This window comes from Lasioglossum baleicum, chromosome 18 (genome assembly GCF_051020765.1).
Source record: "Lasioglossum baleicum chromosome 18, iyLasBale1, whole genome shotgun sequence".
Taxonomy (NCBI): domain Eukaryota; kingdom Metazoa; phylum Arthropoda; class Insecta; order Hymenoptera; family Halictidae; genus Lasioglossum; species Lasioglossum baleicum.
Genome location: NC_134946.1, coordinates 309671 through 381759, shown reverse-complemented (window position 1 = coordinate 381759; position 72089 = coordinate 309671). Strand labels below are relative to the sequence as shown.

Genomic DNA, 72089 nt, shown 5'->3' with positions numbered 1-72089 from the left:
GTTCGTTTCCGTCGGCGGTACACCTTAACGGACTCGCCGGTGGTGCACCTTGGCAAGAGAAAGAGTGACGGTACGTCGTGCTCTGGCTATGCTACAGGAAACAGGGCATTTTAGGAAGGAGGAGGGCTCCCGGCCTGAGTCTGGTCGGTTGGATTTCAACGTGGCGGGACGCCGCACAGTGTGCCAAATGGCCTTTTTAGCTGGACAAAACTCTAAATCGCCTATTTCTCTATATTTATCAATTGATATGTTTACAGTTGTATAAAATATGAATAATTATTAACTTTTTACAACATTTAGTTGGTTTTTGTTAATTAAACAATATATTTTAAGTTATTTAAAATTAAATATAAATTACAACAAAGTTAGTAATGGACCTATATAGCACAGAATGATTTAAATGATGTAATTTTTAATTATGGACAAACTGAATGTAAATATAATTTATTTATTTATTTGTTTTTTGCAGATTCAGATATATTCTAACGGGAAAAATTTATTTTTTGGTTTAGTATAAGGTTTCAATTTACAAATAACAAATCTGGTTCATATTATAGTTTATTATGTTAATAAAAATATAATAACAAAAATATAATAACAAAAATATAATAACAAAAATATAAATTATACAAAAATATAAATTATACAAAAAAAATAACAGAGATCAAAATCAAAGTATTAAATAGTAACGTTCGATTGCAGGTACAAACATTTTCTAATAAATAATTATCAAAAAAAATATTAAAAAATTAATCGATTTCAGTATTATAACAAGATTTTAAGGAGAGTATTATAAGGAGATTGCCTTCTGAAACTACGTATCTTCACAGCTCGAATCACCATCAGAAGATTCAAGTTCTGTGAAACAATCTGTTTCTTCAATTCTCGACTCTACATTATCTTCTAATAATTGAAGATCTTCAGGGGACAGAGAACTTTTTTTTTTTGTGGGATTGTGCGAAAATTATTTATTAATGGGTCGGACGTTATTAATAACATTGCTAATAAATCGAAATTGGTATCCGATCTCGACGTTTTTCGTGCATTTTTGAGTCTAAATCTACGACAATCTTTATGTCGTGCTTCTTGCGTCTCCTCTGTCATTTGACCAATTGGAACGATAAACGATTTAATAACATCTTTCGCGTGATAAAATAATTTATGTATCGATACGGGCATGTAATACCATGAATATAACTTTATATATAAATCTTTCGTCGATGAACAAAACTTTGAAAATTTTTTTATATTTATTTTCCGGCCACAGGATAACGTTCGTAATAATATTCCTAAATTTTTAATTAATGTTCTATCTACTCCGGTTATATCTGAACTTTTTTCAAAAAATTTAAAAAATCTTCTGGCTGTATTGCCATCGTTGGACGTGCCAAATCCTTGTTTTGGTTGATCTACTATTAAACCCATTTCCTTTTTAAATCTTTCTTGTATTAATAATTTTCGTTCTTTAAAATCTACTTTATCCACTTTTTTCCTTATTTGCCATTTTTTAATATTTAAACGATAACTTATATGTAATAGACATTCAAAAGTGCGGATCCATAAATGAAGGGTTGATAACCCAAATCGATAATTTTCAATATTTATATTTTCTTCTTTAGGCTCATTATTTAAAAATTTCGGTGTCGCTCCGCAAATGTAACACGTCATCGATGAAGATGTTTCTGTAACTACATTACACACCTTCCCATCTACCATTGTCAGAAAAAATTTATACTTTATTGTTACTTCCTTTCCATCAATTTCTAATTTTGTTGGGTTTAAATTATTTATTTGATTCTGAAAATTATCTATTTCGCTTTTAATTAAACTATCGCTTTCTTTTTCAAATAGGAATTTGTGCGGGCGGCAATATCTAGTTGAACCAGGGCTCGGATTTTCCCAGACTGAATGTGCTTCATTTGACATTTTAATTGGTACAAAAGATATTAAAAATAAAAATTGATCGTTTCCCTCGGTGGACGTATATTTCTGTTTGTATGAGCTGTGCCCTGCGCTCCCGTCACATCCCCATTTACAAAATAGTTCCAAATTATCTTGGTCATTGAATAGAATTGTATTACCATTTAATAATCGGGATGTCCAAAGGTTTAATCCTATTTGTAAGGGAATTTCTGCACTTTTTTCCGTTAAAATAATGCTGTTTTCAGGCGGTAGACAATTATACTTTGCTTTTTGGACTTCATGATAGGACGGATACATTTTATGCCCTATGCTTAAAGCTTTTTTTCTATTTATTTTATATGCATGTACAGTACTTTTTGTGTCTATAAACAATGCTAAAGCCTCTTCCGGAGTCATTGATCTTTGCTGTGTCTTTTTTTCCCTTAAATACTTTAATTCTTTTGTGATCGATGAAGCATTACCTACTAAACTTGCAACACTTCTTTTTCCTTCTGCTCGTAAAGCGACTTCTGTAGCAAACGTTAATTTAGTCGCAGAATTTTCTTCGACAAGTGTCGAGACCCTACGCTTTTTAGTTTTATAAGAAGCATCTTCGAATGATGTCATTTTCCTTCCAGAAGAGCTTGAGGTTGAAGGTATTGCAACGTTTGCGTCAAATACACCTTCAAATAAAATAAAATTTTCTTCCTGAAGCCAGTCCGAATATCTTTCTACGAAATATTCTTTTCTTCGCTGACATTTGTTCCAGCGATCTCTCACTCGGCTTACTATTTTAGATATATTTTTCCTTATTGTAAGAATAACTGTGCTTGATGCATTAATACAGCCAATTTTGTGTAAAATTTTTTGGCACAATTGATCGAAATCATCTTTATTTCGAAAAGGTATCCAAATTTCAAAAAAATCCATCCTTGCGATAGTGACTAAAAATAATAATAAGATATACCCATTAGAACTAAAGAATCACTAAATCTCAACGGAAAAATTAACATTAATTAAATTACAGAATGGACTAGAGTATTACTTTCTATAAATAAAACATGTACAATACGTAATTACCTCGATTCATTTTAACGGTCTTAAGTGTCCTTTCAGTTTTTTCCCTTATGTTGTTTATACGAATGTTGTTAGATTAATCTAAAGATTTGTATTTCCTATTTAAACTTTCCATAATTTTTATAAAGCATGAAATGTTTTGATTCAACGTACCTGATTATATCTAAGGAAGATTTTGATATAACGCTATCAAGCATAAAGTGATAACGTAACACATAAAACACTAACAACACTCACAGTAATAATAACAATAACAATAAAAAACAACAACAACAATAAAAATAACAAAACTGAAATATATATGAAAAACGCAAGGGAGATGTAGACTGCACGCTGATCGCTCTTAGACTGAAGAAACGAATTTTCATAGGAAGAAAGTTCAGAGGAAAACCTGACGATAGTATCATTGTATATTTCTTATATATACAATGAACGAAACCAATCCATAGGTTTCAACGAGTAGACTAAACAAATCGCTAAGTGGCGATGGTATCGGCTGCGTTCGGAACGCGCGCCCGGCCCGGGCTGTGATTGTCACGAGCGTGAACGTAAAACGACGTAACTTCATTGTAAAAATTAGTATCCATTAGCAGCGATTAGCAAGCTAAGTTGGGTACCAAAATAAAGTAGAGAATCTCTACTTTATAATAATGTAAATTTCATCGCGTGGACCGACGTGGACCATATACTAATTCATTAACGAAGAGGAGTAACATAAGCGTTTCTGTGGAAAAATAAGTACCGTCTTTGACACTTAATTTACAAAAATAGAGGAATGTTATCGATAATTTGGAATTACTAAAGTGAAAATACATGTTTTAAGATGCTATATCCATTATACAGAGAAAATTTAAATACTCCTTAGTACATTTTAACATATTTCTAGCGCGTATGGCAATGTGCCCATTCATTTATAGGTTAGGCGTCCGCTTTTTAGGTGAAGTTTACACGCTCTGTAAACATATAACAAAAGAATTTTCAGTTTTAATATTCAAGGATTTTAATCCAGGGTTATTTTAGAGCATATTGGCCCAGTTAGTTTTTGTTGATTTGAAAGTTCATTTTGTCCAGCTAAAAATGCCATTTGGCACACTGTGCGCCGTGCGTTTACGTCCTCTCAGGCGGTTCTACGGCGACGAGCGATGGTTCATCGTGCTCGTCGTTCGTTCTCGCCGACGGTACGTCGTGACGAGGTAGCCGGTGGTGCACCTTGACTCTTTTCGAGAAGCTGTACGCCTTACTCTACCTTGGTGGAACGTAGTTCGTCACCGTCGGGATGCCTCCCTGGGACAGGGACGTTGGTTCACAAGATGGCGGTACGCCGTACTCTGTCTACATAGTTCGGAACTGCCAGGAATACTTACTGGAGAGGACCGATTCAACTCGAGTCTCGATTGCGAAAAGCTCCCACGGTCGCGTCGCGGCTTTTCTGACTATTCGTTCGATGAAGTCGGGTGACGGTGCGGCGCTAAACTTCGCGAATCTTCTACTGTTCTCGACCGCGTGCTAGACAACCGTTTCTCGTCCTTTTCCGTCAGTACTGTGTCGTCGCGCGGTCGTCGTGTCGAGCGTGACGCGTATCGGTGGTGCGCGCCGGTTCGGATCGGTTTCTTTCGGCTCGGTTCGGTTCGCCTCGGTGCGCCTCGGTGCGCCTTGATACCTGGTTCTACTAGTAACAGGCCTGCCCGTTACAGGTCTGTTACACCGATATTAACTAAATCGGAAGCTAACCTAAAAGCAGTCCTACTGACAGATCCTCGGGAAACAATTGCCCCAGAGAACGGGAGAATCAAATCTCAACATCAACGATAATCCCCAGTAATCAAAAATATAGAATAACCAATAAAAAATAGTATACATGGTAAAATAAATCAACATACATCCTGTAATTTAATAGATATAATTAAATAAAACAATATTGAGTTTCAAAACAAGATTGAATTCACTCGAATCAAAGCACTTGAGTATTCCGAAGCCCAAGAGGATTCTTGGTATAGGAAGAGTACAAACAAATTAAAATAAATAAGTGGCAATTGTACATCTAGCTCTCACAGTTTAGGTCACAAAATGGCGGACCCCCACGAACAGCATCGAATGTATAAAATCGTGGATCGCTGACACCCTCATTGTAGATTCATCATGGATCGAAGCAGGCAACCTAAATATAGATAAGCTTGCGAAGATTTTCAACTCCCCAATAAAACAAGCTAAAGAAAACTTACCATCGACCTCTAATACAGAGAATAAATCCTCACATACTGAAACCAACACTGATCTGATTAACATGGATATAGAAATACTGCCTTCGGACCCCATCATACAGGAAATCCCTAGAGAACCCATCATACAGGAAACCCCTAGGGACCCCAGAATACAGCCTGAAACGAATAAAATCAAAATTATCAGCGACACGATTCTACAACCTAACAGCTTAAGACTCGAACTGGAAAGGGCGGAGAAAATGGAAAAAGCAGCAAACAAACCCAAACACACTGCAACTGAAACCAACAACTATGCGGAAACACCCATGACTACAAAATACACAGCAATCCAACAAAGCCATTACGAACAGGACAACGATCAGACACCCAATTCAGAGGCCATCCTCCTCAGCTACGAAAAAGGATATGCCATGGATGCTCAAATCATGAAGCAACCACGCTTTCACATAAACCCAGAAGCGCCTGAAGAAGACAAGATATACAGCTTAACTAAGTACGATGTCAATCTAGCTACAGCTACTTTATACAACAAACTACATATCATTGAGAGAAATATGAAAGCCATCTGCTACGAGCTCGTGAAACCTACTACAAACAAAAAAATTTCCAATAAGCTCGCAGAAATTACCACCGGAGAAATCCAAGAATCTCTTACTCAAACCCGTAGGCTGATGATACACATAGAAACCCACAACAAGAAGACCGAATCGTTAATCAGACAGAAGAAAGAACAAATGAAAGGACTATTTGATCTATCTATAGAAAACAGGAGACCCGCTGCCGAAAAAACTAAAAGGAAAAGGTCCTCCCCTCAAGATTTCAGATTACAAAAAATTGGCAGATTCACAGACCACCTTCAACAACAAAGCGAGAACGACGACTCCGAATACGAAACAGTCAACCAGAAGAATTCAAGACTCCCACACACAAACAACAGGACTAAACCTACTCCCGCGATCACAGAAAAGAAACAAGATGAATCAAGAAATAGAAATCCAGTTCCTAACAACCTATGGTCTGACATAGTTAAAACAATCAACAAACAAAAGACAACTCTGTCAAACGGAGCGGAAACGGAAACTAAAGGAAAACCCAACAAACTTCCGCTAATTATACCAGCCTCTAGGAAAAATCAAGCTATAATCATTAACACCAACAAAACAACGAATGGAACCGACGCCCCCAACACATATAAAAAACCGTTCACCGATATAATCAACGAACTTAAAACCAAGAAAACAATCGATCCAAATCAAATAAAAAACATCAGACAAACACGTGCTGGAAACATACTGCTGGAATTCGACAGAAACACGGACATAGATAAAATTGGACAACAAATAGAAAAAGACACGGACAACAATTACCCATCCACAAGAAGGTGCAGTACACGACCATAGAAATCGATAACATTGACCCAACGGCAACAGAAGAAGAAATACAAACTGAGCTACAAAAATACATGGAACTCATAGGAAATATCAACCAAATTAAAATTATTAGATTCCCGACACCAGAGAAAAGAGTAATCCTCTCATCGAAAGACAGGCTAAGAATAGGCTATGCAATCACAAAAATTAAAATCCTTCCACAAATAAACCGCTGCACCAGATGCCACGCCCTTGGACACCTTGTAAACAACTGCGATAAGCCTACTTCTCTCACAATCTGCCGCAAATGCAGCTCACTAGGTCACACAATGGACGTCTGCACTAATTCTCCAAAATGCAGACTCTGCATGGAAGAAAAGTTACCATCCGAGCGCTGCAATCACGTAACGGGGTGGTTAAACTGCCCCACGTACAAAGAGTTCGCAAGAACACTGGAAGAAAGGAACAACTCAGCACGGCAAGTCGTGGACAACTGAAGAACAGAAATGGATCTCTCCAACAGCTAACATCAACAGCGCCAAAAACTGCCAATAGCTCGCACCCAAACTCTGCAAACAGGAAAAAGAAAATGAAAGAAAACTCCAACTATATTAATATCCTACAAATAAACCTAAATCACACTTACTTAGCTACTAATACGCTGGAGATAAAGCAACACCACCACAACTATGACCTTATCATGATAACAGGACCGACACTGAACAATAACAAATGGATCTATAGTCTCAAGCGCAATGCAGCCATCCAAATTGGATTCCGTCAAATCCTCGGGTACTATACAGACCTAGACAAAATAGAAAATAATTGGGTCTCAATCACAATAAACGAAATAGAGTTCTATTCGGTGTATATTTCGCCAAACATCAAACTAGAGGAATTCATAGACATCATTGACAAGCTCTTCCTCTCACTGAAAGAATCATTGAATCCATGCTTCGTGACTGGCGATTTTAATGCTCACTCCCCAGATTGGGGTGACAAAAGGCTGGATAACAGAGGCAAAATTCTCGCCCTAGCCATTTACGAAAATAAATACGAAATCGTTGACACCAAAGGAGAATGTACCTTCAACAGAAACGGTCACCAGTCGAAAATTGATCTAGTCTTCACTACCACCCAGCTAGCTAGCAAAATCGTCAGATCACACACTCTGAAGGAGCACTCTGAGTCGGACCACCTATACATTGAGCACGTCCTACGACTTAACAAAACTGGAACTAGACACAGAAAACAAAAAGACACAGAAAAGACAACATGGAAGCTCAATGAAAAGAACAGAGATAAGTTCATCAAAGTTCTCTCCAACAAGCTACAAACCGAACATCAGCCTCAACTGTTCACATCCAGGGACTATATCATGGATCACTCGATATTCAACGCGCAAATGTCCAAGCTTCCAGCAACCATTAATAACATTGACCTAGCAATAAACACCATACAATACAAACTTCTTCAATCGTGCATGCTAACGTTACAGAAATCGAAACGTTTCTCCAACAAACCTGAACAACATTGGTGGAACTCAGATATAAAAATCCTACGTGCTCAATCCAACAAGGTAAGAAGAATTTTCACAAGGCTAATTACAAAAAGGAAAAAAACTTAAACCACCCAGAAGTGATACAGGCAAGCATAAATCGGCTTACCACTAAACGCAAGTTAAAAAGCGCAATCAAAAAATCCAAGGCCAAGATTTGGACAGACTTCATCAACACTCTTAAGCCAACAACCGTAGTCCCGTTGAAAGCACCGGTTCTCGTTAGATCACCGAAGTTAAACAACGTGGAACGTGATCGGCACTAGGATGGGTGACCGTCTGGTCAAAAACCAGAAAGTGACCCACCAGGGGTGTTTTTCACGTGTTGTTGGCAAAAGGTGGTTCGGAACCCACCATAAACAGTAGGTCCCGCTGAAAAGGCGATGGTGAGAGTGGAAAAAGGGGAAGAGGATTGGTAAATGAATTTGAAACCCTGAGGGGACCAAATATCATGTCCATACCATCAACACTCTTAACCAGAACCCCTGGGGGAAACCGTACAGAGTGATCAAGAAAATTATAAAGAAAAACCCACCACCGCCCACGATCACGAAACAAACTGCAATTCAAATAATTGACACGTTATTCCCGAAGGACGACGAAGAAAAGAACCTGCAAAGTAAACACAGGAACTTAATTTACCCTGAGACGCTAGCTAGCTTGCATCATCCAGCATACCACACCACACTACCCAACGGAGACACACTTTTAATAGCTTCACAGAACACAATACAATTCCAACCAATCAGTGAAAAAGAAATAGTCGACATCACCAAAGCTTTCAACAATAAAAAAGCCCCTGTTCTCGATAGAATCACTCCGCCTATCTTTAAAGAAGCAGTGCTGAACAATACAACTATGATCTCGAACATCATAAACGTCTGCAGAAAAGTGATATACTTCCCTACACCATGGAAGGAACAAAAGTTGGTACTCATTAAAAAACCTGGTAAACCAGAAGGTCTCCCAAACAGCTACAGACCACTGGCCCTCCTCAATAACTGGTCAAAACTGCTAGAGAAATGTATGAGAAGGGATATTGAACAACACCTCGCTAAAGATCCCCTACATAGAAATCAATTCGGTTTCCGTAAAGCCACCAGCACTATTCATGCCATTACAGAGGTAACTAGGATAAAAGAAATAGCAACAAATAAACATCATTATGTCATCATGGTTGCCCTAGATGTAAAGAACGCTTTCAACTCGATCACGTGGAAAGCAATCAGAGAAACGCTAGACAACAGGAAATTCCCTCCAAACCTACAGAAACTGATCCACAGCTATCTCACAAACAGGAAACTAGTATATTCGCCACCCAACGAATCATACAAAATAACACGCCCCATATACCGGGGTGTCCCCCAGGGTTCCCCAATAGCTCCAACACTATGGAATATAGTATACGACGGAATATTCCAGCTGAATTTAACGAAAACTACTACCCTCATTGCTTACGCAGACGATGCTGCTATGATTATAACCCACCGTAGACTGGATAAAATCAGAGAGGACATAAAAAGTAACTTCGAGAAAATAGAAAAATGGATGGCATCAAAAGGGCTCGAATTAGCCAGTCAAAAAACAGAAATAGTGACACTAAACAGGAAAAGAATACCAATACCTCTAGAGTTCCAACTGAATGAGGATGTAAAAATCGCGACAGCAGACTCGATCAGATATCTAGGCATCTACCTAGAAAAATACAATTATTATTTTACACACGTCGAGCAAACTACAATTAAAGCGACAAATACTGCTCAGTACCTTGCTCGTTTGATGCCGAACATTGGCGGCCCAGGTTACAGAACCAGATATATGTACAGTAATTTCTCGTTCGTTGCGAATAATGTACTACGCGCTCGTTGCGACGTGCCTACCCACTCCACTGCCTGTCAACGCCGAGTCGGCCGAGTCGCTCCGCACGGCGGCAACGATTGATGTCGGCTCGGGTATATCGGTGTGAACACCACCACATTGACTCGAGTGAATCGAGTACTCAAACTTCTTAATTTCCATTAGGCTTTTATGGGACTTTCACTAACTTATTTCTGGCATTTTTCTGATTAAAATGATACCAAACACGATATAATTTCAACGTTATTTAATGGTTTCATTGACGGTTATGGAGTACATATGTACTGTAGGACATGGAAGAGGATAGCAAGTGAAAAGAAAGAGAAACTGTAATGTTTAAAATACCAATTCGATGCTTAACACTTTTATTAATAAGTTTCTAGAATTTCTATAATTAGTCGTTTAAAATTTGTTACGGACGTTTTCTTTTCTTCGACGTTTTATAGCCTAAAAAAATGTTATTTTTTTTAGAATAGTGCTTAGAATAGTGCACGTATTTATTATTTATTAATTAACTATTTCAATTGTCTTACCTAAGATTGCTAATTTGATTCCTTTTATATTATATTGTACCGGAAGTGGAAGATGTTTTTTGAGACGCTCGTACTGTTTGAACCAATCCTCAAAGTCCTTTCTTATATTTGGGGATAGTTTCATCATATTTACATGATCTCCTTCCTCTGTGACCCTTTCTTCATCTTCTTCCTCTGTGACCCTTTCTTCATCTTCTTCCTCTGCGACCCTTTCATCAACTCCTTCCTCTGCGCCCGTTTCTTCAACTCCTTCCTCTGCGCCCCTTTCTTCAACTCCTTCCTCTGCGCCCCTTTCTTCAACTCCTTCCTCTGCGACCATTTCTTCATCACGTTCCTCTGCGACCCTTTCTTCTAATGGTCCTGACAATCTCCGCTCGTCCTCACTGCATGTAGTGAAATAATTTTCAATTTCTTCAACCGTTACATCGTGCTCCGAAATCTGCGACCAAACTTGCTGCATTGCGGTTAGTATTGTAGTTTCCTCCGTTTCTTCAACCGTTTCCATGCTTGGAATAATTTTCTTCCACGCATTTCTTAAGTCACTGCATGTCAGATCCTTCCAAGATGTACTGATCGCGTGTAGACAATCTTTAATCGTATACTGTTTGAAAAAATCCTCTATGCTATATCCCCGTGCAATGAGATGCTGTACCAGTTGGCGTCGAAATAGTCTCTTCATCTTTTCAATCACTCCTTGATCCATTGGTTGAATCAAGGATGTGGTGTTTGGCGGTAAAAATCTGACTTCAAAATTGTCATCGTGTTCATAGTCACTTGGAAATTTGTGACTTGAACAATTGTCAACAAGTAAAATCACTTTTCCGGACAGCCCATTTTCCAACTGATGTTGGCGTACAGCTTTTTTAAAATGATTTTCAAACCAATCGACAAATATAGCTTGGTTTATCCACGCATTGGTTTGTGCTCTAAAAATAACTGGAAGTTGGTCCATACAATTTTTCAAAACTCGCGGTTTCTGATATTTGTGTATTACAAGAGGCGTAATTTGGTGTGTCCCAGTAGCATTCGCGCACAATCCTACCGTCACTCTGTCTTTCCGCACTTTGTGTCCACTCACAGTCTTCTCATTGTCACCCGCCAAGGTTCGTGATGGTAAACTTTTCCACAATAACCCGGTTTCGTCCATATTATAAATATTTTCATAATCAATGTCTTCTTCTTCAATGTATTTTTGAAAATCACTAACGAATAAATTAGCTCCATGTTCATCGGCACTGGCTTTTTCACCGTATATGCGAACCACTCGAATATGGTGACGGTTTTTAAAGTTTTGGAGCCATCCATTGCTGAGTTTAAAATTGGAGCACGTTCCTAACTCTTCTTTCAATTCACGTGCTCTTTGTACAAGTAGCGTATCCGATAGTGCATGTCCTGCGGCTCTCCTTTCTGCAAACCACAGAGACAACCGGTCTTCCAATTCTTCATACGCCGGTTGCTTGAAAGTTTTCCGACGTTTCTCCCGCATCCCTTTTTCTGCCATGTTGTAGATTTTCACAGCGTTTTCTTGGATTCATCTAATTGTCGTGGGATGTACTGCATACTTTTGAGCGACATATGTAATAGAGTATGTCTCCAACTCCTTTAGAACATCCACACGTTGTTGCATAGTCAAGTAAACCTTTTTGCTTCTTGGCATTTTTATCACTTAAACTAGCACTAACAACTATGACACGCAATGAATAACTCTTTAAAAGCAAGTTACATTACGACTAGTACACGATGTAGTTGTATGGATTTTAGCACAGCACGTATGAACAACTCGGTCTCGACTGACTCTTGGTTAACAACTGTCCAGGAGTCACCGTCGACACCTCTTCTTATTCTGTCTATGTACATATCTCTGTCCTTGACTTTTTGGAAGAAGGAAAAAATCCCTTCCAAATATGTAATGCTGGTTTCCTCCAGATCTTACGCACGTGGGGTACTTCCGGTCGCGGACGACCGCTGCCCTCTCGTCGAAGGTCCTTCGGTTCTCCAACTAATAAATAATTCGTAACTAACGAAAGCTAAAATTCTGTCAGCCCCTGAAACTAAACAGTTCTCTCAAAAATAGCTTTGTCTAGTCACGTACACCATAAATCGTACCATAAGTCAGGTAAGGACACGCGGAAAGAAGCAATCGCGGAAGGATGTTATAAAAAAGGAAAGATGCGCCAAGTCCTGATCGTAGATCTTGAACCTGGAAGAGGGAAAGGAGAGGATTAGAGCTGCGTGGATCTGGTAGCCAGATGTGTCCCAGGACTGACCAAACCCTCGCAGAACGGAGAACAATAGGAAAGAAATATGGCAAGGAAATAAGGAGTTTTCTAAAGCAAGACAGTTGACTGCTTTTGATTGCGAATGCTTTTCTTTGTCATTTAACTAGCCGTTTCACTAAAGCATAATTGAATCGAAAATGAATTAATAAAAATGCAAAACTAGCTGTCGTCTTGCATTAAGGGAGGCATCTTCTACGAAGACGCCAAATTCAGTGCGTCGCGCTGTGCTCCTACGGGCTGTAACTCCGTTAATTTGCAAAATTCAAGTCTAATTCTTTGAGAACATATTTTCAAGAAGTTAGTTGTTTATTTATAAACATATGCTATATATAGTATGTGTTAAATGTATGATAAATTATTAATTATGCTTCACATGTAGAGTAAATATTGGCCAAATTATATCGTGTTTGGTATCATTTTAATCAGAAAAATGCCAGAAATGAGTTAGTGAAAGTCCCATAAAAGCCTAATGGAAAATTAACAATTCCATCACTGCCATTACTACATTGTAAGAACTCACGGGCCTTTAAATTGTGCCGGCGACGGCGACATGCTTCGGTCACCCGATCCGTACTTCATTCTGTACTTCTCTATGTTCGGCTCCCTATTGAAGTCTCGCTCGGCGCGGTCGGCGTGTATCTGGACGCAGTCATAAATCACAAAAGGCTTCCCAACTTGCTCGTTGCGAACTCAAACCCCAGGCACTTTCGCAACGAACGAGAAATTACTGTATCACTATGTATTCGAAACGATAGTTTTATACGCCGCTCCTGCCTGGAAAAAAGCAACAACGATTATGAGAAACAGGAAAATGCTACTGAATGCGCAAAAAATCGCGCTAACCAAAGTCCTGGGAGCATATAAAACCACCCCTCTCATCTATTTAAACGTGATTTCCGGAATCCCAAATATAATTGATATCGTACAGGAAAGATACAACCTGGCAATATGGGAAAATGAATTCCTAAATCCCCCAGTTTCGGCAGTGCGGGGGTCCAGACCAAAAGACACGAACATCACGACGGCCACTAACAGATGCGATGCCGCAAAACTTGACATCCTCAAAATCGAACGCCGAGCTAAAAGAAAGGAATTCGCATCACAATAAATCAAGGTTTACAGGACCAATGGACAGAGAATTACAGCAACAAACTCTTATACAGCTGAATTCCGGATGTAGGATCATGGCAAAGCCTGAAAAGAGAGAATATCACACACTATACTATGCAGATTTTCACTGGTCACGGTATTTTTGGGTCATTCTTACATAGAATACAAAAACTCAGTAATGACAGATGCTGGTATGGTTGCCCGGAGACAGACGACCCTCCACACACGATCCTTCGCTGCGCCAAATATCCGAGATTAATTCGTCTCCAAACACCGCATCTCAGCACCCTACGATGTCGTTAAAATATCAACAGCTATTCACAATTCAGATACAGCATGGACATAATTTCAGGCACTGTGCTACTCCATTATGAAGGATAAGCAGGCCACAGAAATAAACAGAGCGAGAACAAATAGGATGAGATCCCAATCTCAGCAATCTCAGCAATTCTAAAACCCACAGCATCAACCGCAGAATTTGAATCAACAATTACAAGAGAATCAACAACAATCGAATAACAGCCAAGATAGAAATCCATCGACGTCAAACTCACAGCAAACTCAACAACAGCGGACACAGATTTTTAAAAAAAAAGAGACCACAGTCCACGCAAAAGCCTAAGACGAAGAGAAAATTCTTATATGAAATATACGTAAATCCAGCTGCAAACATGCAACAGAAATCACAGAAATCACAGCAACAAACACATAACCCACATCATCAAGTGCAGAATGTACAGCAACATAATGACTCCCAACAACAATCACTAAACACCCCGCAGACTCCACAACAACAAACACAAAATAACACTGAGGACGGTCCATCACCATCACCACGATTCATTTATGAGCTGTAGAAAATGAAGGTGGTATAACTATCAAGGTACAGCCACAGAGGCAATCACTCATAGACCAGAAAAACAGTAAATAACGCGAAACCACGGTGTAACGTCGTACCGACGTGTTGCGTCGGATTTGTTCGAACGAGCAAATCCTCGTCGTTCATATGTATATATGTAAGTGTATATATATCCCCTTCATAAAGTTTCAAACCGAAAATCGCGGTCAAAATCCGTATACGACGATATGTATGCATATATATATCTTACGTGCATATATATATGTATACATGCCCCCGCGAGCGCGAACGTAGGAAATCGGAAAAGACGCGATAGTCACCGGTACAAGCGAACGCCAGCATGGCAACCGCGAGTACAGGTGTACGTACATCTAAACCGTTGTCCTGTTCAAACAGCGAAAAGTATACATTCGGCAATAACATATTCGTCCGTACCTCGTACGATCGAGACAAAGAACTTCACGGTTCACCGAATCCCTATGGTCCGCGCTCTCATTATAAATAAGACGAAATCGCGCGAATCGTCCTCTTCCAGTTTCGGAATTCCTACCATTCAGTTCTATTGCGTCTTCAATCGAGTTCAGTTCAATCATTTTCTCGCGTTTTCGGACTCTGTTTCATTTACGGATTATTCACGGGATACAGGTCGTATTGCACCTTACCATTTCTACTATTTCATCATATTCACATATTATTTGGTCCCAAATTGTTAATCGAGCTTGCTCGTAGATTATTATCACATATTTACAGATATTATTCGTGGCTATTCTGTTGCACGAGGTTACTCTTACATCATTACGATTATTGTGTTCATACGAGCTCGCTCGCATCATCTTTCATATTACAATTCTTATTTTTGTGCTATTTTGTTTGTACGAGCTCGCTCGCATCATCTTTCATATTACAATTCTTATTTTTGTGCTATTTTGTTTGTACGAGCTCGCTCGCATTATCTTTCATATTACAATTGCTATTTCTGCGCTATTGTGTTCATACGAGCTCGCTCGCATCATCTTTCATATTACAATTGCTATTTTGTGCTATTTTGTTTGTACGAGCTTGCTCGCATCATTATTCAAATTATAATTGTTATTTTTGCGCTATTTTGTTGCACGAGCTTGCTCGCATTATCTTCTATATTACAATTGCTATTTTGTGCTATTTTGTTTGTACGAGCTCGCTCGCATTATCTTTCATATTACAATTGCTATTTCTGCGCTATTGTGTTCATACGAGCTCGCTCGCATCATCTTTCATATTACAATTGCTATTTTGTGCTATTTTGTTTGTACGAGCTTGCTCGCATCATTATTCAAATTATAATTGCTATTTCTGCGCTATTTTGTTCACACGAGCTCGCTCGCTTTATAATTCATATTACAATTGCTATTTCTGTGTTATTTTGTTTGTACGATCTCGCTCGCACCATCTTTCATATTACCATTGCTATTCCTGTGCTATATATTTCGTTCGAGCTTGCTCGCAAGCCGTCATTATATTTTGTTTCACGAGTTCTGCTCGCAAATCATCACCTTGTATCCATTTTGGTTCATTATACTTTGTTTGTTTAAACCTATTACTTCGCAGCTTTAATTCAGCAACACCTTGCTCCTCGCTATCTCCCATGCCCCGTCGCGCCGGTAGAAGCTACCAAATCGGTAAATTGGTGCGACAGCTCCGCGCCGAAGGAAGAGGCACCGTTTATAACCCGTATTTGGGAATCGCCAAACGGCCCAGAATCATTCGCGACGTCCCCTTTCTCCGTCGGGTGAAAATAGTGAACCGTCGGAAGATCGCGATACCCCCGCGACGCGAAGAAGGGACCGCTGACCGCACTGAAACGCCTCCGCGCCGCGAAGAAACGACCGTCGGACGGCCAGATTCCGCGTCTCCTCCCCCGTGGAGGTTGATACCGATCCGATTCCTCCCGAGTCTTCCTCCATTAGAGGAAATTAGCATCGAGGATCCGCGTTACGAACGCTACGTCGTCCGCAGAATACTCACCCTAAGGTGGTATTATTAAAGTGTCGTCCCAGTGACTGAGTGGAGTGATCGCGAGTGTGTGCGTGTGTGCGTGTGCATCTTCGGGTTGTTCAATCCCGATCGGTCCGCCGATCGATTCCTCACATTCCTCATATTCCGTACATTCGTTCCTCTAACCCTGAATCGGTGTTTCAATCGTGTACGTCTGAGCCCAGAGGGTGCTCGGTACCGAGAGAACATCTATTCCCTTCGAACGAAAATCCTGTCACGAATCGAACAACCCGCGCGTTCGGACGAGTAACACACACGCCCACATAGTGACACCCCGATCGCAGGGAGCTGTTACTGTCATCGCGCAGTTCGTGGCATTCACGCCGGACGACGTCCGTCCCGTTTACGTTCATTTCCCTCTTCGCCTTCTCAACAACGACGAACACCGGTATCTGGTCCCTGATCAGACGTGGACGTTACGCGCCACGTGGATCTAAGATCGTCTTAATAAACTACTCGGTTACGTCCCCGTCCGGCCCGCTCCATTCCGTCGGATCAATTCCGACCCGGGACGTAACAACGGCATTCCTGTCACGAAACTCGACACAACAAACAGCGCACCCAGAAATAATCGAATCATGGAGCAAACTAACACAAGGAAACAAACTCTAAACTGAAAATACCGACACACACTAGCCACAGAACGAACAAATGGGATACTGAGACTGGACACAGAGAGAAGATTAAGAAGCCGAAAACTAACCACATGATGTGAAATCACAGCAGAAGAATTAGAAACAAGATGGTGGTTAAGAAAAATCGATCATACAAGAACATGAACAGAAGAAGGAAGACACAAAGAAGAAGAGGACGCAGAGTCAACTAAAGAAGAGGGGGAAGACATAGAGTCAACGCGAAGAAGAAGAATAAGACGCAGAGTCCATCGTAACAACGGAAGAAGCCCAGGTCGGACCGAAGTATAGTCCTCGGACAGTTCCGGTTTGACCTTCCCAACGGCGAGTGGAGGATTTCCAGTGTAGGGTGAGTGTTAGTGGGTAAACCCCGTGGCACTGTGTATTGCACCACTTCGCACAGTGTCACCTGGGGCATTGCACGTGCTCCTTGATATTTTCAAGGTCACAGCTGGGGGAGTCCCACACACCACGGGGTTGCGAAGATCCCGGGGAATGTACATAAAGTATTCAACACCCTATACTTTAAACAATTGAAAAAAAAAAAAAAGTGCTCTTCGCCCGGGTCTTCATTAAATTAACTGAAGGCGCTTACTGCGTGAGATATGTCTGGGCGTGTACTTGTGGCTAGGTACATTAACGACCCGATGAGGTTTCTAAACGGAACTTGGCTCATCCTATATCTCTCCTCATCCGTCGTAGGACACATCATTTTTGACAACTTGATCGCGGGATTCATTGGTGTAGAAACCGTCTTGCAATCTTCCATGTTGAATCGCCGCAATACGTCCCGCACGTACTTCTTCTGTGACATGCGTATTTCGTCCTGAGAGAAACCCTTGGCCACTATCCTGGCCTTCCGACGTTCCACAGTCCCATAGGCCTTGAGTTTGGTGCGCAGGACCCATCTCGAACCTATAATTTTACGACCTTTCGGACGATCAACGAGGGTCCAAGTATTATTTTTTATTAAGGCTTGGTACTCACTTAGCATGGCTTCTCTCCATTCGTGTGCTTCTGGAGACGACATTGCTTCTCTTGCAGTACAAGGATCTTCATTTTCAGTTAATCCGGCATATTCGATAAATTGGTATTGACTTGTCGAGTGATTTTCGAGGTCAACTTGATCTGTTTCGAGGTTTCCTTCTTGTTGAACTTCCTGTACGGGAACGGCATTTGGTTTGGTGTTCCATTTTCTTCATGCTCATCTTCCAGAACAGTTGTTTCTTTAGTGTTTTCGGCTGATGAGATAACTTCAATTTCGTGATTTCCTTCCTCTTCGGTGGAGTTCAAAATTTGTTTCCCGCGCTGAAGCGTTTCTTCGTTCACAAAATCCTCGAATTTTTGTGGTTCTCCAAAGGTTTTGATGAATTTAACGTCGCGGCTTGACGAATTTCTCTAGCTTCGAGATCCCATAGTCGGTATGCTTTTGAATCGGTTGAATATCCGATAAAGAGACATTCAATTGTTCGCTCACCGAATTTTCCTTTGGATATCTTTCTCTCATTTGACTTGTCCAACATGTAGGCTTTGGAGCCAAAGATTTGCAAGTGAACAGCTGTAGGTATTTTTCCTTTCCAAATTTCATGAGGAGTCTTGCCTTCAAGACTTTTCGTTAGGCATCTGTTTCGGATGTAGGCCGCTGTCAGAATTGCATCAGCCCAAAAAACTTGGGGAAGGCCCGACTGAAGCAACATACATCGTGCCATCTCCACAAGTGTTCGATTCCAGCGCTCTGCGACACCATTTTGTTGTGGAGTGTATTCTATTGTGAGTTGATGGTTGATTCCTTCATTTTTTAGGTAGTTTTCAAGTTCGCTGCTTCGATATTCTCCTCCGTTATCTGACCTTATGGTTTTAATGTGTCTTCCCGTTTGCTTTTCAACTTTGGCCTGGAATTCTAGGAATTTTTGGAAAAACTCACTTTTCCTTTTTAGAAAATATACCTCGCACCATTTTGACTTGTCGTCGATGAAGGTTAGGAAGTACCGTGAACCAGCAAGAGATCCTACCTTCATTGGACCACAGAGATCCGTATGGACCAATTCCAAAACTTCTGTCGACCGTGAGGTTGATCTTGTGAATGAAGTTTGTGTCTGCTTTCCTCTTATACACATTAGTAGAGGGGCTAGGCCGGTTTGCTCATCCTAGGCGATGGGGGTGCGGGGAGAGGGGAGGTAGGATCGGCGAGGGGGGTAGGGGAAGGGGGAACTTGGGGAGGGGGTGGGGGAGGGGGAACTGGAGGAGGGTGGGGATAGGCGAGGAGGAGGGGGGAGGGAGTTGCTCTACCTTACCGACTGATTTGTAGTACTCTACCTTACCAACAAATTAACTACTCTACTGTTATATATCGTTATATATTGTTACATACGTGCACTTAGCCAAATAGCGCGCAAATCAATAGTACTAATAGTGAAATACACTTTATTTAATATTGCCGATTACAGTACAGGAGGACTGGTACTCGCGACACGTGCACACCTTCGGACGTCTCCGTGTCTCTGTCGCGTCCCTCTTCCGGCGCTGCCTCTCCGACGGCTTCGCGTCTCTCGCCTGCCTTCACACACTCACGCATACCAACATACGCTCGGGCGCCCATACACCACAACTCTCCCTCGCTTTTATCTAAGACTTATCAAGTCGTGGAGATCGACGCGGAACTCTGTCGTTTGGTTTACCCTCAACAATTTGATCTACATGTCTCTTTTTTACAATTCCGTTCTCTGTTAGTACTGCGTACGTCGACGGCGAGGTCTTCTTTACAATTTTACCGATGCTGCGCTTTTCAGTATTTCTACCGTATTCATTTATAAGCACATCATCACCAACCTGTAAATTGATTTGTCGCCCACCCGGCCTACTTACAATTTGTGCTCGTTGCCTGTCATCTACCGTACTTTGTACATTTGGCTTCAGCAGATCAAATCGCGTTCTCAACTCACGATTATACATTAGAAACGCTGGGCTCCTTCCTGTCGTACAATGATCTATACTGCGATAGTCGAACAGGAACATGTTAACCGCTGTATCTAGTCCCTTTCCCCCTTTAACAATTTTATGCACCTTATCCTTAAAAGTCTGTATGAAATTTTCCGCCGCTCCATTGGTCGCTGGGTGGTACGGAGGTGAATACGTATGCTTTACTCCGTTTCTAACCAAGAATTCATGAAATTCCTCGCTTCTGAATTGAGGTCCACCATCCGTAACACAATGTAGTGGTAACCCGTAGCGCGCAAATAAACATTTAAAAATCTCTATTAACTTATACGCTTTTGTATTGCTCTGAAAATTTATAACTTCTGGCCATTTAGAATGCGCGTCTACAACAATAAGATACATTGTTCCATAAAATTTTGCAAAATCGCAATGTATACGGCTCCAGGCTCTGGTAGGCCAAGGCCATGTAGTTAACGGCGTATTTGACGGCTTTTTTCGTTCAATTAAACAAATTTTACATTCTTTTACTACTGATTCTATGTCAAAATTAATGGTTGACCACCAAACATATGAACGAGCCAACATTTTGATTTTTACAATACCCAAATGCGTAGCATGTAATTCATTCAATATTAATCTCTGCATATCAGTTGGAATGACCGCTCTTAGGCCCCAAAATAAACATCCTTTATCGACCTTTAATTCTAATCTCCTTGAATAAAAACATTTCTCTGCCTCTGCTAAGTTTTGCTCACTCGGCCATTCGGTCCACACATACTTTATTATTTGACTCAAAATTTTATCTTTTTTGCTTTCATCAGCTAATATTTTATAATCTAATGTTCCCATTCCTTCTTCAAAAAAGTTAACGTACGAAAATTCTGCTTCGAGTTCAAGGAAAAATATATTACTTTCAGCATCTGTAACCGGTAATCTCGATAACGCATCACAGTTTGCGTTCGCTTCAGACTTCACATGTTCAATCGTATAACGAAAACCCGATAAATAATACGCGTACCTCTGTAACCGGTTATCGGCTGTAACTGGGATACCCTTCCTTGGTCCCAATATATATTGCAACGCTTTGTTATCTGTTCTCAAAATAATCGTTTTACCAAACACGTATTGAAAAAATCTTTTAAAACCAAATACGATTGCCATTGCTTCCTTATCCAAAATTGTACGATTCTGTTCTTTCTTTGCTATGCGCTTGGAAGCAAAAGCTATTGGTCTCTCTGAACCGTCTGCGTATTTATGCGAAAGTATAGCGCTAATTCCATAATCTGATGCATCACACGCTAACAATAATGTCTCTTTCGGATCATAATGCGCTAATACTCTAGGAGAAATTAATTCGTTTTTCACCCATTCAAATGCTTTATCACAATCGGAATTCCAATCAAATTTAACACTATTTTGTAAATCATACAACGGTTTCAAGTTTACCGATCTGTTACTTAAAAATCTATCATAAAAAACTGCAAGGCCCAAAAACGAACTAAGTTCTTTCTGATTTAACGGTTTCGGTGCGTTTACAATCGCGTCTACCTTAGACTTTGCTTTATGCAATCCACTTTTATCAATTACAAAACCTAGAATTTCGATTTTATCCTGAAAAAATTTACTTTTCTGTTTATTCACTCTCAAACCGCATTCTTGTAATCGTTTACATACCGCTAGCAAATTTTTCATATGCTCTTCTTCGGTTTTTCCCGTAACATAAACATTATCAATATACGTAATCGCCCTATCAATCCCTCTCAGACATTCGTCCATTTTCCTTTGTACATCAGACGGCGCGGGTGATACTCCCTCTGGAATATTCTTATATCTAAAAAGACCCTTATGCGTTATGATCGTAAGATATTGTCTGCACTCTTCAGCAACTGGAAATTGCATGTACGCGTGCTTCAAATCTAATTCTGAAAATAGCGTCCCCCCTTGTAAGCTTGAGAAAATCTCGTCGATTGTATGCAATGGGTACTTATCCATGACTAAAAATGGGTTCAGCGTGAGCTTAAAGTTTCCGCACAACCTTATACTATTGTTACTCTTGAAAATTGGGATAATCGGGGTTGCCCATTCACTCATTTCTATTGGCTCAATGTGCCCAAGCTCTAGCAATCTATCAATTTCTTTTTCAACAAGAGGTTTTAAAGCATGCGCTACGCTATTACATTTCAATGCTACTGGACGCGCTCCCTCTTTTAAATATAATTTTGTTTTGCTTTTATTATATTGACCTGGCGTGTCACTGAACAATAAATCAAACTTTTCAGAAAGAAATTTTAATAGGTTTTCTTCGTCTATTTTGTTTAATTTACATTCCAAATTTCCATCCAATTTTAATGGCCATAATCCCAATTTATTTAACCATTGCCTCCCGATTAAAGTAGGTCCTGAGCCTTTCAATACAAATAACTCAGCTCTATCTCTTCTACCATTTACTTCAATTTGTAAATTTTCTACTTTACCGACTGGATTCAAAATATTATTATCGTAAGTTCTTAATCTGTTAGCAGTTTTTTTAATTTTGAGACCTTTGAAAAATTTATCGTAACCTAACTCTGACGTTACTGTCACAAACGTTCCTGTATCAATTTCCATTCGAACGTGTTTACCATTCACGCGTACATTCAAGAACATAGGCTCCGCATCGCCTTTACTACTCTCATACAACACGTAATCACTATTGATATCACGCTCGATCTTCATCTTGAAGAAATCGTACCTATGTGATGACTCCTCAGCCGTGGTCGATGGCTCCCTCTGCTCGTCGTCCTCTAGAAGTTTTACCCGATGTTGATTTTGATTGTTGTCCTTGTTTTTGCATGCTCTCTGTAGATGACCTTTCTTGCCACAGGTGCGGCACTTGTAGTCCCGAAAACGACATTCCTTGCTGATGTGATTTCTTCTACCACAGCAATAGCATATTATGCTGTCGCTTTGATCTTTCTGCTGGTGTGTGTTGCTGCTTTCTGCATTACTGCTTCTATTATGCTTATACCACTCGGCCTTATTATTCCATTTCGATACCTTATTTGAGCTCCGTAGCGAAAAAACATCACTTTTTTCGATTTTGTGTTCCAAAACGTTTGAGGAATTTGATGCGTTCTTCTCTGCCGCTTCTCTGGCGACCGCTTCTTTCACAGCTGTATCATAGTCCAGCCTTTCCATTTTGAACAGCGCGGTTTTTGTATTATAACTTCTCAGCCCACATACAAATTGATCTCTGAGAGCCTCCTTCATGTCTGCGAAGTTACAATACAAACTTAATTTCTTTAACCTTGCCGTAAAATCGGCCACACTTTCATTGGCTTCCTGTTTTGCCAAATTGAACTTGCACCGTTCCATAACCTCTGACGGCTTTGGCGCTAGGTGATCACTTATTATTTTCACCAGATCTGCGTATGATTTCGTTGCCACTTTTTCCGGCGCTACTAACTGCTTAACCAACTTGAAGGCATCTTCATCAAGCCTTGTCAGTAATTGTGCTGCCTTCTTCTCCACTTTGACGTCGTGCGCAATAAAATACATTTCGAGACGTTCCACATACGTCTCCCAATCATCCTTGTTTAACGTAAAGTTCAGTTTCACTCCGTCCTGCATGACTATATTCGCACTCATCACGTCAGCACTATCCCGATTCAATTTTCCTTCGGAACTTCCTTCTTCGTCTTGCTTTACTTTCACTAACTTTTCACTGTCGCCGGTTACGTCACTTTCTTCACTGGCCTTACGTAATTCCTCTTTGACTGCGTTACGTAATAACTCTCGCAAATCGTTGAAGTTCGTACGCCTCTCAAATTCTATGCCACGTGTTTCCAATTCTTTGATCAAGCCCTCTTTGTTCAGGGTTTGAATCCACGAGGTACCCTCTTTGCTCGACATTCACCAAAAAATCCTCGAAAACTCTGGTTCGTAGCTCGCCTTCCCAAGCCACGCTCCTTTTCGAAAATGTTCTAGAAACACCTTCCTGTTTCTCGAGCTTAACCTCCAAATCACTTTCGCTGTGCACTCACGTTTGATTCGTATCAATTCTCGTCGCCAAGTTGTTATATATCGTTATATATTGTTACATACGTGCACTTAGCCAAATAGCGCGCAAATCAATAGTACTAATAGTGAAATACACTTTATTTAATATTGCCGATTACAGTACAGGAGGACTGGTACTCGCGACACGTGCACACCTTCGGACGTCTCCGTGTCTCTGTCGCGTCCCTCTTCCGGCGCTGCCTCTCCGACGGCTTCGCGTCTCTCGCCTGCCTTCACACACTCACGCATACCAACATACGCTCGGGCGCCCATACACCACATCTACCTTACCATCTCTGCTCTTTAATCATCTTTTTCCTAACAAATTTAACCTTTTCACAACAAATTAAGCACTCTACCTTACCAACCCCACTCTTTTAAGCACTCTACCTTACCAACTCCACTCTTTAAATTAAGCACTCTCCTTTTTAAGCGCTCTACCCTACCGACCCCCTTACCAATGGAAAAAACCTTATTTTTATTTCTCATTTACAAATACAATTTTTACTATCAAGGAAAAAACCAATGCCACGCAATAATGTTTTATTCGCTGACCAATGATAACCTTTTACAATCGTGATAACCTCTACAACCGTAGCAATAAAATTATTTGACACGTGTCACATAACCTCGATGCTAAATTTTAACTAAGGGAAAAAACCAATACCACGCAACAATGTTTTATTCGTAGATTTAGCTAAATTATTTGTCACATAACCACGATGCCAAATTTTGACTAAGGGAAAAAACCAATGTTATGCAACAATGCAATTATGCAATAACTTTTTACAATCGCAATAACCTCTGTAACCTTCGCAATAGGATTATTTGGCACGTATCTTTTTGGCGCAATTTTGATAATTTCTGCGACCGTAGCAATAGGATTATCTGTAGATTCGACATCTTTACGACTGTAATAATTAAAATCAGTGATTTCATATTATTTTTTTATCATTACCAAATTGAATGATATGAACCATTTTTTGTTTTTTGTTTTATATATCTCTAATATATATTCTACCGGCTACATGCTAATCTCATTTTGAAGAAGTTTTACATAGCAACAGCAACATTTGCGCTTTTAAGTAAGTGTTAGAAGGACAGTGGTAGCGAATTGTATTAAATCAACAATTCCAAAGCACCGTTTTAAGATCAATAGTGCAACTTTTACAATTTAATATTTTACAATTTAAAAATAACAAAAATGATTGAAACATTTAAAAAAATGTTAAAATGTTCGAGAGATATGTCAACACTGATTCGAAATAGTGAAGAGTATGACGATTGGTTCAAATTGTACAGTGATTCTTTACAATGCTGTAATAATTATTTATCATGCATGAAGGAGGATATGTCGCTAGGTACGAAACATAGTTTTATAACAATAATGTGCCGTATGAAGAGTTTAAACAATGCATTGAGTAATCGTGAGTCGCACACCGACAGAGATTTATATAATCATGCAAGAAAATCGACTCTACGTTGGGAGAACATCGAATCAGCGTTTAAAAATCGCATATCTACAGGCATTGTAATCAATTCCGAACATATTGACCCCCGCCAATTTTTAAAACATGCTAAACAAATGGTTATTGAGCATATTATTGAATTAATAAATATTCATTTATCGGTGAAAGTAAACATTGCGTTGGAGGCGGAATTTGTGTTACGCGACGAGGTGTCAGTGAAAAAGTTTGGTACACGAAATTTCACACTGTTTCGAACAAGTAATCTCAACAAGTGGTATAAGAAGGATGTTGTACCAAATATATTAGTATTAATGGAAGACTTTCAAGAACGTGACAGCGGATGGGCATTATCAGCAATACTACATCTAATAGTTAATTGCAATCAATATCAACCATTGCAAGCGGGTTGCAACGATACAATTGTCCCCAAATCAATACTGTTAAAGGGTGCTGTTACCAACGTGATTAGTAACGATAATGCATGTTTTTATTGGGCTATAATGGCAAGTCTATATCCAAGTAAAAATAATAAAACACGTACATCGTCATATCCATACTATGGAAGAGTGCTTTCAAATCTCGATGAATTTCAAACACCTATGTCATTCAAAGATATTAGGAAATTTGAAAGAAAAAATCGTATTTCGGTGAATGTGTTTGAATGGGTTAAAGATAAGAAATGTACAACTTTTCACATGACTAAGAAGAAGCAGCAAAGACATGTAAATTTATTACTTCTACAAAACCGTGAATTGAAGCATGCTCATTATGTCTGCATTGGAAATTTGTCGCGATTGGTTTCAAGACAGCTCAGTAAGCGGGAACATCGGAAACATATTTGCGATCGGTATGTATATATTTTACAATTAAAAACAAATTTTTTAATTAGAAATCGAACGGCTTTATTACATAGGGTAATAGAAAAAAAAATTTTTTTTCAGATGTCTACAATATTTTAGAACGCAAACGATATTGGACAAACATGTTAACGATTGCGAGTTGATGAACGATTGTGCTTTGAAACTTCCATCTGAAGATATTTATAATGATAAGTTGCTACATTTTAAGAATTATTCTAATAAACAACCGACACCATTTATAATCTATGCCGATTTGGAATGTTTGTTAGATAATCAGAATAGACAATGTACTAGATCACGTCAACAGTATCAGCATCATCGCGCATTTAGTATAGGTTATTACTTGCATTGTTTCTATGATGCGTCTTTGTCCAAATATAAAGCGTATCGTGATAAAGAGGGTTGTTCAGAATGGTTTGCATCAGAGTTATATAAATTAAGTAATGAATTATTACCAATATTTAAGTATGTAGTACCGATGGAAAACTTATCAAAATTGCAAAGGCTGGAGTTTATAACAACCACACATTGTTATATATGTGAGCGGGAATTCACTACATCCAATTATAAAGTACATGATCATTGTCATTTTACCGGTGTGTATCGTGGTCCGGCACACACATTGTGTAATTTGAATTATAAATCATCATTCACTATACCAGTAGTTTTTCATAATTTGTCGGGCTATGATGCACATTTTATAATTAAAGAATTGGCAAACGCTTTTCCGGGGAAGATTGATGTTCTACCATTAACAAAAGAGAAGTACATCTCATTTACAAAGCGATTTGAAACAACGAAAGACACGATTGATGGTACAGCAATTCGTGCGAAATCATTAAAATTCCGGTTTATCGATTCGCTAAAATTTTTGAATTCCAGTCTTGAGAAGTTGGTATCATACTTGGATAAAAATAAATTAAATGTCTTGCGAAACCAATTTACACAGCTATCTAATAGTGATTTCAATCTTTTAACCAGGAAAGGTGTTTTCCCATATGATTATGTATCAACATATGATAAATTAAATGATACGAGTTTACCATCTCGCGATTTATTTTACAACCAGTTGAGTGACAGCGAGATTACGGACATTGATTATCATCATGCTAATATGGTTTGGTCACGTTTTAATATAAAAACATTAGGTGAGTACAGTGATTTGTACTTGAAATTGGATATATTGTTGTTGGCCGACGTTTTTGAAAATTTTCGCCACGATTGTCTGGTGAATTATAAACTCGATCCAGCACATTATTACACGCTCCCAGGTTTTGCATGGGATGTGATGTTAAAAACGACTGGTATCGGATTAGAGTTGTTCACTGATGTGGACATGCTTTTGTTCGTAGAACGTGGAATACGTGGTGGATTGAGTCAATGTTCACACAGATATGCGAACGCGAATAATAAGTATTTACCCACATATGATTCCAACAAGCCATGTACATACTTAATGTATTTCGATGTTAACAATTTATACGGTTGGGCTATGTCACAACCTCTTCCGCACAGCGATTTTCAATGGGTGGAGGACATAGATAATTTCAATATTGAATCAATCCCACTTGACAGTCCTATAGGATATATTTTGGAGGTGGATTTAAAGTATCCACATGAAATTCATGATGCACATGCTGATCTCCCTTTTTGTCCAAATCACGATACATCAGTCGGTTCAAAGCAAAGAAAATTAGTTGCATCGCTTTACGATAAGAAGCGATATGTTATTCACTATCGATATCTTCAGCAATGTTTGAAACATAAGTTGAAATTAGAAAAAATTCATAAAATTCTAGAGTTTCAACAATCACCATGGTTGCGTAACTATATTGATTTAAACACCAGATTACGTACAAACGCGGATAATGAATTTTCAAAGAATTTGTTTAAATTAATGAATAACGCGGTATTTGGAAAAACGATGGAAAATGTTCGTAATCATGTTGATGTAAAATTGATTTCTCGATGGGATGGTCGACACGGTGTTGAACAATTAATATCCAGACCAAATTTTCACAGTTGTACAGTTTTTTCCGATGATTTTTTTGCTGTTCAGATGAAAAGAACGTTGATTAAATTTTATAAACCGGTGTATATTGGCATGTCTGTGCTTGATATATCAAAATCACATTTCTACAGTTTTCATTATGATTATATGTATCCCAATTTACAGCAAAAATGTAAGATTTTGTACACGGACACAGATAGCTTAATATATTTGATCACTTGCGATGATGTGTATGAGATGTTGAAACGTGATATTCATAAATACGACACCAGCAATTTTAATGTAAACAACGAGTATAATGTTACTTTAGCAAACAAAAAGGTATTAGGTTTGATAAAGGATGAGAATGGTGGTAAAATCATGACGGAATTTGTGGGGCTTCGTTCAAAAATGTACGCTATTCGCGTGCGTGATGACAATAATACCTATTGCGAAATTAAAAAAATAAAAGGTATTCAAACTAATGTCACAGTTAAGGGTATAAGTTTTGATGATTACAAAGAGTGTCTTCAAAAATGTATTGAAAAAAGTATTAGTCATAAGCGCATAATGTCAATACAACATCAAGTGTATTCAGTATCAGAAATGAAATTGGCATTAAGCCCATATGATGATAAACGGCATATTTGTGAAAATTATATCAATACTTTACCTTGGGGGCATTACAACATAAAATAAACTCACGCTCTTCGCAAGAGTTATTAACGATAGTATTTTAAGGAGGTCAATGCCATACTGACCCGAAAAAAGATTGATAAACCCCACATTTTTTAAAAATGGATTGTAATCGAAGGGGTTATCTATAGAATGATAAGTTGATAAGCTGTTATTGATAAATGTATTCTACAGGAATGGTGGGGGTAGCAATGTCTTCTATAAAATGTGTTTCCGAGCAATTGAGTAGTATTTGGAGTATACGAACTGCTTCTGTAACTTCTTATTTGCGTCTAGTGTTTCGCACCTATATTTGGGAAATATGATGCGTCAGAGGCAAAAGATTCAAAAAACTGAACAATCAGCACACATCGATAATACTAACTGTTTATACAACGATGAGGACGAATGCTCGATTGAACGACCTATTGTTAAACATCGGAAGCATCAAAGATTTGAGTTGTAAGTAAAAAAGATTTTTTAAACATTTTGAATTGTCTAGAATTTAAAAAAGATTTTAAACATTTTGAATTAATATAGGTGTCTAGATGATATTCCATCATCTTCAGAACAACTCCAACAGATGCAACAACCTCAACAGGTGCAACCTCAACAGATGCAACAACCTCAACAGGTGCAACCTCAACAGATGCAGCAACCTCAACAGATGCCGCAACCTCAACAGGTGCAACCTCGACAGATGCAGCAACCTCAACAGGTGCAGCAACCTCAACAGGTGCAGCAACCTCAACAGATGCAACCTCAACAGATGCCACAACCTCAACAGATGTCACAACCTCAACAGATGTCACAACCTCAACAGATGCAACAATCTCAACAGACGCAACAACCCCAACAGATGCAACAATCTCAACAGACGCAACAACCCCAACGCTTAACTCGAACATCTCAGGGATCACGTAACATCCGCTTAATGGCTAGGAGGTACCCAATCGCTGGTAGTTATTATAAATATGTGGAAATTGGGGTACGAATTGTAGAAGTGGGGACCATTGTTATAGAAATGGCGATAGGAGATTCAATTAATAATTAAATTAAATTTTATATGGACACGTGGCAAGAACTGTTAGGTGCAGGTGAATACTTGTGTTACTTATTAAAAAGTAAGGTGGGTCCTGGACAATATGTAAAGCGTGCGGGAATTCTTTTAATAGAAATAGTGAGTTTCGATAATGTTGATGTTATAAAAATGTCGGATGCATTTCAATCAATATTTATAACGGGAAAAACTTTAAACCAAATGTATGGGTTAGAATTATGTATTGAAAATTTGTACAATAGCTTGAGTACTATGCTTCCAGAAATTAGTATAAAGTTTGAAAATTTTGTAAATATTGCACGTAACCATAGTGGCAAACAATACTCAAAAGCAATTCTCAATAGTGAGTTTTTTGACGACGGTGCCATAATTGACAGCGAATTGTTGACTTTGCACTTAGATACCATTGTATCAGAGGCGACAAAATAATTATTGTACTATAAATATTTATATTATATCGTCAAAAACTTAGAATTATGCATTGGAATCTCTAGATTTGATGTACATTATAAATATTATTATATGGTTTATTATATAAAAATATACAGAATGGGTTAACATATACATTTTATATATTCACAATGTGTAACAGAGAATGGTTTATTATATAAAAAATATATTTAAAGAATTGCAGTTTTTGATATCCATGAATTATGCGATGTATCCAACCCCAACCATTTCACATACATTTTATTTCCTTTTTTACGTAATATTTTTTCAACTAAATATATGTCAGGATGTTTAGCCGCATGTATCTCATGTTCATAAAATCCACCTGCAATAGTTTTACCCTTTGAATCAGCTAAGATGTATGTAACGGGATTCGTTTGCTTCACCGTAATAATTTTGAATATTTCCGTCGACCAGTTCGGTGTGTATCCTTTGTCGAATAGAGTTTTGAATTTACTAACACGCACATGATCGTTCACTTTGAACTTAGCGGGGCCAACGATCTTTACATTACTGTACACAGTGGATAAAAGTTTTTTCGCATTTTTACGATTAACGTCTACAGGTCGCATACGGATGGTGCTGTGTTTTCGATTATTATAGTTTTCAATCAGTGTTGGGAGCACATCGATCCAACGATATTTTCCACTCAATGAGAAAAATTTCCACATACTACTCTTCAATGTGCGATTGAATCGTTCTACGACAGAAGCTTTCATAGTGCTAAACGTTGAATAATGATGAATTTTGTGTTTTTTTAGATATTCTTGAAAATTCGCATTGTAGAATTCTTTACCCATATCAGTCTGCAAATTGTTGGGTGATCTACCATCTTTTTTTAACGTGAGTGCAAAAGCTTTGCACACATCATAAGCATTTTTACTTTTCAAAGGAATCGCCCATGCATATTTACTGAATACATCGATTATCGTAAGAATATATCGATGACCTTGATTATTTTGCGCGTATGGTTGAACTTCCACGATATCAGCTTGCCAAAGATCATCCAATCCCCGCACTATCACCCGTCTACGTGGGAAAAAACGTCTTGCCGGAGCATGCAGTTCTTCAACTAATTTTACCTTTTCTTTACTCATGTTTAACACTCTCTTCCTTTATTCCATGTCTATAACTTCCTCCTTGTTATTGTATGTATGTCGTATTTGCGCATAAATTTCATTAAATTTATCATCCAAAGTTTTCTTAAAATCTTTATTAGCCTTATCCCGTTCTTCAATCAACTCGCTCAATTTCTTGTGCAAACTGTCATTGAAAGCGGCGAATCTCTCATTTAATTCCTCATCAGTTTCATAACCACCAGATTCAAATTTTCGAAGTATATCCTGCACGGTTTGTTCGAGAAACATCAACTTTCCTTGGTTCAACTTGTTTGTATCCGCCGTTTCCTTCGCCGCATTAATTTTATCAATCAACATATTCTTTAAGTTTGATAATTTTCTTTCCATGTTTCTATTGATTTCAAATTCAACTGTCAAAAGTTTATTATTGAATTTATCAATATTTTTAGCAAAAGCACTCATTTTTTCACGATCTGCTTTACGTTCACGCTTCATTACTTCCATCAAATTATCCTCAAGCTTAAAAAATTTATCACGAAAAAATTCTTTATAATTTGTAGGTATCTCCGTTTTTTCAAACTCATTTAACTTTTCCTCATGCTGTTTCACATGTTTATCAATATCATTCAGCTTAGCTTCATGCAATAGTTCATTGCTAACCACATTTTTACGGAGATTTTCAATCTTGTTATCAACATTCTTACGGAATTCATTGGTGAGTGTGGTTTTCATACTATTAATGTATGAATCAACGTACTGTTTTATTGTCGAATTATCTGTTTCAATATTTTCAATACGCACGTATTTCACACCATCAATTGTTATCGCTTTCTTACCAACGGAGTCATCCGCGTAGCCTTTCGCTGCAACTGGAGCTTTCACATTTTCAATAGTCTGAGACTCTACACGCTTTTTGTCTATCAAACTTATAATAAATTCCAATAACATTTTATTTAAAACAATAGCTTTGTCATCGTCGCCATCATTCGTCAACCCTGATGAATCCTTTTTACGACCCTCCGCGGTAGCTGTGTTGAGATTCGTCATAATGTCTCGAATAAGTTCGATAGATAATTCATTCGACATTGTTTTGCGATGTGTCTAGCACGATGATCTTTTTAAGATTGTTTATGATTAGACCCATATTATTAATTATATGATGAGGAGGAGTGGTGGGGGGGAATATGTAAAAGTGAATCATTGTTTAAAAATAGAAATGACATATCCCAACTCCTAAAAGAATTAAATGTGTGAAGAAGTTGTAGTTTTCCACATAATAAATGACTAATGTCGTCGCGTAGAATATGTTGTTGTAGATTAAAAGTTTATCGAGGGGTCAATTGCTAAAAATACATTCTATAAAAACACTTATTAGTATATAAGTATTGTTTCATCGAACCATCTAATCACTGCTAGCTGTACTACATTTATGGAAAATCATTTCTAACATATTTGACGTTTACTGGTTGTAAAGATGTTTATTAAGGTATGTCATTCTATATATTTTTAAACGAAGTCGATATCGAATCAGCATGAAACATATTGTTACAGATAATAGAATCAATATTTATAATTATCAGTCTTACAACATATATGATTCCGATGGATCCCGAACCGGTTAAACGTATGAATCAGAATTTACCATGGATTGATAAGAAAGAGGCATACACTCTAATATTCCAGAAGATGTTATCAATACGTCATAATCTATCATGCGTAATAGATATGGAATTAAATAATGTGATGCTAGACTACATGCCAGATAATATACCAGATGATGAAAGACCATATTTTAACATTATAAATCCACTGTGCTACACTTCTCCTAAAAGACGACGAATGATCGATTCAACTAAAGAAATCACATCGACGATAAAAAATGAAAGTGTAACTATGCCCACATGTGAAAAATACCTCGATATGTGTCTGCATCAGCAGTATCATGATTATCGTAAAGTTATGGATTGGAGGACAACAAACTTGGAATTGTCGATGATGTATTAAAAAAAATAAAAGAAAGTTATACAATACTTTTTTATTGTAATGGATATTGCTATGTTAATAAATACAGATAGTTTCAAATATTCTTACCAAATTCTTCAGAGCATGTTTCTCTGATCTCAGAATTTTAACGTCCCTTTAACAGTTTTCAAATCTTTATTTAATTTTTCCTCGATTTCAACCTTTGCATAGGACACTAACGTTTGAACATCTTTACCTAATTTCTCCTCAATCTCAGTCTTCATACTGTTTATTACCGTATCCACGTCTTTAACTAATTTCTCCTCAATTTCGGTCTTTGCATCAGTCACCAGCGTATCAACGTATTTATCTAATTTTTTTTCAATCTCGGTATTAACCTTGCTTGTCATTGTTTTTATGTCACTGTTCAATTTATCCATGATCTCAGACTTGAGCGTTTCCATATTTGTATTTAATTCTCTACCCAGTTTTTCGAAAATCGTAGTCTTAGACTGCATATCAATTGTATCCACGTATACTTTGTTAAATGCATCAGTATTCTCAAGGGGTGCACCTATGCAACATATGCGAATTCCTTTTGCATCATACAAATTATCATCGTTTAAACACACTGCAGTATCATACAGTTTTTAATGATGGATAGAAAGTCTGGCGAGCTTCCAACTCCTGCTCGTTAGTCTTAAATAATGTGCCGAATTTGTTTATAAACATTTTTCAACAGTTGTTATTCATTGATATGTTTTTTATTAACTAATTAGATGAATATGCATTCTTTTAATTTATACTATCAAATCAGCCTCACGAAGTTCTTCGATTATTGATATTATTTCATTGTTATGACCAGTGTGACCCGCATTCTTCGAAGACACTAATAATTTTAAACGATCGACTAGCTCGTTTGGATCGTCCCAATGCACGTAATCGACTGGATTGTTAGTTGCCCTCATAAAAGTTGAAATTCCCTTCCCACTCCGTATTGAAAACATTGGTCCTATAATATTTTTATATTTGTAACCTTTGTTCCCCATTATCTGATTTCCACGTCGATGTGCTTGTGTAACAATGAGAATATTTTTATACGTTTGCTTATCCGCTTCGGTGTATAAATTTTCATCTGGTATTCTACCAAATATCAATTCGTAAAGACCTGGAGTCCCCATATACTTTTGTCCGTTAATTACGATATCATCGTTGTTAGTTACATCAAACGTTGCGTTCCCGAGCATTAATGTACCGTTGTCGGAAACATATACACCGTATACTGTGTCAGAATTTTTAGGTGGCCCAGTAAAAAACTTTTCCAAATATTTGCGAGCCAGAGGTCCTAAATTATCTGATAAATGTTGAGCTTCTTCGTGATGCGTTTCAGGATTTTCATAAATTTCACGCATTGAAGATTCCAAAGTTGGTGTTGCAGGTGATTCGAAGATATCCTGCTGTGGTATTAATAATTCGCTCTCATCTTCATTGTTGTTATCTGTTTTTTTCGAACGTTTCTTGGGTAGTGGTGTTAATACAAATTCGTCATTCTTTCGCTTCTTTATTCTTCTTTTCTTCAAAGATTGCGGAGATAATGGTATTTCAGTAATATTCGGCAATGCGTTGTCACCATTGTTCGCAGTAGTATTTTGAACTAGTTGTTTCAACGGTTCAACGATTGGTCGCAAATTTTCTTGTAAATGAGCCTCAGTTGCAATTTTCCCCATTTTTAAAGCCAAATATTTTTTACGTATGGTATCACTAGTCTTTGCTATCTCATTTATAATCTCAGATCGTCGCTTATTTTTACCCGTCAACGACATATTATTCTTTTTCCAATAAAAACTTATAACACGATGTATGTTCAAAGACTCTTATAGAGCAACTGTGATCGTCACATCACAACAAACTCATTAAATCCACGTCTATAACGCCCACGATTCAAAGGACTGTCTTTGTCGATTACAAAAAATCCATATTTCTTTCGCCAACAATTGGCACATAGTGTGTTAAACGTTTCAAACGACATATCCGTATTTACATGATCATTATGAATGTGTCGCAGGTTTGTTACATCCTGCTTAAATAAAATCAGCAGATTGGCATTGTCACGAATCAAATGCTTGGGTATACTAGCATACGACTGACACAGATAGAAGCAATCGACATGCGAATGTCTACCCATTGAAAAATACTCCCTCATTACATCCTGCTCATCGCATGCAACATCGTCGAATATAAATATTGAATCGGGGCGCGCCTGCGCTGGAGGAATTACATCGGTATTGTCCTCAAAAGCAAAGTAACTTACATCCTCGCCCACAGATGAGAATAGTTTGCTTAAGTATTTATATTTAGATTGATACAATGATTTTGAATATACATAAACATTTGAAAATCGTAGTCCATTCGCGCTTTCCAATAGACTAATCATAACGTTTGTTTTACCACATCCAGAAGGACCGCTTACGACACATCGAATATTATTAGGTAACAACACACCATGTTTCCGCATCATATCATGACAGTGATCATCAAACACGCGACGCGTTGGAATATGGATATTTGTAAATTGTTTTATGAAACGCATGCTCTTCTCTTTTATGTTTTCCAGTTGACAATGAAATGGTATTTATAGGGGGGCTTTAACACCATCGATATTAGTTGTTCTCCATATTTGAACATGAGAAAATCTGTTTAAAAAGAAACTATGAAAAAGAAAAATACAAAGAGGAGTAAGAAAAACACTAAACGAATTCTTCCAATTGCCAAACGTGGTGGATTTTTGCCGCTATTGTTACCTGCATTGTCGGCTATAGGGGCATTGACTGGTGGCGCTGCAGGGGTAATCAAAACAATAAATGATGCTAAAGCTGCAAAAAAACAATTAGAGGAAGCGCAGCGACACAATCGTGCTATGGAAGGTCGTGGTGTATATTTACGACCGTATACAAGTGGAAAAGGATTATCGGAAAAGAAGAAAAAAAAGAAAAAAAAGAAAAAAGAAAAAAAGTTTTTATGACTGATGTTGAATTGATGATTGCGTGTAAAAAATTACCATATCTTAGAGGTGTTTTTAATGTTTTTATGCGTAATGAATTGCGAGGACGTGCATGGGTAAACGAGCGGGGGATAGTGAATTTAGATGATAGTCGTGGACCAGGAACGCATTGGGTCGCATATGTAAAACGTGGTTCACACGTAAAATATTTTGATAGTTTTGGAAATCTTCGCCCGCCAATTGAGTTAATTCGTTATTTTGGACCAACTACATCGATCGTATATAATCACAAACGTTTTCAAAAATATAATGAAAGCGTGTGTGGACAGTTGTGTGTAAAATTTCTCAGCGAAACTTTGTTGTAAAATGTCATTTACATTCACTCTGTCTGGAAGAAGCAGTACATTATCATCCAAGTATTTTCCACCTATTGATCTTGGCAATGGGAAATACGAGCTTGGGTTGATTGATTTGCAAACTTATTATACAATACCAAACATCAGTGCCAACCTTGGAAACAATCGTTTCTACTTTGACAATAATGAGATCATCATTCCCGACGGTTCGTATGAACTGAATGCGATCAACGCGTTTTTGAGACGTGAAATAAAGGGTAGATATCCCGAAGAATCGTTAGACAATGAATATCCATTGGTTGTACGAGCAAACAATAATACAATAAAAAGTGAAATTAAAAGCAAATATCAAATAAACTTTACAAAACCTCACAATGTGGGCTCAATCTTGGGTTTTTCCACAGATCGTGTTCTACAACCAAACGTATGGCATACATCAAACGCGCCTATTAATATTATAAATGTGAATATAATTAGATTAGAATGCAATGTAACCACAGGATCGTACTACAATGGTGCACTCATTCATACTTTACACGAGTTCGCTCCTAAGGTGCCGCCGGGACATAAAATATCCGAAACACCTACACAAGTCATTTACCTTCCAATCGTCACGCGAGCAATAGACAATTTAACGATTCACATCGTAGATCAAGCCGGACGTTTAGTTGATTTTCGTGGTGAAGAAATTACGGTGCGATTTCAAAGAATATCGATGAAAGTACAAAAAAAATTTATATTACAATCTTTAAAAAAACAATCATTTCAAAACGAATTATTAACTGAGATTAAATTGAAAATTAATATAAACTATATGATAATTATTAATAACATTGATGTTGAAAACGGATTGGTTAATGGAGCACACACACACATGCGGAATATTAAAATTTATTATACTTTTCAAGAAAATACTAAAATTTCGTCTATAGTGTGGTTAGATTTTCAATTGGCCAGAGTAGGAGTGAAAGTAAGAACTCGTTATCGTGATTATATGAAAAATGCCAATATTGATCAAAATTTTACACCAATAATAAAAATATCGAATCAAGTAAATATGTCGAGTGAGGAAAAATATCAAATCACACGTAGTCAATTTCCAGTGGTTCCTGCTGAAGCGATTACGATTTATAAAAGTCAGGGACAAACATACGAGAAAGTATGTTTGGATTTTAAAAAATCAGAAAGGCGAACTTTACAAATGTTGTATGTAGCACTGAGCAGAGTTACAAAATTGAGCAGTTTATATATTTTGGGACAATTTAAATTAACAGTATCGAAGAAATCCAAGATCAATACTGCAAACCCGGATAATGAGCAGTCGTATCGTTTGCGAAAAACTAATTAAGACAATTTATTTTGCAACATTAGTGTTGTTATAATATTATAAACTGGTTATGTGGTTTATTAAACTTGTACAAAAATATAAATATATGTTACATGTTGTGAACTACTTCTTGAGAGTGTTACGCCACGACTAGTTTAGTAGAGTTTCTTTACAACATGGTATTCAGAGAACAACATTTAGAGATGGCGCCACTAGTAAACCATACTTTGATTGGCTGATGTTGGTGACAATTCAGTATTTACAACACCCCTCATTGAATTTTCAACATCATGCCATGCAGTTCAGTATTTTCATTTGCTGTGCAGTAGCATTTACTTTAATTAGCTAGCCTGTATTCTCAACCTTCTAATCATTGACTTGAGTGTTTTATTTATTAATTTCTTTAAACAACTCAAATCAACTTTAACGCTTTTCTATTCTTAAGAAACTTCTGTTTATCTAAACTTTTTGTAAGTATATCTGCTAAGTTTTAATTTGAATCTACTTTTACAATATCTATTATACCTTTTTCGTAATTCTCATTGATAAAATGATATTGCACTTCAATGTGCTTCGAGTTTTTTGTATAATTGCCAAATTTGCCTATACCCAGACAACCAACTGCTCCGTTCTGCAGCTGTACTGCGCCGCAGCTATGTCGCGTTTTGGATCCCTGCTGCCGCGCCACTGCACGGACAACGGGGCTCGATTTTGCCTCGCCGTAAGAGGGCAACACGGTCGCGCCAGGTCGCATTAATGTAGGACGTGCTTTGTGGTAGATGTCGCTAAAGTAAATGTCTATTATACAAATGTGTAGCAGCAGCAGTCTTTCTTTTTACTGACAAAATTAATATTTTTATTTAAATTACATACTACATACTATCAGGTCGTTCGGAAAGTAATTTCGTTTATCGTGTAGGGATGGCAATGCTTCCGTTTGTCATTACTAGACTGCGAATCTTTCTGCAAAGTAGAAATTGACTACATCGATTGCAAGAAATAGAAATCAAATTGAATGTTATTTCTTCAGCAAAGGAGAAAACGAAATGACTTTCCGAACGAGCTAATACATTAACATATTACAATAGGAGAGCTGCATAAAGTCTAAATAAAATCAATCTCATCATTTTCATACAAAGAAACATTTACCAGTTACTTTTAAGGTTCGGTAGGTGTAGAGGGTTGAAACGTCTTCGTGCAAAAAAAATGTGTCGTAGAAGGGAAAAGAAACTTAATTTATAATTTTCGGCTCGAGCGCGTTTCCAGCTACCCGAGTGCATCGGGCTGCCCGGGAGTGTCTCGATCTCGTCGGGCGGGTTCGGAAAGAATCGGACAAGTTCGGGCGAGCGAGTTTTCGCGCTACTCGAGATTCAATTCTGCGTTCGCACGAACTTGTCCGCTTCTGTCTGACGTCTGAACGCGCTCGACGAAGTCGAGCCACTCTCGGGCCACCGGGCCACCTGATAGTGTGTCACGGATAGTCTGCGTATCTTTATGCAAAATAAAAAATGTCAGCGTCGATTACAGGAAATAGAAACTAAATTGAATGTCATCTCTTCCCTTAATGATTTTAATAGAGGAGAAATCATATATTGACATCTTCAATTTAAAAAATTTTCCAACAACTATCAATTTCATCTACTCAAGTTTGCTATAAATGCATAAAGATCCGCAGTCTATTCGTGACATATCAAGCGGCCCGAGAGTGGCTCGACTTCGTCGAGTGATTTGAAAATTACAGTCAAAACGTGTTGGTCGAGGAAGTGTCGACTTCCAGCTCAATAGTAATGACCTGTCATAAATCTCCCTGTAGAGAACAGCCCCGGGAACGGCACTGAAAGAAATCGAGTCTACCGGGTTGGGTCTGCCTGGGTCTGCCTAGCCCGACCCCAGCCGCGCGCCCGTGGTCTGCCTAGCCCGACCCCAGCCGCGCGCCCGTAGTCTCAATGTGTTGACTTCGATGGCGCACGCTGCGTAGTATGTGTGACCGCTGTAATAAGTATTTCAATACAGCCGAAAGTGCGTGTGAAACGAGTCCTGCCTCCTCCACTCTGATCCAATCGTCCGCGCATTCGCACCTAGACACGTCACCGTAATCCTGCCTGGGAACCTTCTTCTCAGGCTTACACCAAGTACAATGTCACCAGTTCGAATCCATGCGTGTTGGCGTCTTGCCGCCATCCCCTACAATTGCGCAGTATGTAGTGGGCGGTAACGGTATCGTATCCTAACCCACTGCTGTTCCGCTATCGCTCGTACTTACGAGGCAGTGTATTGGATCACTTGTTGGACATAGACAAATCTAAAATGTTTTTTCACTACGTGAATGAAATATGTAATTTCAGGACCGACGCTGTCGATCCTTACGTCAGAAAATGTCTGTTCCAGGGTTGTTACCTTTCACTTAAAAAGGCATCGTTGGTCAAGACTGGTTGCTAATATTATTCTCGAGGTGTAAATGGGGTTATTTAGTCGTATACAGCGTCCGTTGCCAGCTCCTTGTGACGCCAATTTTTATATCTCCATTTCTTTTGAAGGGCTCATTTTACAGTGGAAACTCCAAGGAATATAAACATATTTTGTTCAAAATTTAAATCACTGACGCACAGTGGTCTGGATTGGAAAATCGTGTGCCATTTTGTTATAACTTTTGAACCAGTAGAGATACTGCAATGAAATTTTCACTAAAAATATTTAAAAAATAGTCATTTTTAACTATAGGTAATTAAATATTTTTTGCATTTGTTAAACAATAATTTTTTATAAATTTTCATTGATATTTTTGATTTAAAAAAAAATTTTTGGAATATAATCGTACATACTATTTTTTACTTTCTAAATATGTATTTTTTATATTTATGTTTCACACATGTGTAACGTTTTATGGAATACGTAAAATATAAATTTGAGAAGTCTTGTTGCAATCAACATACACAAAAAAAATTACCGTAAAGGTAAAAACGCATTACAAGCGTGTCAAAGATATTTTTTATAATAATTTATAATGATTAAAAAACGAAACGAGCCTACTACCTTATATCTTTATTTTACTAGAGGTGAGCGAAATATCAGAACGAAACAGAATTGAAAAACTTCTATTATATTTTAATACTAAAGAATTACCTCGGATGCAATATTTAACACTAAAATCTTACATTTTTCGCTATGTGAAGTCATCTGATAATAATTTGTACCAACAATATTCCTCGCAAACATTCTATTACCAACTTTAATGGCTTTAAACAATAATAATTTGAGCGGGCGGAGAGGGGCGGAATTAATTTTTTCATGATTATTTAGAAGGAAAGTGTACTAAAAATATTCCAATTAATTAGAAAGCTAAACTCGGCTAAACTTTAAAGATATACCATCTTAAATGGAAAGGACTTCACAAATTTTTCTTACGGTATTGAGCATTATTATATAAATAGAGTATTTACGTTAATAAATAATAGAAAGATATGATTTTTATCACAAAAGTCTGCTCTTCAATATAAAAAAAAAGCGAGAGATAATATTAAATAGGAACGTCAGGGCACCGCATCACAGAGAAGCAATTTTTCTCGTGAAAAATCCTCCTCTTAAAATGTCCTATTTTCAATGTTTATTGCAACTATTATATTTATTAAATTGTACTATTTTCTTCACTTCCGAGGTCTGTGAACATTTGGGAAGCAATGTTTATAGATATCGATACGAGAAAGTTCGTTTTTGGGCAGAAAGGCACACGATTTTCCAATCCAGACCACTGTGTGACGGCTCATCGAAAAAGACGTAAAAAACGAATTAGTTTAAATTTTTCGACTCCATACAGTTGATGGTCGAGGTTAAAAAAATAATTTTGCAATAGCCCAATCCTTTCCTAATAAAACCACCAAAAAAAAAAGTGTAGCTCAATCGGATTTCAACGAAAATATGATTTCATGATGTTTCGTTGACAAAAAATTCGATTTTTTGGAAAATCCTGAGGTGGTAGACAAATTCTGAGACCACATTTGAAATAAGCGTGGAAGAATGTACGGGAAATGATGTACAGCATGTTGCAAAAAAGTTTTATTGAAATTGTGCAGGTTTAACGAATTTTGTCAAGGTTAAAAAACGTTCGTACCATCATTTCCCTACTTTCCGCATATTCTGCAAAGTTAGAGCTTTAATTTTTAAAAAAAATCATCGTTCTATCTCTTTTCTATCGAAAGTTATTCGACTTTAACACAGAAACTTGCGGCGACCCGTGCAGCGACCCTTGCAGCGACCCAATAGCTGCAAGGGTCGCCGCCTGGATCGCGACGGAATGGCCAAAAAAGGTGTGTCACAGCTCTGACCGACCAGTCCTGAACCGCTAGAGGACTCATCAGTAAGGCGGGCCCTGCCCGAGACGCTGCGATATCGGAAGGTGGTTTAAGACTGTATATATAGAGATCGGTGACGGATCAGGTAGCAGCGAGAAAGGTCTTTCTTTGACTATCTGTCCATCTTGTGGCAAATGTAGGAAATTAGCTGCCACAAAAGAGAGCGAGTTATTATTGTCCGCTTCTGTCCGAACGCGCCCGACGAGGTCGACCACGTTCGGGCCACCCGCCCGATGTGTTACGGATAGACAGCGGGTCTTTATGCAAAATAAAAAACGTCAGCGTTGATTACAAGAAATAGAAACTCAAAAGAATGTCATCCCTTTCCTTAATGATTTCAATAAAGGAGAAATCATATATTGACATTTTCAATTTTAAAAATTTTCCAACAACTACCAATTTCATCTGCTCAATTTTGCTATAAATGCATACAGATCCCAAGTCTATCCGTTACACATCGGGCGGCTCGAGAACGGCTCGACATCGGCGAGTGATTTGAGGAGTTGGTGACAGATGGATAGACCGTATGGCGATTAACTTCATCAATCGATTGAATCAATTCGATCAAATTTGTTGCCGGTCAAATCTGGAGTCGGTGAAATGTCGGCGAAAACCGTGTGCGCCGTCCGGCGCAATGTTCGTCGAAATGTCATAACATCTCCAAAAATTCAAGTCTTTTAGTCTCGAATCTAATGTCGTTAATGCTTCGTACAGAGCTGAACATTTCGCTTTGAAACTTTAATTCACTGTGTGAAATCAGGGACTTAATCTCGGTAAAATATATATACATACCGAACAATACCGGTAACGGTACTATGCCAAGTGGCTGAAATAACACCGAAACCGTTAATATACTTTTTCGAGCAAAAGCTCCTGAAAAACGAAGTTTGGGCTTTTGTTGTGCCATGGCCGAACTGCAATGTGCCACCAGCCGTACCCTTAGGAGTTAATAGCCGTAATAACCATAAAGACATTAAAGACCAAATCGGTCTGACCAGATTCCTTGGGGTTACCGTGCGCTCGCTACCCCCGCCATATAAAAGATTCTGTAGACTTTTTCAAATACAGTGATATCCAATATTAATACAGTATGATTGTTTAAACATGTTTAAACAATGGTTTTGGAAACAGCGGGACAAACGATTTTTTCGAATCCATATTTATTAAGCTTAAGATTTTTAAAACTAAGAAAATGAAAAAACACTATCCGAATACCCGAAATGTCATCGAAAACGGTCAACACATAAGCCGAATCGAGCCCGCTCGACTTCCCTCGACCCGATCTACCTGACGATTCGGGCGGCCCGCACACATCCCTAATATCTACATTTATTTTAAAAAACTTAAATATTGATGACAAACGAATCAAATTTTATTTAATCTATAAGGAGGAACGCGTAACATTCATATTTGTTAAGCTATAGTTAAAAGTAACAATTCTGAATTAATTAAATTAATTTTGCTACGCCGCAAGGAGAGTTGGTGAAAGGATGATGGACGAATTGCGCAAGTAGTAATGAATATTATGAGTTTTTATGCATCTTTTATTCATGATTGTTTATTATTCAAACAGAAAGTGAAAATCTTCCCTATGTAGGAATCTATACCCTAATTTATCTTGCAATTTCGTCTTCTTCCCGAAACGTGTGGTCGGTGACATACGGTGTGTCCTGAATACCAGGATACATAAAAAATACAGGAAAAATCATTGATATACGATATATGTTTGTACATGTGTACAATGACATCTTCCTCTTCCCCAGTTGCTTCCTTCTCCTTTCCTGGACAGCATTGCATTTTTCCTCGGCTTTCAATAGATTTCCACATTACCACGGAGGTACTATTGTTAATGCGTTTTTTTTTTAGTGGTATCCCCGGTAGGCCTATTCCACTTTGCAATAGTCCGGCTTCATTGCCCTTCAGGAATATGCGAACCTGAGAAAAAAATCATTAGTTCACATATTAATGGATTATATATACTCATTTTTATTACATTTTTCTTATAATATACTTACGACACTGCTGACGTCCCCTCCATTTCACGGTGGCGGGCCCACGGTGGTGGTAGCGGCGATGGTGGTAGCGGCGGCGAAGGACGCCCTGGACGCCTTCCGGTTCCGCTGCTTCGCCGCTTTCAGCGCGAGTTGCGCCGTCGTCGCGAACTCCTTCTCTGTTGGCGGGGGGAATGAACGGCTCCGCGCCGTTGCGTCTGTAACATTTATTCAAAGCAAGATAAACAATGAATTGAGAATGAAATTAAACTATGTCGATGATGTGCAATGCTTACCGTAGATGGCTCGCATGATCCGCGTGTTGTGCAGCGGTCGCGTTTCGTAAGCGCCCAGCCACGCGTACGAGGCTGCGGTGGAGTCGGTCAGGGCCTGCTTAAAGCAGGTACTGACAGCCTCCCTTAACGTTGATCCTCCCCATCTGGCGAAGTACCGAACCTGAATAAAAAATAAATATTAGTTTATATATTGATAAATTTGATATACGTACTTTTATTATTTCTCTGTTCCAATATACTTACTACACTGTTAAAGTCCTCTGCAGGACCTACCGCAAAGCGCTCTACCTCTTCTACGGAGCGTAGAGGTAGAAACTGCGGCCGCTCCACCTGCACCCCTCGTTCAACAGCCATGGGCCCTCGAAGTTGCCCCCTGTTGATTGTAACAGCAAAGAAGGATTAGTAAATGAAACATCTTTTCGACAAACATATAATTTCAACTAATTCTGAGGATGACTCACTCCAGATCGTCGCTCAATGTGGCCTGGTTGCGCAGCAGTTGGGCCTGGACCTGTTTGTCCTCTGCATTACGATTCTTAAGGTCGTCCATCTGCTTCTTCAATTTGGCCGTGTGGTCCACCAATTTGTCCACGCCTTGCATTATGAGGCCCTGATTGTGCAGTACCAAAACCAATTGGCCGCTAAAACAAATGCAAACATTACACCGTATACTACAAAATTCAATTATAATTATTGCTGCATTTAAGAATATGTATACAACTTACTTTTGACACTGTTCAGCGCTTCTTGCATCGTTGAGAGGAGGCTCATTATGTTGGGCTTCCAACCTCCTGCGCATGGCGTCGTAGTCGCTCTCATTTTGTTCCGGAAGCGAAACAAGGCGCTGCCTCTTTTTGACGGGACGGTCGTTGTCGGAGGATATGGCATTTTTGTACCTCTCCGGTTTCGGCGCATTTCTTTTCGGGCGTTCCTTCTGAAATGTATGAAACGTATTTTTCTATTTTAAACAAATATTGTGATATTATTATAAAAGATATTGAATTGTATTATACCTAGCTAAAAAAACTGCTATAAAACAAAAATCTATTTAATCTGTTCCCCTATAAGATCGTGTCAATATCATTTCCCGTGCTATCCCAGCGTTAAAGTTATTATAGTTTAATCCATCCGCGGCATGTCATCTTATGCGTATACGTTTGGATCCAGCGCCGAAACTCCGCAACCAACTAATGTAAGACATTGGAAAGATTTGTTTAGATTCTTTTTTTACGGAAGAAGCTTTAGAAAGCAGACACAAAGATTTTAAAAAATTTAGATTGAAAAATACAAGAAATTTTTCCAGATTGATTACGAATCAAGATTTATTTTATAGACTTCTGTTTACATCTGATCCGTATGTATCCACTGCACGAATAAACTTGAAGAAAGAACATAATAGATGCGGAAGCTATAAAATTAATTATTAAATAGCTTCAAAAGATATGCAGTTAAATAAAATTGATATTTGTAATTGTTTTTTTTTGTTACAAATATTGTTTTTTTTATATTTCATGTTATTCGTTGTATGTTACTATTGTTATATTATAAAACCGTTATTGTTATCACATTTTTATAACAAAAGATCTACAAAAATGTTACTAAATCATTATATATTAAAAAATATCTTATATATAAAAATTATATATAAAAAATATCTTTTGACACAGTTATGAGGCGTTTTTGGCTTCTTGGTACTTTTTGTATACGTTGATTAAGAACAGATTCCTCAAATTTACATTTTACCCATTCCATGAAACATTGTATGTGTGAAACATAAATATAAAATACACACTTAGGAAGAAAAAAGGGTTTGGAAGATTGTATTTAAACAATTTTTTTTTAGTTAAAAATATGAATGAAAATTAATTTAAAATTATTGTTTAACAAACGAAAAAAATAATCATTTGTCTATAGTTCAAAAGTTATAACAAAAAGTCACTAAATTTCTCGATTTGGACCACTGTGCGCCGATACTCTCTGTGCAGATCAGAGACGTGTTATCACGCGACGCAATGTCGCTTGTGCCGAGGCCACGGACATGTTATCCCGCGACGCAATACCGTTCGTGCGGTGCTACAGACGACATATCTCGCGTGCTTACATGGGCTTTTTCGAAGAAATGTTACGGGCAATGATAAAATGATGGAAAGCAAATGGAAAGCAACGTTTCCGGCTGGAAATGGACAGGAAAAGAATAAAATTGCTTTCAGGGTAACATCTTTTCGCAAAAGCTCATGTAATAATGAAGCACGCGAGATATGTCGTCAGTAGCACCGCGCTAACGGTATTGCGTCGCGTGACCATAGTTTCGACGTTGCGGAATAACACGTCCATGAGAACGAAGCGGTTAATGACAAATAGGGAGATTATGGGGCGGACGTTTTTCACGAACTTTGGCTACTAGAAATTGTAGAAATTTCAAACTTACGTTATTCATGATGTCGCTATGTCACTGGTCACTGGTCGCTATGTCACTGGTCACTACAAAACCGCCGCGCGTTACTCGTGGTGACACTCGAGTAAAAGTCGAGAGGGTCGCGTCTGAAGAGCTTCTGTAGTCACTTCTGACCTGACTTTTTACGTTTTGCTATGCTGGGAAAGCTGCGCGGGAGGAGGGGCCTGTACTGAGAAAGGCGCTGATTGGACAACGTCGTCGGCTGCTTTCTTTAGGCAGTACACCTCCACCATTCCTTGCGTTCTAGGCGCGTTTTTCGGGGATGCGAGGTGTAACCGTCGAGGTTTAACCTCTTTTTCTGTGATTTATTTCGCGATTTTAGTAATTAAAACTTTTTTTTTATAATTCATAATTTTATCATTTAGTTTCACATATTTTCATTCTATTTTAAAGGGCGTACGAACACTTTTTGCATTCGCTGTATATTGGACTGAGCCGCCACTTTCCAATTTATTTATTTCAGGCTCCACGGTGTGCCCTACGCCAAAATAACCATGATCCGAAGGCCATACAAAAAAGTTTATTTAATAAAAAAGATGCCCCTACTTATTTTAAACTAAACAAAGGAAAAACCATCAAGATTCATAATTGGCGTCCTGAGATATTTAATTTTATATAAACTGAAAAAATGATGGTTTTTTGCAATTATCTGGAAAGCAAGGCCGAAACAAAAAAAATTATGGGGGTAAAAGTTGTCCTATTTGGGGTCCTCTACAGCTGGTTAGCGTTTGGCCGTTTAAAAGCGGATGACCCTATATTCTTCTATTCGGTGGCCCTTGCGGGATTCCCCGGGTACCATAAACTTGGGCCTTGTACGAATTCGGAGTTTTATGACTCTTTGCAAGGCTATTGAGACTGCCGTTAATAAAAAAAAATACCGTCAACCTTAGCAGATGTCTTAATCACCCTACCTGAGGTTCAACGTCTAAATACATTCGCAGTAGAACACTTAATGGTAGAAGTCACATGATTGGAAAAAAAGGCAAATGTCTTATATTTTTGTCGAAGCAATGTCAGTCCGTGTTCACATATCTTTCTCTAATTTTGCTATGGTATATGCGGTACAATCCTAAGATTTTACGTGTTTACATTGGCGATAGTATATGTGGGAATGATTACAGCGGCAAGGCCATCAAAGACCGAGTCGTTGCCCTCGTACGAAAAACATTAAACGACACACGTTAGCCACTGTAAACAGTCGAGGACCGGGGCAATGAACTGTCAAGTAAACCTAGGCCAGTGTCATCGCGCGTACCCTGGCTAGGTCACGAAAAACACATGTAGGTGTGCCGAGACGCACCTGTGTGTACGACGATAAAGCCAGGCCGCAGAGGACGCGGAACGTCTTTTGTCCGAAAACGCAGCGATACGAACCACGATACGATATACGGACGCGATCACGACTTACGGCTACGACACACGGTTAACGATTACGATATAAATTTCATCAAAATCGGAGAGGGTGGTGCTTTTGTAAATAATTACCAAAAGTACTAACCTATGTATGTCGAAAAGTTATTAGTTCAAGAGATATTTCAATTTAAATAACTCCAAAATACCATTACTGTCGTACATTCGTCTCCTATACATGAGTCTCCGTCCCAGAACGATGGCCCTTGTTTTGGGGAACAGCGCGCGGGCCAATCTGCGAAGCGCCTTCGAGCTAGCGCTCGACTTGTGACACCTCATATTACACGTCCGTAAAACCAACAATTTTCAAGACTTCAAGGAATTGTTTGAGATACGTTTTCTCATATTTCACTAAAGACTGCAACATATCCAAATTTGAACAAAATCATTCACAATTATAAGAAACTGCGATTTAGATCAATCGTGAGCAGAAAAATTCAAAGATTCTTTTCTTTACATCTTTCAATGCCTACTATGTATATCTGGTTTATGTGTTGACCGTTTTCGATGACATTTCGGGTAATCGGATAGTGTTTTTTCATTTTCTTAGTTTTAAAAATCTTAAGCTTAATAAATATGGATTCGAAAAAATCGTTTGTCCCGCTGTTTCCAAAACCGTTGTTTAAACATGTTTAAACAATCATACTGTATTAATATTGGATATCACTGTATTTGAAAAAGTCTACAGAATCTTTTATATGGCGGGGGTAGCGAGCGCACGGTAACCCCAAGGAATCTGGTTAGACCGATTTGGTCTTTAATGTCTTTATGGTTATTACGGCTATTAACTCCTAAGGGTACGGCTGGTGGCACATTGCAGTTCGGCCATGGCACAACAAAAGCCCAAACTTCGTTTTTCAGGAGCTTTTGCTCGAAAAAGTATATTAACGGTTTCGGTGTTATTTCAGCCGCTTGGCATAGTACCGTTACCGGTATTGTCCGGTATGTATAAATATTTTACCGGGATTAAGTCCCTAATTTCACACAGTGAATTAAAGTTTCAAAGCGAAATGTTCAGCGCTGTACGAAGCATTAACGACATTAGATTCGAGACTAAAAGACTTGAATTTTTGGAGATGTTATGACATTTCGACGAACATTGCGCCGGACGGCGCACCCGGTTTTCACCGACATTTCACCGACTCCAGATTTGACCGGCAACAAATTTGATCGAATTGATTCAATCGATTGATGAAGTTAATCGCCATACGGTCTATCCATAAATTGTAAGGAGGGAAAGAGAGCGACCGAGAGACAGAGAGAGGGAGGATAGAGCGGACGGAATATATTTCATCAAAAACCAGTTTACTTTCGGTACAGAGTACTACAGGATATAGTGAATAACGAGAACGTTGGTAACATTGTGAAAAAGAAAGAGAAAAAATGAAAGGAATGTAATTGTTAATCGTAATTAACGACTAAAGTAGAAATGTAACCGTTATTACCAATTAACGATTAATAGGTACTTATAATCGTTAAGCGCAACTAACGATTAATAAGTATTTAATCGTTAACCGCAATGTGTGTGTGTGTGTGTGAATGACTAAACCAGGAGATTAATTGTTGATTGCGATTAACGATTGAAGCAGGAATTTATTCGCCAATCGTTGATTAAACTTTTGCCCAACTCTGAATTTTTTTGCAACCAGATTTGCAAGTGCTACCCGTTCGTACCCATCCGCCGAAATGCTCGCGGCCCGTTCCCTGAGCTGATGGCCGACCGCGCGCACAAATGCGCGCCGAAATGCACGTCGAAATCCGCGCGTTCGGCGCTCGGCTCGTTGAAATGTTCAGGTTTGTACGAGGCATAATGACAAACGTTCGGGAATAGTTTCAATAGAACGACATAAATCATTTACTCTATATTCGATTCTACATTGAAATGTTATAATTGAAATCGAAAGTGTTATAATTTTTTTGCAGAAAATTATTATGTATCATGTCATACCTTTTTTTCTCCGCATAACACCTCTTTAATTTTTTGTGAGGTTAATCAGTATATAGACATTGCTTTATATACAATCCTTGAAATCTTGGGTGCGGACAAGTGCGAACACAAAAGATATTTAGCTTTTTGTGCGATATATACATATACATACACTCCGAGACAAAAAGATAGCACATCATCTATTTTTCCTCATTTGATACATTCAACTGCAGAAAATGAATATTTTAATTTGTCAACATATATTCTGACATGCCTGTACGCGTACAATGTACTGAATATTGAATATCATTCACATCATGAAAACGTAAATATCGGGGCACACAAGCGGGACCAAATGCTAGCACAAATAGCAGTTTTATATTTGTCAGTTGTGCAGAAGTTACTGAAGAGCAAACATTCATTGCAAAACGTAATTGATAACATGGGTACATACCACCTTCTTTCGTGCTTATTAAATAAAATAACATACTAAAGTGTTAAGAATAGGTCGTGGAAACAAACTAAGTGTATGTGAAGTACATAGGATATTGAAGGAAGAACCAGATTGAATTACACAAATATCAAAAATTGTAAATAGATGCCGAAAAGTTATTCTGAGGGTTTTAAACCATATCTACGAGAACGAAATATCGTTCAAATAGCCGTTAATAGCTCGCCGGTTGCTTGAGCCGGTATTGTTTCCAAGCGTTCCAGAGATTCCGTCACTCGTGACTGTTGACAGTTTTTGTTACACGACCCTGCGTCTTTGTCTAAGTGTCGTCTCGGCTCCTGATTGGCGAAATTGAATTGTAACTAATATATGTCGAAACGCTGCCGTTTCGCGTGCCGGTCTCAAGAAATCAAATTTATAAAAGGACGAACGAATAGTGAACGGTATATTGTAATGATACATAAATGAACAACTAAACACTTATGCTGTAAGAATTGCTGCAAATAACACATTTCACAACAAGATAATGTCGCAAGAAATACTTTTCTTCAAAAAATAATTCGTGTTTTGGAGTGGTCAGCAATTTAAGATTTCCAACCTCAACATTATTGGAAATTGTTGGGGACATCTCGCCAGAGGCAAGATCGCTTGGTCCCAGCGAGGTGAAAATGTTTAACAAATTGTTGGACAACATTGAATCTACCTACTCGTTAAAATCCACAAGGGCATTTCTAATATCCGCCCTACGGAATTATCGAGTAGAAGGGGCCAATGACCTTTCACTTTCAAATTGTTCCCATATACATATCCACAAATCCTTATCCTGCATTCATAAGTTCTTCATTATGAGTCTTCCTCTTCCTCGGTTGCCCCAGTAGTTTCCTTCTCCTGCTTCCCTGGACAGCATTGCATTTTTCGTCGGATTTCAATAGATTTCCACATCACCACGGAGGTACTATTGTTGATGCGTTTTTTTTTTTAGTGGTACCCCCGGTAGGCCTATTCCACTTTGAAAAAAAAATCATGCTTCTTCAGCGTGTGCAAGAACTTCGACAGCCCATTGGGTGATTTCCAATTCGCTATCGAAGTTTTCACTCCCACTGAACAGCGGCTTCCGAAAGCATTTTGCTCTAACGTTCTCCACACTAACGACGACTACGTCATTGCTCAAATTTGAACATTCAAAAAACTCTAATGCGGAAGATTTTATTGTGATATCATAAAAGTCATGTACACTAAGAAACCGTTTTACGCCTAATTTATAACTATCTCCCGACGGATCAATTGACGAAATAAGACATACTGTGCCGTCGCGCAAAACACAACAATTGTCGCGATCGTTTGTCGAAAGCAATAAATTGCCAACTTTAATTTTGTGAGGGGAGGCCTCGCCACTACTGTTACTAACTGTCATAGGAGTGCGGATATCAGTTGGAGGATCACCACCTTCCTCATTGCATTGATCATGAAGCTCGTGTTCTTCCGTTCTATTCCAGACCTGCTGTAAAGGTCGCTCGTGCTTTCTTATAGTTTTTTTAAAAAACATCATTTCGTTTTCGTACGCAAAAGCCGAAAATGAATCTAAAGGCCCGTATTTCTTCACGTCAGCAACTAAATGAAGAAGCCCGTGGACATTGTACGAGCAGAAAGTTTCGCCGTAGTGAACTTTGCAGGAGTGAACAAATTGTTCCAACGCTTGTTCTGCCCACGTTATATGTTTTTTAATAAGGGAGCGCGAAACGAGTATTCTAATGGCCGCATGCAGAAGTAAGAAATGGAAACGGAAGGTTTCATTCATAACTCCGCACGTGACGACTGGACCGGTGTATAAAAGAAATGGTCGAAATTCTGTTGCTTTGTACTTTGAAAAATGCACAATTTCTCTAGGACGTCTAGCGAAATCGGAAGGACAGTACCTATTAATTAAATTTAATCTCGCGGAAATTATACCGATATTAACAGCAGATAATTGAGCTTCTTGAGAATAATTACCACACAACCAGGCAGATATAAGTTTTTTAACTACACCGAGCAATACCAAGTGCATGTAATCGAATGGCACGCAGGTAACCATTCCCATTGGGAGGGAAGCTAATGCGCTTTGACCGGCTTTGTGGTGAGTATCAATGAGTGATGTGCCTGCTGCATATTCCGCGTCGGTTCGAAGATCATGTTTGGTACCAAGAAAAACCTGACGACCTTGCACCCGTGTGCCAGACACCTTGCACTTGGAACAAGGTCGGCGGGATGTGTGCCCTGAATGATTAAGAATGAACGCCCGGGCTGGCGCATCGGCGATAAAACATCTCAAAGTTACACGGATTTTCCTACCCTTGAAAACAATTCCTCCGTTCGACATTATCGAGTTAATGTCGGAGACAAACCTTGAAAGGTACTCTATGTTATCTATAGGCTTGTGTGGGCCTCTGTAGAGGCCAACTATTATGGGTCTGCTATTTGGAATATTCGCGATTCTGATCTGAATGGGCCAAAAATTAACCGTTTTCTGCTTGTCTAGAGTGCAGCCATCTACGTTGAAATCTATTTGCAAATGGGTGGGAATGGTTTCCTGCGATTTACGTAAATAATTTACGATTTTAGACTTAACATCGAAATGAATGTACTCGCCTGGTAGTACCTTATACGTTATGACGCTTTTGCGTGGAGTGCGGAGAAGCGTCCTCGTATCCATAGGTAAATCATGAAAGCAAGAATGCATACGCAGAAGGCCTAGTATGTTATTTCCCTGTTTGTGCGTTATATTATTTTGCAGAAATAAATACGCCAAACGATCGCGAAACGATAAATCGGACACAGATCGCTGGGCTGTGTCATCGCACGACGGAATGGAAGAGAACGACGTGCTGCTGGACGTGTTTTGAAAATTGATAATGCTAAACGATGATCCTGAGTCTTCGCGTGGGGTCTCAACAATACAGTTATGTACGAATGAAGAGGAGGAGATGGAGTCCTGCACAGTGCCAACATTCGCGGGAGCTGCTGAATTATTACTGATCAAATTGGACCTGGTTGCTTGCAAAATACGCTGTTTCTGCCTAATACCTAATTCATGCCAAGGTTTTCGCGAAGTACGCGACGTGTTTAATCTTTTTGGAGACATTAGAGCAAAATGAAACCGACGCGACGATCCGATTAAAATATACCTTCCTTTCCTCCTTTCTTTCTTCCTCCAAATCCACGTAGCTGATGAGATGTTCCGACCTGGTTGGATACGCGACTTGCTTCTAAATGGCACGAGCTGATGTGTAATTGATATTTCGCGGCGAGGATTCAAACTCCTTCAAACACTCGAGTATTAAAACTTTCGAACGCGGCTTTACTAGCGATCACGAACTATAAGAGAAAAAAATCAATTGCAAAATTTGTACCGAACAAACAGACAAACAGACAAACAGACAGACAGACAGACAAGAAAGCGAGCTGATAAAAACGTGGTAAAATAACGACGTGGACTGTTAGGTGGTTTACTCAAATGGGCTCCAATATATTCGGGAGCGCGGACCATGGAGAGTGGCCCTCGTAGCGCTAGCTCGAAGGCGCTTCGCAGATTGGCCCGCGCGCTGTTCCCCAAAACAAGGGCCATCGTTCTGGGACGGAGACTCATGTATAGGAGACGAATGTACGACAGTAATGGTATTTTGGAGTTATTTAAATTGAAATATCTCTTGAACTAATAACTTTTCGACATACATAGGTTAGTACTTTTGGTAATTATTTACAAAAGCACCACCCTCTCCGATTTTGATGAAATTTATATCGTAATCGTTAACCGTGTGTCGTAGCCGTAAGTCGTGATCGCGTCCGTATATCGTATCGTGGTTCGTATCGCTGCGTTTTCGGACAAAAGACGTTCCGCGTCCTCTGCGGCCTGGCTTTATCGTCGTACACACAGGTGCGTCTCGGCACACCTACATGTGTTTTTCGTGACCTAGCCAGGGTACGCGCGATGACACTGGCCTAGGTTTACTTGACAGTTCATTGCCCCGGTCCTCGACTGTTTACAGTGGCTAACGTGTGTCGTTTAATGTTTTTCGTACGAGGGCAACGACTCGGTCTTTGATGGCCTTGCCGCTGTAATCATTCCCACATATACTATCGCCAATGTAAACACGTAAAATCTTAGGATTGTACCGCATATACCATAGCAAAATTAGAGAAAGATATGTGAACACGGACTGACATTGCTTCGACAAAAATATAAGACATTTGCCTTTTTTTCCAATCATGTGACTTCTACCATTAAGTGTTCTACTGCGAATGTATTTAGACGTTGAACCTCAGGTAGGGTGATTAAGACATCTGCTAAGGTTGACGGTATTTTTTTTTATTAACGGCAGTCTCAATAGCCTTGCAAAGAGTCATAAAACTCCGAATTCGTACAAGGCCCAAGTTTATGGTACCCGGGGAATCCCGCAAGGGCCACCGAATAGAAGAATATAGGGTCATCCGCTTTTAAACGGCCAAACGCTAACCAGCTGTAGAGGACCCCAAATAGGACAACTTTTACCCCCATAATTTTTTTTGTTTCGGCCTTGCTTTCCAGATAATTGCAAAAAACCATCATTTTTTCAGTTTATATAAAATTAAATATCTCAGGACGCCAATTATGAATCTTGATGGTTTTTCCTTTGTTTAGTTTAAAATAAGTAGGGGCATCTTTTTTATTAAATAAACTTTTTTGTATGGCCTTCGGATCATGGTTATTTTGGCGTAGGGCACACCGTGGAGCCTGAAATAAATAAATTGGAAAGTGGCGGCTCAGTCCAATATACAGCGAATGCAAAAAGTGTTCGTACGCCCTTTAAAATAGAATGAAAATATGTGAAACTAAATGATAAAATTATGAATTATAAAAAAAAAGTTTTAATTACTAAAATCGCGAAATAAATCACAGAAAAAGAGGTTAAACCTCGACGGTTACACCTCGCATCCCCGAAAAACGCGCCTAGAACGCAAGGAATGGTGGAGGTGTACTGCCTAAAGAAAGCAGCCGACGACGTTGTCCAATCAGCGCCTTTCTCAGTACAGGCCCCTCCTCCCGCGCAGCTTTCCCAGCATAGCAAAACGTAAAAAGTCAGGTCAGAAGTGACTACAGAAGCTCTTCAGACGCGACCCTCTCGACTTTTACTCGAGTGTCACCACGAGTAACGCGCGGCGGTTTTGTAGTGACCAGTGACATAGCGACCAGTGACCAGTGACATAGCGACATCATGAATAACGTAAGTTTGAAATTTCTACAATTTCTAGTAGCCAAAGTTCGTGAAAAACGTCCGCCCCATAATCTCCCTATTTGTCATTAACCGCTTCGTTCTCATGGACGTGTTATTCCGCAACGTCGAAACTATGGTCACGCGACGCAATACCGTTAGCGCGGTGCTACTGACGACATATCTCGCGTGCTTCATTATTACATGAGCTTTTGCGAAAAGATGTTACCCTGAAAGCAATTTTATTCTTTTCCTGTCCATTTCCAGCCGGAAACGTTGCTTTCCATTTGCTTTCCATCATTTTATCATTGCCCGTAACATTTCTTCGAAAAAGCCCATGTAAGCACGCGAGATATGTCGTCTGTAGCACCGCACGAACGGTATTGCGTCGCGGGATAACATGTCCGTGGCCTCGGCACAAGCGACATTGCGTCGCGTGATAACACGTCTCTGATCTGCACAGAGAGTATCGGCGCACAGTGGTCCAAATCGAGAAATTTAGTGACTTTTTGTTATAACTTTTGAACTATAGACAAATGATTATTTTTTTCGTTTGTTAAACAATAATTTTAAATTAATTTTCATTCATATTTTTAACTAAAAAAAAATTGTTTAAATACAATCTTCCAAACCCTTTTTTCTTCCTAAGTGTGTATTTTATATTTATGTTTCACACATACAATGTTTCATGGAATGGGTAAAATGTAAATTTGAGGAATCTGTTCTTAATCAACGTATACAAAAAGTACCAAGAAGCCAAAAACGCCTCATAACTGTGTCAAAAGATATTTTTTATATATAATTTTTATATATAAGATATTTTTTAATATATAATGATTTAGTAACATTTTTGTAGATCTTTTGTTATAAAAATGTGATAACAATAACGGTTTTATAATATAACAATAGTAACATACAACGAATAACATGAAATATAAAAAAAACAATATTTGTAACAAAAAAAAACAATTACAAATATCAATTTTATTTAACTGCATATCTTTTGAAGCTATTTAATAATTAATTTTATAGCTTCCGCATCTATTATGTTCTTTCTTCAAGTTTATTCGTGCAGTGGATACATACGGATCAGATGTAAACAGAAGTCTATAAAATAAATCTTGATTCGTAATCAATCTGGAAAAATTTCTTGTATTTTTCAATCTAAATTTTTTAAAATCTTTGTGTCTGCTTTCTAAAGCTTCTTCCGTAAAAAAAGAATCTAAACAAATCTTTCCAATGTCTTACATTAGTTGGTTGCGGAGTTTCGGCGCTGGATCCAAACGTATACGCATAAGATGACATGCCGCGGATGGATTAAACTATAATAACTTTAACGCTGGGATAGCACGGGAAATGATATTGACACGATCTTATAGGGGAACAGATTAAATAGATTTTTGTTTTATAGCAGTTTTTTTAGCTAAGTATAATACAATTCAATATCTTTTATAATAATATCACAATATTTGTTTAAAATAGAAAAATACGTTTCATACATTTCAGAAGGAACGCCCGAAAAGAAATGCGCCGAAACCGGAGAGGTACAAAAATGCCATATCCTCCGACAACGACCGTCCCGTCAAAAAGAGGCAGCGCCTTGTTTCGCTTCCGGAACAAAATGAGAGCGACTACGACGCCATGCGCAGGAGGTTGGAAGCCCAACATAATGAGCCTCCTCTCAACGATGCAAGAAGCGCTGAACAGTGTCAAAAGTAAGTTGTATACATATTCTTAAATGCAGCAATAATTATAATTGAATTTTGTAGTATACGGTGTAATGTTTGCATTTGTTTTAGCGGCCAATTGGTTTTGGTACTGCACAATCAGGGCCTCATAATGCAAGGCGTGGACAAATTGGTGGACCACACGGCCAAATTGAAGAAGCAGATGGACGACCTTAAGAATCGTAATGCAGAGGACAAACAGGTCCAGGCCCAACTGCTGCGCAACCAGGCCACATTGAGCGACGATCTGGAGTGAGTCATCCTCAGAATTAGTTGAAATTATATGTTTGTCGAAAAGATGTTTCATTTACTAATCCTTCTTTGCTGTTACAATCAACAGGGGGCAACTTCGAGGGCCCATGGCTGTTGAACGAGGGGTGCAGGTGGAGCGGCCGCAGTTTCTACCTCTACGCTCCGTAGAAGAGGTAGAGCGCTTTGCGGTAGGTCCTGCAGAGGACTTTAACAGTGTAGTAAGTATATTGGAACAGAGAAATAATAAAAGTACGTATATCAAATTTATCAATATATAAACTAATATTTATTTTTTATTCAGGTTCGGTACTTCGCCAGATGGGGAGGATCAACGTTAAGGGAGGCTGTCAGTACCTGCTTTAAGCAGGCCCTGACCGACTCCACCGCAGCCTCGTACGCGTGGCTGGGCGCTTACGAAACGCGACCGCTGCACAACACGCGGATCATGCGAGCCATCTACGGTAAGCATTGCACATCATCGACATAGTTTAATTTCATTCTCAATTCATTGTTTATCTTGCTTTGAATAAATGTTACAGACGCAACGGCGCGGAGCCGTTCATTCCCCCCGCCAACAGAGAAGGAGTTCGCGACGACGGCGCAACTCGCGCTGAAAGCGGCGAAGCAGCGGAACCGGAAGGCGTCCAGGGCGTCCTTCGCCGCCGCTACCACCATCGCCGCTACCACCACCGTGGGCCCGCCACCGTGAAATGGAGGGGACGTCAGCAGTGTCGTAAGTATATTATAAGAAAAATGTAATAAAAATGAGTATATATAATCCATTAATATGTGAACTAATGATTTTTTTCTCAGGATCGCATATTCCTGAAGGGCAATGAAGCCGGACTATTGCAAAGTGGAATAGGCCTACCGGGGATACCACTAAAAAAAAAACGCATTAACAATAGTACCTCCGTGGTAATGTGGAAATCTATTGAAAGCCGAGGAAAAATGCAATGCTGTCCAGGAAAGGAGAAGGAAGCAACTGGGGAAGAGGAAGATATCATTGTACACATGTACAAACATATATCGTATATCAATGATTTTTCCTGTATTTTTTATGTATCCTGGTATTCAGGACACACCGTATGTCACCGACCACACGTTTCGGGAAGAAGACGAAATTGCAAGATAAATTAGGGTATAGATTCCTACATAGGAAAGATTTTCACTTTCTGTTTGAATAATAAACAATCATGAATAAAAGATGCATAAAAACTCATAATATTCATTACTACTTGCGCAATTCGTCCATCATCCTTTCACCAACTCTCCTTGCGGCGTAGCAAAATTAATTTAATTAATTCAGAATTGTTGCTTTTAACTATAGCTTAACAAATATGAATGTTACGCGTTCCTCCTTATAGATTAAATAAAATTTGATTCGTTTGTCATCAATATTTAAGTTTTTTAAAATAAATGTAGATATTAGGGATGTGTGCGGGCCGCCCGAATCGTCAGGTAGATCGGGTCGAGGGAAGTCGAGCGGGCTCGATTCGGCTTATGTGTTGACCGTTTTCGATGACATTTCGGGTATTCGGATAGTGTTTTTTCATTTTCTTAGTTTTAAAAATCTTAAGCTTAATAAATATGGATTCGAAAAAATCGTTTGTCCCGCTGTTTCCAAAACCATTGTTTAAACATGTTTAAACAATCATACTGTATTAATATTGGATATCACTGTATTTGAAAAAGTCTACAGAATCTTTTATATGGCGGGGGTAGCGAGCGCACGGTAACCCCAAGGAATCTGGTCAGACCGATTTGGTCTTTAATGTCTTTATGGTTATTACGGCTATTAACTCCTAAGGGTACGGCTGGTGGCACATTGCAGTTCGGCCATGGCACAACAAAAGCCCAAACTTCGTTTTTCAGGAGCTTTTGCTCGAAAAAGTATATTAACGGTTTCGGTGTTATTTCAGCCACTTGGCATAGTACCGTTACCGGTATTGTTCGGTATGTATATATATTTTACCGAGATTAAGTCCCTGATTTCACACAGTGAATTAAAGTTTCAAAGCGAAATGTTCAGCTCTGTACGAAGCATTAACGACATTAGATTCGAGACTAAAAGACTTGAATTTTTGGAGATGTTATGACATTTCGACGAACATTGCGCCGGACGGCGCACACGGTTTTCGCCGACATTTCACCGACTCCAGATTTGACCGGCAACAAATTTGATCGAATTGATTCAATCGATTGATGAAGTTAATCGCCATACGGTCTATCCATCTGTCACCAACTCCTCAAATCACTCGCCGATGTCGAGCCGTTCTCGAGCCGCCCGATGTGTAACGGATAGACTTGGGATCTGTATGCATTTATAGCAAAATTGAGCAGATGAAATTGGTAGTTGTTGGAAAATTTTTAAAATTGAAAATGTCAATATATGATTTCTCCTTTATTGAAATCATTAAGGAAAGGGATGACATTCTTTTGAGTTTCTATTTCTTGTAATCAACGCTGACGTTTTTTATTTTGCATAAAGACCCGCTGTCTATCCGTAACACATCGGGCGGGTGGCCCGAACGTGGTCGACCTCGTCGGGCGCGTTCGGACAGAAGCGGACAATAATAACTCGCTCTCTTTTGTGGCAGCTAATTTCCTACATTTGCCACAAGATGGACAGATAGTCAAAGAAAGACCTTTCTCGCTGCTACCTGATCCGTCACCGATCTCTATATATACAGTCTTAAACCACCTTCCGATATCGCAGCGTCTCGGGCAGGGCCCGCCTTATTGATGAGTCCTCTAGCGGTTCGGGACTGGTCGGTCAGAGCTGTGACACACCTTTTTTGGCCATTCCGTCGCGATCCAGGCGGCGACCCTTGCAGCGACCCGTGCAGCTATTGGGTCGCTGCAAGGGTCGCTGCACGGGTCGCCGCAAGTTTCTGTGTTAAAGTCGAATAACTTTCGATAGAAAAGAGATAGAACGATGATTTTTTTTAAAAATTAAAGCTCTAACTTTGCAGAATATGCGGAAAGTAGGGAAATGATGGTACGAACGTTTTTTAACCTTGACAAAATTCGTTAAACCTGCACAATTTCAATAAAACTTTTTTGCAACATGCTGTACATCATTTCCCGTACATTCTTCCACGCTTATTTCAAATGTGGTCTCAGAATTTGTCTACCACCTCAGGATTTTCCAAAAAATCGAATTTTTTGTCAACGAAACATCATGAAATCATATTTTCGTTGAAATCCGATTGAGCTACACTTTTTTTTTTGGTGGTTTTATTAGGAAAGGATTGGGCTATTGCAAAATTATTTTTTTAACCTCGACCATCAACTGTATGGAGTCGAAAAATTTAAACTAATTCGTTTTTTACGTCTTTTTCGATGAGCCGTCACACAGTGGTCTGGATTGGAAAATCGTGTGCCTTTCTGCCCAAAAACGAACTTTCTCGTATCGATATCTATAAACATTGCTTCCCAAATGTTCACAGACCTCGGAAGTGAAGAAAATAGTACAATTTAATAAATATAATAGTTGCAATAAACATTGAAAATAGGACATTTTAAGAGGAGGATTTTTCACGAGAAAAATTGCTTCTCTGTGATGCGGTGCCCTGACGTTCCTATTTAATATTATCTCTCGCTTTTTTTTTTATATTGAAGAGCAGACTTTTGTGATAAAAATCATATCTTTCTATTATTTATTAACGTAAATACTCTATTTATATAATAATGCTCAATACCGTAAGAAAAATTTGTGAAGTCCTTTCCATTTAAGATGGTATATCTTTAAAGTTTAGCCGAGTTTAGCTTTCTAATTAATTGGGATATTTTTAGTACACTTTCCTTCTAAATAATCATGAAAAAATTAATTCCGCCCCTCTCCGCCCGCTCAAATTATTATTGTTTAAAGCCATTAAAGTTGGTAATAGAATGTTTGCGAGGAATATTGTTGGTACAAATTATTATCAGATGACTTCACATAGCGAAAAATGTAAGATTTTAGTGTTAAATATTGCATCCGAGGTAATTCTTTAGTATTAAAATATAATAGAAGTTTTTCAATTCTGTTTCGTTCTGATATTTCGCTCACCTCTAGTAAAATAAAGATATAAGGTAGTAGGCTCGTTTCGTTTTTTAATCATTATAAATTATTATAAAAAATATCTTTGACACGCTTGTAATGCGTTTTTACCTTTACGGTAATTTTTTTTGTGTATGTTGATTGCAACAAGACTTCTCAAATTTATATTTTACGTATTCCATAAAACGTTACACATGTGTGAAACATAAATATAAAAAATACATATTTAGAAAGTAAAAAATAGTATGTACGATTATATTCCAAAAATTTTTTTTTAAATCAAAAATATCAATGAAAATTTATAAAAAATTATTGTTTAACAAATGCAAAAAATATTTAATTACCTATAGTTAAAAATGACTATTTTTTAAATATTTTTAGTGAAAATTTCATTGCAGTATCTCTACTGGTTCAAAAGTTATAACAAAATGGCACACGATTTTCCAATCCAGACCACTGTGCGTCAGTGATTTAAATTTTGAACAAAATATGTTTATATTCCTTGGAGTTTCCACTGTAAAATGAGCCCTTCAAAAGAAATGGAGATATAAAAATTGGCGTCACAAGGAGCTGGCAACGGACGCTGTATACGACTAAATAACCCCATTTACACCTCGAGAATAATATTAGCAACCAGTCTTGACCAACGATGCCTTTTTAAGTGAAAGGTAACAACCCTGGAACAGACATTTTCTGACGTAAGGATCGACAGCGTCGGTCCTGAAATTACATATTTCATTCACGTAGTGAAAAAACATTTTAGCGGAACAGCAGTGGGTTAGGATACGATACCGTTACCGCCCACTACATACTACGCAATTGTAGGGGATGGCGGCAAGACGCCAACACGCATGGATTCGAACTGGTGACATTGTACTTGGTGTAAGCCTGAGAAGAAGGTTCCCAGGCAGGATTACGGTGACGTGTCTAGGTGCGAATGCGCGGACGATTGGATCAGAGTGGAGGAGGCAGGACTCGTTTCACACGCATTTTCGGCTGTATTGAAATACTTATTACAGCGGTCACACATACTACGCAGCGTGCGCCATCGAAGTCAACACATTGAGACTACGGGCGCGCGGCTGGGGTCGGGCTAGGCAGACCACGGGCGCGCGGCTGGGGTCGGGCTAGGCAGACCCAGGCAGACTCTACAGGGAGATTTATGACAGGTCATTACTATTGAGCTGGAAGTCGACACTTCCTCGACCAACACGTTTTGACTGTAATTTTCAAATCACTCGACGAAGTCGAGCCACTCTCGGGCCGCTTGATATGTCACGAATAGACTGCGGATCTTTATGCATTTATAGCAAACTTGAGTAGATGAAATTGATAGTTGTTGGAAAATTTTTTAAATTGAAGATGTCAATATATGATTTCTCCTCTATTAAAATCATTAAGGGAAGAGATGACATTCAATTTAGTTTCTATTTCCTGTAATCGACGCTGACATTTTTTATTTTGCATAAAGATACGCAGTCTATCCGTGACACACTATCAGGTGGCCCGGTGGCCCGAGAGTGGCTCGACTTCGTCGAGCGCGTTCAGACGTCAGACAGAAGCGGACAAGTTCGTGCGAACGCAGAATTGAATCTCGAGTAGCGCGAAAACTCGCTCGCCCGAACTTGTCCGATTCTTTCCGATCCCGCCCGACGAGATCGAGACACTCCCGGGCAGCTCGAAACCCCTTGGCAGCCCGATGCACTCGGGTAGCTTGAAACGCGCTCGAGCCGAAAATTATAAATTTCAACACTCTACACCTACCGAACCTTAAAAGTAACTGGTAAATGTTTCTTTGTATAAAAGTGATGAGATTGATTTTATTTAGACTTTATGCAGCTCTCCTTGTAATATGTTAATGTATTAGCTCGTTCGGAAAGTCATTTCGTTTTCTCCTTTGCTGAAGAAACAATTCAATTCAATTTGATTTCTATTTCTTGCAATCGATATAGTAAATTTTTATTTTGCAGAAAGATCCGCAGACTATCCGTGACACACCATCGGGTGGCCTGGTGGCCCGAGAGTGGCTCGACTTCGTCGAGCGCGTTCAGACGTCAGACAGAAGCGGACAAGTTCGTGCGAACTGGTGCGAACGCAGAATTGAATCTCGAGTAGCGCGAAAACTCGCTCGCCCGAACTTGTCTGATTCTTTCCGAACCCGCCCGACGAGATCGAGACACTCCCGGGCAGCCCGATGCACTCGGGTAGCTGGAAACGCGCTCGAGCCGAAAATTATAAATTAAGTTTCTTTTCCCTTCTACGACACATTTTTATTTTGCACGAAGACGTTTCAACCCTCTACACCTACCGAACCTTAAAAGTAACTGGTAAATGTTTCTTTGTATGAAAATGATGAGATTGATTTTATTTAGACTTTATGCAGCTCTCCTATTGTAATATGTTAATGTATTAGCTCGTTCGGAAAGTCATTTCGTTTTCTCCTTTGCTGAAGAAATAATTCAATTCAATTTAGTTTCTATTTCCTGTAATCGACGCTGACATTTTTTATTTTGCAGAAAGATCCGCAGTCTAGTAATGACAAACGGAAGCATTGCCATCCCTACACGATAAACAAAATTACTTTCCGAACGACCTGATAGTATGTAGTATGTAATTTAAATAAAAATATTAATTTTTGTCAGTAAAAAGAAATACTGCTGCTGCTGCTGCTACACATTTGTACAATAGACATTTACTTTACCGACATCTTAATGTGGAAGATCCACATCAGCGCGACCAGGTCTGTATCACCTTACCGGGGCGAGAGACCCCCTGCTCCCTAGTACAAGGCCTGTACGTGCCTGTATGGCGTTGCGTACGGCATTCGAAACATTGGCGCGACTGTGTTGCCCTCTTACGGTGAGGCAAAATCCCCCACCGTTTTCCGTGCAGCCTCGCGGCAGCAGGGATCCAAAACGCGACATTGCTGCCCGGTGCAGCCCTGGTTGTCTGGGTAGCTATCGCGCCAGAATTATCCTCGTATATTTTTATAGGCTGTGTAATTTCCAAATTAAAGGATTCTTTCAAAAGGTTTCTTAAAAATAGAATTTCGGTTACAGCTTCAGATAAAGCAACATATTCAGTAAACGTAGAGCACTTAGTAACAGTATTTTGTTTGCGCGCTTTCCAATATACTACATTTCCATACAATCTTATCATGTAGCCTGTTGTAGATTTCCTATCAATATTATCACCAGCATAATCCGAGTCTACCATACAGTTTAAGCTATCATTTTTTATATTATTATCAGAATAAGTTAGTTTCAAGTCTTTGGTTTTGTATAGGTATTTTAAAACTCTTAAAGCATATTTGAAATGTGTAGCATTGTAACAACTTTGAAATCTACTTAAATAATTTATGCTGTATGAAATATCTGGTCTCGTGCCTGTACTTATGTATAGTAGTTCACCTATCAAATTTCTATATTTAATTCTTTCATCGATTTCGTTTGCCTGTTCTAATTTTAAATTGCTCTCCATAGGAGTATCGTACAACTTTGCATTTTCTATATTGTATTTTACAGCCAAAGATTCAATATATTTTGATTGGCTTAATGACATTCTCTTTCTATCATCACTATAATCAATATTTATTCCTATATAAGTTTTAATCTTTCCTAAATCTTTCATGGAAAATTTTTTCATCAAGCTCGCTTTCACTTCATCAATTTTATTTTTATTTTTGCAACAAATTAGAAGATCATCAACAAACACTAGTATATATATTGGATCTTTGCTCGTATTGTTAACATATAAACAATAATCGTAATTACTTCTTACAAAATTCTACTTTTCAACACACTGATTAAAACAATCGTACCATGCTCTTGGACTTTCTCTGAGACCATATAGAGCCTTTTGTAGCTTGCAGACTTTGTTTTGACCTGATTCATAACCTTTCGGTTCATAAATATAAACTTCTGATTTTACTTTACCGTTCAGGAAAGCAGTTTCGACATCCATCTGATCAATGTATAAATTATTCGCACAACAATAGCTTAACAGGACTTTCAAAGTCTGCATTCTGCCTACAGGTGAATATACGTTTTCTAAATACTCTTTCTGTTGAAAGCCTCTGACAACTAATCTAGCTTTATACGTATTGTCGTCCTTCTTTTTGTATACCCATTTAACATCGATTACCTCTTTATCTTTAGGTTTATCAACTTTAATCCAAGTTTTATTTTTTTCAAACTTTCTATCTCTAAGTTCATAGCCTTTTGCCAACTTTTTGTCTCTTTGGAATTCATCGCCTCTTCAAATGTACTCGGTACGTTGGCGTTCGCATAATTAACATAGATAAAATGAGCAACAGGATTACCAAATCTCTCTATAGGTTTAGCTTTTCTATTTGAACTTTTTCTTACTATTGGTTGCTTATTTGTATTTTGTGAATTTAGATTGTCATCAAAAACATCATCACTATCATCATCACTAGTATCATCATTACTTGAGCTTGCTTCATTATCACTACCATTACCAGTATTTGATTCATTTTCTAAATTTAAACTTGAAGTATTTTCATCATCATAATTTGAATCTTTGTTTTTTACTGACTTTTGTATGCATATAAGGTTTTTACAGTTCTCAATTACTCTTACATATCTTGCATTTATGATTCTGTTATTTACAAGTACTCTATAGCTATTTTCGTTGTAACCTACAAGTATACCTAGTTGCGCTTTATCATCCCATTTGTTTTTCCTTAGTTCTTCTGGGACCTCTACAAAAACCCGACTACCATATATTTTAATATGCTTTACACTAGGTTTTTTCCACAGAAAATCTCGAAAGGAGTTAGATTTTCATGTGTATTAGCAATAGTTCGATTCTTTAGGTAGGAGACTGTTTTCATAATCTCTGGCCAATATTTATGATCTATTTTGGCTTCTTTAGCTAAACATCTCCCCATATCCATTGTGGATCTATTATATCGTTCGGCCACACCATTTAATTCATGAACATATGGTGGGCACGGTAAAATTTCAATACCTTTGTCTCTTGCAAAATTATAGATCTCGTTATTCATGTACTCTTTTCCGTTGTCACACCTCAATTTCTTTATTCTTTTATTGAATCTATTTTCAACTAAATTGACAAATTCTTTGAAGCAATTTGCTGTTTCAGATTTACGTTTTATGCAATATATCTTAGCGCACTTACTGTAATCATCTATGAATGTTAAGAAGTATTTTTCACCGCCATAACCTGTGGTTCGGCGAGGACCGTTCAAGTCTGTGTGAATCAATTCTAAGATTTCACTTGTTTTAGACCTATCATTTTTAAATGGAACTTTTGACATTTTACTTTCAATACAATTTGCACAAGTGAATGAATCATTTTCTAATTTTTCAGGTAAACCTTCTACTAATTTAAAATTTACAAGTTTACTAAGGTATTGAAAATTTATATGGCCTAAAGCTCTGTGCCATTTTTCCTTTTCGGTAATTTTTGCTGTATTCGCATATAAATTTTTTGTGTCATTCTCTATTATAGTACTTTTCATTGTGTATAAGCCAATTACTTTATTTGCTACTGCTATTAACTTTCTATTGATATTATATATTTTCGCAGTTTCATTTCTAGCTATTATACTACTAGTTTCAGTTATTCTTGAAAAACTAAGCACATTCTTTTTAATTCCTTCTGCATAATATACGTTTGTTAATTTGACTTTAACTTTACCATAATAATTTTCAAATATTGTATCGATAGTGCCTACTTTTGTCGCTTTTGCGCATTTACCTTCTGGCAGTTTAACGCTTATAGGATTTCTTAAAACTACATGTTTACTAAAATGTTTATCGCTCTTTACAATGTGGTCTGTACAGCCACTATCAAGCAACCATTCGATTTCATTCTCACTGACACTTTCTTTGTTTGTTATGGACCTTTTCACTTCGCTAACACTCACTTTCAACACTTGTGTTGCCCAAGCTTCATGATCATCCTCGCTGATTGATCCGGCTGCTTGTTGATATCCATATGAATTGCTTCGACCTCGTTGTGAAGTTCCTCGTTCTCGGCTTCGTCCTCGCGATATTCCTCGCCATGGTCCTCGCCATGATCCTCGCTGGCTCGAATGATTTCCTCTGCCTTGGTAGCGTTGAGCCCCTCTGCCTCGACGATTCTGCTGTGTTTTCCAGCAGTTCTTCTGCATATGTCCGGATTCGCCGCAATCGTAACATTCTCTCGTTCTTACATTGAACGTGCTTACGTTTGTTCTTCTCTCGCTGTCATTTTTTGACAGGTTCTTCTCCTTTATCTTGGATTTGACGTATTCAACTGTCCTTTGATCTTCTTTTACTAGATCAATGAAATCTCCTATATAACTGTAACTAGGAGTTAGAGCTTCAATCAGATGTCTTAACTTTTCTTCTTCGCTCAACTGTCCACCAGCTGATTTGAACTCATTGCAGGCTTTTTCGAAGTCCACGAAGAAATCTTCTACTGTGTTAAAGTTCTTCAATTTGACTTCTTCCAGCTTCCCTCTATTGATAATTTGAAGCGAAGTTGATTTAGTAGAGTATGTACTCTCTAGCTTAGATAACATTTCGAACGTTGTAGCGCAGTGCTCCTCAACCTTTTTATCGCCGCGGACCGGTCAACGTTTGATAATTTTACCGCGGCCCGCTGAGGGGGGGGGGGGGCGACATTGATGGTTTATATTTTAGATTGTTTTGATTTAATAATTTTAATTTAATTGTATTTAAACATGCCTTGAAAATAAAATACAGTTACACCAAAAAATGAATATAAAGTTATTTAACATTTTAACTCACTAGAACGCTAAATCAATGAGAACCCTGAGCTTGTTTCTTTGCAACGAGACGGTTCCATTTGGGGGTAATAGGAGACAATGATACCCGAAGTGTGTTGCGTATGTCCAGTTTATTCCGTTGTTTTGTTTTTGTTGGTGTCACTGCTGAAAACCCCGCTTCACACAGGTAGGTTGTCGGAAATGGCAATAGGGATTTAAGTGCTGTGGTGGCAATCTCAGGGTATTCCGCCATAACTTTAATCCAGAACACCGGCAGAGTTGTTGTCTCGAACGTAGATTTAAGGCCGCCGTCATTTGTAATCTCCAGCAGTTGATCTTCTTCTTGCACAGACATGCTAGATTCGCCTGATTTGTTGACAAATGGGTTGCGGATCCATTCTTTACCAGTTCGTGGGTCTTTTGTGGTTGGGAAATAGCGCTCGAACTCTTTTAAAAGCAAAGACAGGTGATCGTGTACCAACTGGGAGAATGAATGTTCAGGCTCAGTCTCGCCTAAAATCCCCGATAATGTTTGAAACATGTCCAAAATTCCTCTGTTCACGCGCCGTCCCCACAACTCCAGTTTGGCTTTAAATGCAGCTACTTTGTCTGCCAACTTGAAAACAGTTGTCATTTTCCCCTGAAGGCACAGATTGAGTTCATTGAGCAGGCTGAATATGTCACACAGGTAAGCTGGTTTTGCGACCCATACCTTGTCGCTGAAATGTGCTGCCAGCGGTGACTTCTTTTCTGAGAGAAATCTTTGCAATGGCTCTCGCAATTCAAATACTCTAATTAGCGATTTTCCTCTGGATAACCATCTTATTTCTGTGTGTAAGAGAAGGCATCTGTACTCTGCGTCCATCTCCTGACAAAGCTGCTCAAACAGGCGCGAGTTAAGGGCGTGTGCTTTGATGTGGTTAATAACTTTAACGACATCAATCAATACGCTGTTAAATTCCGGTGACATTTTTCGGCTTGCCAGCATTTCCCTGTGAATGAGACAATGCGTAGATTCACTCTCAGGTGCAACCTCCTTAATCCGAGCAGTTAAACCAGACAGTCGTCCGGTCATGGCAGCAGCTCCGTCTGTGCATAAGCTGACACAAAAGGACCATTTTAGTTGTCCTGATATATAACCATCCAGTGACTTGAACAGTTCTGCTCCTGTGGTGTTGGTTGGCAAAGATAGTGCACATAACAAATCCTCATGCACATCCTCCTGATGTAGATATCGCACATAAACAAGTAGTATTGCCTTGTTGTCGATATCTGTAGATTCGTCAACCTGGAGTGCGTACCACGGTGATGTACCACGGTGATGCTCTCAGTGCATTATCCTTTATTGATGTGGTGGCCCTCATAAATTTCTTCTGTCCTTCGTGTTCCCGTTTTTTTCTTTCAAAATACTCCAGGGGCTTGTCTTTTAATCCAGGGTGCTTGGCGTTCAAGTGGCGAAGCAGTTTTGAAGGTTTCATTGCATCATTAGAGAGCTGGTCGCCGCAAAATATGCAGAGCGGTTTTGATGTGTGGGAATCATCTGTCCCGATAAATCCATATTTCAAGTAGGACTCATGGTATTGTCTGTTCAAAGTTACATGTTTCTTTGATGTTGAAGGCTCTTCTTCTGTTTCTTCACTGGGCCTTTTCTTTTTCCCAAGGAAACTTTCTAACGACGTCTGTTTCGTACTCATTTCTGCCAATTTGTCGGTTAAATTTGAGCAAACACAATATACACGTACACCAAGCACTACTAAACATGAGAAAATACCGGTGAACAGAGAGAAGAGCGATACACACCTTCTCTTTACCAAAGCTACAACGCCACTGCCGAAGAAGATTAAATATGTTAAATTGTTAAATGTGTAGGATAGAGACGGGTATGCATGTGTGAGTGTGTGTGTGAATGTCCGTTAAACAAGTGAATGTCTGTTAAATAAATGAGCAGCACGTGTGTAAAAGGACGATCATGTCCGTTAAACAAATGTATAAAAGACGATCGGCCGAGGCTTCGTGGGCAACGCCGTACGAAGAGTACTCAGTCTTTTTCGGAACAGTCTATTGAAAGGTCGAAATAAATACTATTGTCAAATCCTCCTCGAGCATTTACTCTCTTACAAATGTACAACGTTAAAATTGTTACATTGTAATGACGCACGGGCCTTTAAACTGTGCCGGCGACGGCGACACGCTTCGGTCACCCGATCCTTATTTCATTCTGTCCTTCTCTATGTTCGGCTTTCTATTGAAGTCTCCCTTCATAAAATGGAAATAATTTAAAGTTCCTTGGGCGGCTCGGTACCATTTGATCCACGGACCAGTACCATTTGCTCCACGGACCACTACCGGTCCGCGGACCGGGGGTTGGGGACCACTGTTGTAGCGCATTCATTAATATACTCTAATTGTTTATCTGACACTGCACTTATCAGTATCGCTTTTGCTTTTAAATCGCTTTTCTTCCAGGCTGCTTCATTCTCATCTGCATTCCTTGTTCTCTTTGCTTGTACGTCGCACTCTTTATATTCTAACAGAGTTAGCAATCTAAACTTCCAACCTTT

At 38.7% G+C, this 72089-nt stretch overlaps 3 protein-coding genes across 3 annotated transcripts; 2 read left to right on the top strand and 1 right to left on the bottom strand.

Moving 5' to 3' along the window:
* The first annotated feature begins 29676 nt into the window (after nt 1-29676).
* On the top strand, nt 29677-31444 carry LOC143217911 (uncharacterized). The gene is made up of 2 exons (XM_076442644.1): nt 29677-29864; nt 29943-31444. The coding sequence occupies exons 1-2, from the start codon at nt 29725-29727 to the stop codon at nt 30454-30456; spliced, it is 654 nt and encodes a 217-aa protein (XP_076298759.1). The 5' UTR covers nt 29677-29724; the 3' UTR covers nt 30457-31444.
* A 1865-nt stretch (nt 31445-33309) lies between these two features.
* Nucleotides 33310-34030, top strand: LOC143217912 (uncharacterized). The gene is made up of 2 exons (XM_076442645.1): nt 33310-33477; nt 33543-34030. The coding sequence occupies exons 1-2, from the start codon at nt 33466-33468 to the stop codon at nt 33993-33995; spliced, it is 465 nt and encodes a 154-aa protein (XP_076298760.1). The 5' UTR covers nt 33310-33465; the 3' UTR covers nt 33996-34030.
* An 18507-nt stretch (nt 34031-52537) lies between these two features.
* Nucleotides 52538-54856, bottom strand: LOC143218187 (uncharacterized). Its single transcript, XM_076443230.1, has one exon. It carries the CDS (start codon nt 54635-54637, stop codon nt 52538-52540), a length of 2100 nt encoding a protein of 699 aa, XP_076299345.1. The 5' UTR covers nt 54638-54856.
* Nucleotides 54857-72089: the final 17233 nt, after the last annotated feature.

Coding starts and splice junctions, on each gene's coding strand:
- LOC143217911 (XM_076442644.1), top strand. CDS start 29,725: ATGATGCGTCAGAGGCAAAAGATTCAAAAAACTGAACAATCAGCACAC. Junction 29,865..29,942: donor AAGCATCAAAGATTTGAGTT/GTAAGTAAAAAA, acceptor GAATTAATATAG/GTGTCTAGATGATATTCCAT.
- LOC143218187 (XM_076443230.1), bottom strand. CDS start 54,637: ATGTCTCCAAAAAGATTAAACACGTCGCGTACTTCGCGAAAACCTTGG.